The sequence below is a fragment of the Nicotiana tabacum genome, chromosome 7 (genome assembly GCF_000715075.1).
Source record: "Nicotiana tabacum cultivar K326 chromosome 7, ASM71507v2, whole genome shotgun sequence".
NCBI classification, from domain to species: domain Eukaryota; kingdom Viridiplantae; phylum Streptophyta; class Magnoliopsida; order Solanales; family Solanaceae; genus Nicotiana; species Nicotiana tabacum.
This window is the reverse complement of record NC_134086.1, coordinates 129,824,578-129,896,666: the sequence shown is the minus strand read 5'-3', so window position 1 is coordinate 129,896,666 and position 72,089 is coordinate 129,824,578. Positions and strand designations below refer to the sequence as shown.

Sequence of the window (72,089 nt, the reverse complement as noted above, 5' to 3'; positions counted from 1 at the left end):
AACTAATTCATGTTTTAACTGAAATTAACTACATGATTCCGATTAACTTAATATTGACAAAAAACCTTATGAATAAGGAATTAATCAATTTTTGCCAAACTGATTCAATAACGCCATTTTTTACGTTATTTCTTCTATTTTGATTATTAAACAGTTTTAATTAGTAATCTGTCTTGAATATATTTCCTAATAATCCGGTTAAGGCGTTATTTAATATATCGCTATAACATGTCTAATTATGCCAACTGACAGTGATTGACAAAATAATAATACATGAATAATCTAAATACAATACAAAAAAAAATTAAAACTAAATTAAAAATTTAACATTCCGTTCTTCATTTCAGCTTACAAAATGCCAAAATTATAGTTGTGTACCTGGTATTGCCAATATAAGAAGAAGAAAGTCAGCCACGCAGTAATAACAATACAACACAGCAACAAAAGTCCAATAGCAGTAACAACCCAGGAACAGAGTTTGCAAACCGGTGGAGTATTAATCTCAAAACAAAAGCTTCAAGCTTTTATGAAAAACAATTAATTCTGATTTCAAACAATGAAAGAAAACAAAAGATGTTCCTCTCGTATCTCTATTCAAGACTTCTATATATATATCACATCCCATAAATCTTTTAATCAATTAAAATTAACCCATTTTCTCCTACCAAACCCATTATCTTCTCACTCATCCCTATTACATTAAATAAATATATCAACCCCACCCCATTATATTTTGTCCCTCATGCCTAACATAAATAAATACAAGATTCCCCCCACTAAATTTTGTCTTGTCCCCCCTTTATATTAAACAACTATATCACAACCCACCCCATTTCATTTTGTCCCCCATGCTTCACATAAAAAATTACAAAATGTACAATTCCTAAACTACCCCTCCGACCTTACTGAAATTACCAAACTACCCCTGAACGTACTGCAAATTACCAAACTACCCATCAGCTATAACACATCAATTAATCACACTCAACCAAAATATAGCCAATATGAACAATTTTTATATAAATTCAAACAACAATATGAACACGGATGAACATCATAACAACAATATCACATGAACACAAATTGAACAACAAAGAACAACTAAAATTTGTTTGAACAATATTTTTAGCAACAACAAACCTATTTTCGGATTCAAGATCAAACAAACAAAGTATGAACATGAATGAAATCTATATTAAATAACAAGCATGACGGATTCAAACGATTAAATCAATATATTTCCTTTAACACAACTAAATTTTTTTTAGACAAATAACAAGATCAACGAAGAAACAATTATGAACTTAAGCTTGAACTTAACAATATTAACAATTTCTAACAATACATAAACATATGAAACAAATTGAAGAAACAGTTAATTAAATTTCAATTTGAATCTAACAAACATCAAACTAACAAATTCTTACCTAAACAATAAAACAAACATGAAATAAACATGAAAAGCCACTAATTAACTTTCCATTTGAAATCTGAAAATTAATTCAATCAAAATACATGAACAAAACCAAAAATCAAATATCTATCGATTTTAGATTCGAGAAATATCAAAACGAATTACGGACAAAATAAAATTCAAAAACTACTAACCGGACTGAAACGACGAACGACTAACCAACGACGAACTCGAATTTAAGAAGTTGACTGAAGCAACGTCGAAGCAGTAGCAATGGAGGTTCGACGCAGCATCAATGGAGGAAAAGGAGAAACAGCGACGACAAAGCCGACGGGGAGGTCGACGGACAGCTGCTCGACATTGAGGCGATGCAATGGTAGCCATGTCCACGCCGAAGCTGGAGCAACGACATCCGTTTGGAGCAGCCATGGCTGCTCGTCGCAGCTGGACACGGGCAGCAGTAGCGACGTGTCGGAGCAGTGGTCGACGAACTGTTCATCGACATGGTGGAGCTGGGTGTTTGGACGGGATTGTGGTCGTTTGGTCGACTGGTTCTGTTGGAATCGTGAAGACGCAGCAACGTGGGGGGGACTGGACGAGGCAGCAGGCGGCGCTGGGACGACGAAAACATGAAGAAGAAGTAGCAGCTGAACGCAGCAAGAAGGAGAAGCAGCTGAACGCAGTAGGGGAAGCCATGGATGAGCTCAAACTCGACGATGACGAAGCTTGATGGAGGAGGGCATCTATGGAGTTGTTGGTGCGTGTGTGTGTGAGTGTGACGGGGTGAGGGGGAAGGGCTGGAGGGGGTGGTCGTTGGGTGAGGGGATAGGGCAGCCATGGTTGCTATGTAGGGGAGCTTGAAGAAGAAGATAGGGAGGGGGGTGGCGGATGTTTAGGGTTTTTTGATTTTGTTTTTTCTTTTTGTTTTTGTTTTATTTTTGAAATGCAAGATAATAAGGGTGTTGGGTTATGGACTGGGTCGACCCAGTTCGAAATGGACTGGGTCGTTTGGGAAGATTGGGCCATTTTTTGGGCCTGTGGCTTGAAATCGAAGAAGAGGCCCAATTCCGACTTTCTTTATATTTTCGCTCTCTTTTCTTCTTTTTATTTCTCTAAAACTAAATTATAAAAATACTTAAATTATTATTAAGAACTAAATTAAGTTATAAAAGCGCAAATTAACTCCCAATAACAATTAACGCACAATTAAGTAATAATTAAGCATAAAATTGTATATTTGAACATTAAATGCTAAAAATGCAAACGATGCCTATTTTTGTAAATTTTTTATTTTTTTGTAAACAAACTTAATTACTAACAAATTGTAGAATTAAATCCTACATGCAAAATGCGACATATTTTTGTATTTTTTATTAATTTAGCAAATAAACATGCACAGACAAATACAAATAATTATTCAAAATATCACAAAATATCACAAAATTGCACACCAAGGAAAATTATTTTATTTTTGAATTTTTTGGGAGTAATTCTCATATTGGGCAAAAATCACGTGCTTACACTGCATACGCTATACCCATATGAATTATTAGTGGGTTACTAAAGTACAGATGAATTATTGGTGGGGCAAGAAAGTTCAAATATAGCGCAGCGAATAACCACGCTATATATAAAATAGTAGTCAATTTTTTTTCTGCTTATTTTTGTCGTTTGAGTCCAAAAGAACCACACTTTGGTTCCAGACTCTATAAACTACTCCATTTATTTAAGATAAATACCTAACCACGTTATATCAAATTAAGAAATATAATTATAAAAGTTAAAAAAATATATACTATATCCTTTAATTATGATTAGATTAAAAAAATTTATTTACAAAATATATATGTTTTTTATTCATTTGCTAAGTTTAAACATTAGATGCTATACATTTTTTTCCTGCATTTGGTCATTAGTTATTAGGGAATTGTTCGAGTTTACTAGAAGGGCAGGTGTGGACCCTTTCTTTTCCCGTATGGTTTCTTAAAAGCCAGAATGCATTAACAAAGTTTGTATTAAATTATTGATAGTGTACTGAATGGAATAATCCTGAAGAATTGACTAACGATTCTTTAAGGAGAAATAATAATCCATCAATCATAGCCTGGCAACTCTCTAGGCCATGTTAATAAACTCAAAGTTGCAGCGCAAAAGAGGAAGTAGTATCTATTGAAAAGAATATCCAAGGAACTTAATATACTTTTCAAATGTGGAATCAATACTCCTTTTATATTGTTCTAAATTAAGATTACATAATATATACTACAAGACAAAGTATCAAGTGGACAAGTGGAGATGGAGATTAATTCCTAAGATTGATATACTAGAAATTTTGACCGATGTTGTCCTTCCGTTTACTATTCAAAGACATATGGTATTAAAATATTTATTTTTCTAATCTCCACTTGTCGTCCTATATAGCATTATGTGAACTATTTGAATTTAGCAGTTGATAGCAGGTGTGACTAATTGAAACAAATTTGAAATGTTTTCTTTACCGGACCATGTTATATCAACTAACCAAAGTCTCAATCTGACACAAGTGGGAGATCTTATGTTACATGACATATAGTTGACATTTAGGGTAATAGTTTCTATGCTATAGGTTATGAAAACTATTTTAAGAATATTTTCATTACTGTACATAAATTTTTTAATTCAATTTCTAATTGTCATCAAATCAGCTAGATTTTGCAGGTTGATGCAATATAATTACCAGTGGATTAAAGACTTGAATATTCGTAAACTGATAGGACCAAACATTGATAGAGAGATTAAAGAAGCATCCTACATAGAAGGGGGCTCGGTCTTCCCCAGAACCCTAGAGAAAGCACCTAATAAAATTCACTGAGGTAATACCCTACAAACCATGGATGACCGCCCTCCAAACCAATTGAGCTACCCCGAAGGTGTTGTGCTCACTCGAAGGCAGAGGCTGTAGCGGCTGCGGGTTTTCCTGGGGTTCCAAAAAAATATTCACTGAAAAATGTATATTTGTAACCCGCTCCCAAAACATTTCCCTAATCGATTATGCCCTGTTTGTACAACCTGTCTCCACCTTCAGCCTGTGTATAAGTCAATGCTGGAGCTGGTAGCCTTGGGATATTATCTTGTGATCCCATTACTGCTTTTGCGTTCCAATACCAAGTCTGAAGGTAAGGTGAACAGATCGACGGAGAATATGAAGAAGCGTGGAGAATCACTGAGCCCCAATCTCTCTCACCGAGTTTTGCTTCTTTTATTCTTCTTCTAACCAACAGGCTTCCTACATCTTGCTTCTTCATTTCCGATATGCTTCTGACGATTGACATGCAAAGAAGAAGTACGAATACAGCATCTTCTTCAGGTAAAAACTCCACCACCAATAATTTCCAGTTAAGCAGTGCTGTAGCTTTTCCAACGGGGTCATTCTCCGAGAACCTAACTACCGTTATGAATCCGCCGTCTTCTTTGTCTTCAACTTGCTTTAACTTTTCTTTTGGCGCATTTTCTGTCTCTTCAGCCGAGCCAGAGTTATTGACTTCATACTGCATTTGCCGCCCTTCCAATAACTTTACCTGCAGGGGTTGTGTTCTTAAGATGATCAATACTCTTTAGCAAGGTGTTGCTGCAATCAAATCAAAGTTTAAATACACTGTACCGCTGAATCAGTTGATTGCTGGTTTATGAGGCTGAAACTTAAGCCTGAACTGGATGTTGATGATTCCGAACGTACTAGTAGCTCATCTCCAGTTGAAAGGTTCCACAGAGAATGCCATCCTTCTGGTGGATCTTTTGGTTTTGCAGAACCTACCACTTTCTCTGTACTAGATGAGAAACACAAGCAAATGACACCACAAATTAGGCAGGAAATCTAGAATGGGAAGCATCCTCTGAAAACCAACATGTTCTACTATGAGTTGGTTACTAACAGATCAAATGTAAATCTTTTTAATTTTCTTTTCCTGATCGTTGAAATGAATGTTGGACCAGAAGAACAGATGCAGGCACATAGGGGGTCAGAGAGAGAGGAAATATTACATACCAGGTGCTCTACCTATGGAACCAGCAACATAGGACCAATGACCTTCACGTATTTCTATAATGCGGTCCTCCCATTTTACAGCTGAAGGAGTTTCAGGTCCTCTCCTCCAAAAGCCGCTTCCAACTCTAGCTTATTGACAACAGAACAGAAGATCAGAAAATAAAACACAAGTGTATGCATATGATCGATCAGTTAGTCAAAAAATCCTCGTGTACTCTACCTAAATCGAATCACAAAGCATTCCCTGCCTGCATGATCCAGAACAGTGCGAGATAACCATCGACCTTCTTGGGGACGATACTGATTCATTTTCAGAATAACATCAGATATCATGGCACCTGAATCATCTGAAACGCGATCGGGTACACATTTCAACAAGTAGGATGCTTGGGCAGGAGGAGTTATTGAGGTAGCTACCCTGACTGTTTGGTCAATTTCTTTTGACAAAGTGAGAGAAGGCGCACGTAATAAATCATTCCAAAGAAATGTTACACTCTCTCTCAGGCTACTTCCTTTAATGCAGCGACCACCACGTTGGCGAACCTCAAGAACCAATCCTTTCGTTCCAAACTCACAATAAAGATGCAAAGCTTTTCGCCACCTTTGAGACGTGAAGTTGCAGAGTGGTTTATCTGTTTTGAGCTCCCTGTGACATCTGACCATCTGAAGACGTAGGAACTCCTTTGATGCATCGCAGCTCAAAGGTTTCATCTTTGATTTTAGCTTCACTGTTAAGCAAACCTGTAATGCAAATTATAGCACAACCAGCCTTTTAATCATCCCTTCCTGATAGCAGTGCAACAGTGCAATGCAATTCCCCTCCCCTACCCAAAGAAAAGAAAAAGAAAAGAATAGAAAGAAAAAAAAGAAGCTATAGTCGATAAACCTGAGACGCTGTTGTTATGGAATTAACTAACTAGAATGGGCGTCTGAAAGCTATGTCTGAGCTCAACCTCCATACCATTCGACAGGTAACCAATTAAGTTATGATGTCATATAGTTTTAATCAGGAAACAGAGATTAATTCCTTTGACAAAGTACGCTCAAGTTTTATCATTCAAGCCAATACATCAGAAATCTAGGAACAAATTCTATTACCAAAAAAAAGCTCTATCCATGGAACCTAGTCTCCATCGGTGTGACAGTGATAAGGAAAAATCTCCATAGCACAATTGCTTCATTGAACTAGTCTGCTTAGCGGTCAGACCACTGAGTAACCATGCTTGAGAAAAGCCGAATATATGCTGCAGTTCTTGGTGGATTGATCATTTATTAGACAAGCTTATTTCTGATTATGTCCTCAACTAGCATAACAAACTTATTGCCTTCTTCATTACATCAGTGATTTTAATCTGACTCACAATATCCTAAAGAGCAAAGGAAAAGGCAACAAGTTTTATAAATTATAATCATACATACAGGAGTATGTATTTTGCTGATTTACAGGCAGCATAAATTTAGCTCTAGAAAGTACAACAAAAGTTTGTTATTTTAGTAAAACGGGATTCAGAAGATCATATCCTAAACTGGTCATGAATCACATTATATAACAAAAGGATCTTATGTGATATATTCAAACGAGACATGTCAACATGCATTTTGATTCCGAAGCATGAATCCCTCACACTTATTTTTGTTTCTGCTAGTTCCAGTTAACCATACATAACACTAAGTGAGAGAAAATATTGGTGGTCTGATCGGGATGGACCAAACCATCCGTTCTACATGAAAAATTTCAATTATGAATTCCTTGCATGATTTGGCTCCAGGTGCTAGTTGATTGACACCATAATACGCACCAGATTCGCCCAAAGTTTTCCAAAATATCCAGCCATCATTTTATGTTGTAACAATCTTCCGACAGAGATTTAAGTTATCCAAAATTTTGAAAAATTACAGAGAGAAGCGACTTAAGGAAAACCTTCAACTGCTTTTCCTATTTTTGGAAAAGTTTCAGTTCATACGACAAGCATCTGCAAATATTGCTTTAATATGCAACTACTAAGCCAAGGAAAGCCCTAAAAGATTGTTACTTTTACTTCTCACTCTAACGTAAGTGCAGGTAACTAATTGCTTTGGCACCTTCCTCCAACATACTTCTGAAAATTCATCTTTACCCCTTTATATACCTTTATCTAGGATAACCACTATAATTGTATAAACTTGACAAGTAGGCATGGATAGAATAAAGACCTATCTACTGATGTGTACATAAGGATAACCTCCCAACCAAAATCATGAAAACACCAAATAAATGGCAGAAGAGGAGAAAAGAAAGGAAAAGTAAAGAGTGATACAAAAGAGAAATATCAATAATTAAATGTGACCTAATCAGATGATGATAGGGCATCAACTTGGATATAAACTAATATATCTTTAGAAGTCCAACTTGAGTTTAATATAACTGCAACTATTGGAGAGGAGAAATAAAAAAGAGAGAAGAAATGAGAAAAGCTAGCATAAACCAATCAAACAGTCAATATTAGGATGCCCTACGCCCCGTGACTGCATTTTAATATGTCCTAATTTTAATATTGTCAAGTGGGAAATTGCGAAGCGTGAAAGCAAAAGATCCAACTCACCTCAAGCAAGAACCGTGGTAACATGGATGAGTATTTTGCATTAACGTCAGTATCTGTGACCTCCCAGTGAATAGGCGGCTTGATCTCAACAGCCTTTCCAATGGCCAAACCACCAGCTTTCTCATATGGCTGATCATATATTCTTTCCCATAGTTTCTTTGTATCCTCAATTCCTTCTTCCTTCACAACCTCCCATGGTCCTACTACTTTTCTCATTTCCTCCTCCAACCCCTTTGTGTCCAATGCGTACGCAATAGGATAACTCTGATTAATCAATTCATAAAAACCGAAAAAATTGCAAAGCATCAGTACATTACAGTCATTATAGATCAGTAGACAATAAACATATCTCAACTTGATGAAATAATACATTCGAAATAATATTTAAGTAACCAAATAGTACAAGATCCACGTCGACCAATGAGTCAGGAATCACGGTGAACAGCCACAAGGATTATGACATCAAGGTTATGACAAACACTACAGAAATCTCGACACCATACTACCTAAAAGCTGAATAAAATTGATAGTGTACTATATTTGAATAAAGTATTAAGTATTTTATTCTTGTTGCAATATTAAAATCAGAAATCTTTTACTAGCAACGTGAATGCCAATGAAAACTGGCCAGGCTGATGCCTAAAGAATATGATCCATGTAATAAATTAATGCATCTTTTTGGCCTTTTTTTTAAGATAATGACTAAATGAAGTATTTTCTGAGAATAACAATTAACCCAAAAGTTTATTAATCGATTATGAATTATTTAACTTATCTTAAGAAGCCATTCTCAAAGTCCTAACTCCTAACTGCTTCACCAAAAATAAATGGATAAGGAAATTAAAGATTTCTCTATAGAACAAAGAAGTGAACCAGTAGACAAAAACTTTAATATGTAAATTTCAAAGAAAGACACTTACTTGATGAGTTAGCCACATAAGAAGAATATCTGAAGTAGGGACTAAAATAGAGCAAGTATCTGCAAATCTATGCATCATATACAGAAAGCCCTTATACCGTTGTCGAGCTGCTATCAGATAAACAATCTCTGAATAATAAGGCTCAGAAAATTTGGTGTATAAATGTCTTTGTTTGGATACTTCATTTAGCAGATGCAGATCTTCGTGAAGAATGGAGACAGGGTGCTGTAAATTGGAGTCAGATTCATTTTCAAAAGGCTCAGTTGGGTATCTTTGAACCCAAATTTCTTTGCATCTATTTAATGCATACTCTTCATTTTCTTCATTAAATATAGTTGCTTTTCCAATGAGTTTACAGAACCTTGATTCACAATATTGCCTGTAACTGACCTGAAATTAAAATATCCAAATATGCTTTAGCATTAATTAGAACTATTTTGTACACAATTGTATTAGTGCATTTTGAAGCTCTACTTTCAGTTTAATTTAAGAGAAAATACTAAGAGGGAGTGCAAGGAAGAGCTTTTCTGTATGTAACTTTACTCTTTCCTAAACTAGAAGCTCCTCAAACTTCATATGGTAGAACTAACTTTTATGGATAAAGATAACATTTTTTTGTCCAATATTTTCTCATAATCAAGAAAAAAATATACTAGTATTTTCACTGTATTAGTATGTACTCCATATCTTACCGGATTTAAGGTGTGACAGTACCAAACCCATTCAATATCAAGAGGAGGGAGAATCATTGGAGGGGTTGACCCATTATAAAGATCAGAAATCAATGGCATCCATAACTGATCATACCTGCAAATAAGAATAAAACTCATTAAGAGTTCCATCAGTCAAATGAACAAGAAACCAGCACCCAGATAAGATTACGGAGCATTAACCATGTGAAAATAATGTGATTAACCTTCTAATAGATTCAAGAATGGTGGGTTTCTCGTGAAGCCAATGAGACTCAGATACAAGTCTCAAGAATCCAAGATTTCGCCTGGAAGCGGCAACAAGATCAACACTCAAACGCACAGTTTCTTCCTCAGATATCTCACTTAGGCTCCTCATAAAAGCACCATCTGAAGTTGACATTCTTGTTTTTTCAAGACTCTGCGCTGCACCCAAATAGTAACTTGAAACATGTAATACAAGAAAGTTTAGGAGTGGACGGGATTCTTCTTAAAAAGGCATGTTCTTTTAGCTGCTGAAGGAGAAGGGCTCTTGTTGCTCCTCAAATAAACAAATGGAAAGAGGTTAATGGTGGCAAAGTATGTTTTTAGTCTATAGGGACATGAGAAAATTCGACACGTGCAACGTATGCTTTGTACTTTTCAGGTGCGATCTACTGTTCATGGCTGTGTGTCTGTCTATAAGGGCCCTTTTTTTGTTTTATTGAAAATTTTATTGGGGGAAAGGACACGAGTACCTATAAAAGTGAAACTATTTACCCTGTCCATAAAAGAATTCTACACATTAAATAATTATAATTCCCTACTCATTTAATAAACAAACGAGTATATCAAAATAATTATCCCACGCTTAATGTCCTACCTATAAAAACCCAAAAACTGCTCAAAATTTTAGAAAATAAGCGCACAAAATTGAGATTTCCACCAACATCCCCTAATTTGAAGATCGATAAGTGTGAAAGAACAGATCGAAGATGTTGATTCGCATCTTGTTTTCGGATTTTGATTTCGCTGTTGTTTTCGGATTTTGATTTCGCCAGCAAAGCAGAATGTCAAAAATTATAAGTATTACAGAAGTCTAGCGCTCAAACTTCTGAATTTTTAGCTGAAAATTCTAATCTCGGTTTGAAGATCTAGAGATCTAGAGGTTTGATTTCGAAAAATCTGTTGTTGAAATTCAATATTTGACATCAACACTGTTGAAATTTGCATTGTTGAGACTCAATTTTGGACATAAACGTGACTATAGCTTCAGAATCATGGAAAATATACCAATTCTGCTGCAGCATAGTGGAGAATGGGATGATAACAATAATTTCATAAATTTTCATGTTGATGTAATTCTAATAAAGATCTATTGGAAATTTGAACAACTTCTCAGAGAAATTGCAAAGCAACTGCAAAAGGACAGTAACACAATAGTTATTCAGTATGTTATTGCTCAAGGATATCCACCAATTATAATTTGCAGCGATATGAGTGTTATTGTTTACATGGAATTGAAAAAATTAAGTGCAGAGATGACAACACTTCCCCTATGTGTGTCGTTTGCTAAAAATACTATAGCTGCAAGCACCTCCAGTTTCGATGTTGCTCCAATTTCATCAGAAATTGCACAATTTGAAAGCACTGATATGATTAGTATGTTTGATGTGCAAGAAGGAGATGACACCGGTTTAGAACTCGATGATGCAAACATCATAGCTGATCAATTTCATCAAAAAGTTGAAAAAGGACAAATTTACAAAGACAAGAACCTGCTCGCTCTTGTTATGAAACAATATGTCGTTAGAGAAAAATGTCAATATCGGGTTAATAAATCATGCCCAAGAAGGTTTGTCTCCATGTTTTCAAGTAAAAAACTATGTGATACCTATATAGTATATAAGTATGCTAAATCAGTATACTATGCGAGTATAGAATTGTATTGGTTTGTCTGTATTTTTTATCAGTGATACTGGTATAGTATATAAGTATGCTATATCAGTATACTATGCGAGTATATAACTGTACTGGTTTGTCTTTGTTATTATCAGTAAAACATAATACCAATATAGTATATATGTATGCTAAATCAGTATACTATGTGAGTATAGAATTGTGCTGCTTTGTCTATATTTTTTATCAGCAAAATATGATACTGATAAAGTATATAAGTATACCAATAGAGTATACTATGTGAGTATATAATTGTACGGATTTTTGTGTGTGTTTTTTATCAATAAAACATGATACATAATTGTATTTGTATTATAATAGGTATACCCTTGAATGCGTGGATGAAAGATGCACTTGGAGACTTAAAGCATCAAGCCTGCTAGCATCAAATCTTTTTAAAGTGACGGATTTTAATTTTGTCCACAGTTGTTTAGCTGATAAGAGATTTTGTTCACAAATGCAAGTTGTCTCAGTTTTTGTTGCAGCTGTGGTACAAGATAAACTTGTTGACCCGAAAACCATATATACACCAACAGATATCCAGAGAGACATCCAAAAAGCATATGGTATGGACTTAAGCTACATGCAAGCATGGAGATCAAAAGAAAAAACAATGAAATTGTTGAGAGGAACACCAAGTGAGTCATACAAGAAAACGCCAACATATCTTTATATGTTAGAGTACGTTAACACAGGATCAGTGACACGACTACACACTGAAGGAGATGGGAGCTTATTGTATGCATTCATAGTTATATATGCATCGATTAGAGGATAGATGTATTGTAGGCCAACAGTTGTAGTTGATGGAAGTTTTTTTAAGTCAACATATAGAGGGACCATACTCACGGCTTCCACGCAAGACGCAAAGGGTAAGAATACAATCCAATTACATTCAGTTAAAGAAACAAAAAATATTTTCAAATATTATATGATACCAGTATGGTATACAAGTATACCAACAGAGTATATAGTTGTTTTGCTACATACCTGCACCTACCTATGACTATACTACTATATGAAATACTAAATTAATATTGTGTGTACAATCCAATTTCATTCAGTTAAAGAAACAAAAAAGATTTTCAAATATTATATGTAACACCCCATAAATCCGGATTAGTTGTGGATGTGTTAGATGACTATTAATGTGATCTTTTAGACATGTGAAGCCCTATCAAGATGAGTATGGGTAATGTAATACTCCGTAAATATGAATCAGTTGTGTACGGACAAGGACTATTTATGTAATACCCTATAATTTGAATCGGCTGTGGATGCATTAAACGAGTATTAGCGTGATGGTAATTGAGTGATTATGTTAATAAGTGTATAAGTTATGTTAGAGGTGAATTGGAGTCTAAGGAGAGGCCTAAATCTAAGCCAAGTTGGAAAATTTCAAAATGGACTAAAGCTGTGAATGAATACGCACATGACCTCACTTTGAACGATCATATCTCCGGTTATATAACGTGTTGTGTGATGCATAACCTATCAAATTAAATCTCTTTGAGTCTAGTTTCCAACGCAACAAACCGTTTGTAATTTGGAGGTGTATACAGAAAGTTATGACCACTTTACTGGGCAGGTGTCACTAGCGCGAAGTCGCGCGCGAAGTTGCGCATTTTTGCTGAGTATTCTGCCTCGCGCGCGAACAAGCGCGTCTGGAAGGTTTTAAATACTTTAAAGGCCGGAAATAATAGAATTGAGTCACTTCTCAAGCTTAGGGTTTCCTCAACACCCCAACTCGACCAAGGCATCCAATTGCACACCTAAGGTGAGTTTTTAAGTGTGTTTTCATGGTGATTTCACTTCTCAATCACTAGTTACAACATGATTTTGATTGGGTTTCATAGGATTTCTTCAAAATCTCAAGAACACCCCAAAAGTTGTCTTTCAAGATTTGGTCTACAAGAGGTAATCCTACACCCTTAGACTTACATATATGGTGTTATTATGGAATCATGAGTATAAATCAAGTATTACAACTTATGGTATGGTGATTGGAAGCCATAAATTTCCAATTTAAATACATGATCATGGTAGGGATTTAAGGGTGATTATTTGATAGGATTTGTTGGTTGGGTGTGAATTGATGGTCATATACGTGATGTTGAAAGTTATAAATTGGTTAATATGATGGTAGGATAAATTGTTGATGAATGGTGGTAATTAGATGAACTAATTATATGGTGATGAGATGTAGAGGTTTATGCCTACAAGGTGTTTGATAATATGCCTAAATGGATTAAGTTATGGAATTTGTTACTAATATTGGTTCCATTGGATATTGCTATTGTAGATTGAAGGTTCTTAGTGTTGTGGATCATTGTAGTATCACTAAGGGGCGACATTGAGGTATGTGAGGCTAACTCTCTATGTTTGGGAATGTTAATGATTCTCCCTACACTACGTTTCTTTTACGACGTATCAATTGCCTCAGAAATATAGTTAAGCCTAGTTCCTTGAATAGTTGTAGAGCTTCTATTCTCTAGCTTCATAACTCATTCATGACTTTCATTCCGAACGTTGTGAGCTCAGTTCGTATTCAATATAGACTTGGGTTTGATGTCCCTTAGTCTCAGTATGGCTTACTCAACATGTCATAAACAGTTGAAGTTTCGGTGTTCATAATCAGTTCAAGAATACATATCTCATTCTAGTCCTATTCAGTATTCCAGTATTATGTAGCTCAGTATGATTCAGTATTCCAGTATTATGTACTCAGTATGACCCAGTATTCCAGTATCATGTAACTCAGCGTGATTCAGTATTTCACTATTATGTATTGCAGTATGATTCTCAGTTCCTGATTTTAAAATCCCTGAATGTTGAACACCTGTATATGGGCCTGAGGCCACAGTCAATGCTTTATGCATCTTTGGGCCTGAGACCGCAGTTTATGTTTTATGCATCTTTGGGCCTGAGGCCGCAGTTTATGCTTTATGCATTTTGGACCTGAGGTCGCAGTTATGTATACGTATACTTGGGCCCGAGGCCGCAGTACACACACACACACACACACACACACACACACACACACACACACACACACACACACACACACACACATATATATATATATATATATATATATATATATATATATATATATTGGGCCTGAGGCCGCAGTTTATTATTCAGATAAACAGGTTGTTCATCATTCAGGAGAAGGAGTATTCATATCCTTACTTCCTTTGTTCAGTTCAATTATTAGTTACTATTTTAGTTGCCAGTTATCAGTTTAGTTATCAGTTATCAGTTCAGCTATCAGTTATCAGTTACCAGTTTAGCTATCAGATATCAGTTCAGTTATCAGTTATCATTTCAGTTTCAGTTTCAATAGTTATCATTTCAGTTATCAATTATCAAATCTCAGTTATCAGCTTAATTTCAGTTTCAGCATTTATAATTCTTTCTTTCAGTTGCTTTATATACCAGTACAATTCAAATGTACAGACATCCCTTTTGCCCGGGGCCTGCATTTCACAATGCAGGTAATGATTTATAGGTTGATGATTCCGAGCGCTAGGATTCTCGTACCAGCTATTTGGTGATCCCAGTTCTTTCGGGGCATTTTCATTACCTTACAGTCTTCAGTATTTTTTTGTTACAGTCAGTGTTTTCAGTACTTTTTAGAGGCTTCATAGACTAGAGTAACAGTTAGACAAAGTCACGGGCTTTTCATATTAAGCTGTGTTGGCTACAAATATGTTTTAGAATTGTATTAGTATTTCCGCACTTTGATTTATATCATCCAGACTTTCAATATATCAGCATGTGTTAGTTTATCTTCCGCATTCAGTATGTTATGATACCACATGTTGATTCAGCCAGCCAGTTGGTTCGCTCAGTCACATGTAGTCAGGCACCGAGTGTCGTGTTACGTCCAGGCCCAGGTTCGGGGCGTGACAAAGCTTGGTATCAGAGCACTAGGTTCATGTGTCCTAGGGAGTCTATGAAGCCGTGTCTAGTGGAGTTTCCTTTATATGTGTGTGTCGGCCACTCATATAAATGGTTAACTACCAAGACATTCAGGATTGTCTCATCTCTTTCTACTCTAGATCGTGCCATGAAGCTTAGAGCAATAGTTAACCTTCTTTTCCTATCGAATTCCAAACGTATTATACCCAAGCGACGCGCAAGAAAGGTATAAGGTTCTAGAAAGGATGATTTGCCTATTGTGGTATTACTATGGAATACATGTAGGTAACAAATGAGATTTGAGGAGATGTTGAAAGTGGGATGCAATGGATAGAAGTACAGATTATAGCATAACCTTATCAGAAAGTACCAAAGCAGTTATCATGTCTCATGGCTATTAGTTTACCTCAGTTACCAGTTATACAGTCTTTCAGTTAGCAAATTTATGGTTATTCAGTATGCTAGTATTCAGTTATATGTTTACCAAATATCCAATTTTCAGTGTATCAAAATTTCTGGAGACTTGTGAGTATACGGTGATGCATATGGATGCTCAAAGAAAATATAAGTAATAGTGATTATAGCGAAACCTTTGCATACTTTAGGTCTGGATTAAGACCAAGACTCATCGGATGGTGCAAGAAGTGATTTATCAAATGATGGTATACTTTGAAGGATAAGTTTGTGCATGGTAGTATATTCGTATGAGTTTTACCTTAGAGAACAATTTCTTTTAATTCTTGGAAATGGAGCCACAAGTTGGATGATGATAGTTTGGATGTTAGACCCCAACATTGGTCACTATAGTTTTGGACAGAAAAGAGTCTAAGGGTAAAATACCTAGGAGTCAGAAACGTTTGTTATTACCAAAGATGTGATTTCGTACAACTCATGCAAATGACTATAAGATATGATGTATGCAATGAGAATTAAGAGCAGCCAATAGTGAATTTCAGGGAATGATTTTAAGTTGTTTAAATTTATTCAAATCAGAATTAGAAAGTACCACGTTAGTGAATTGCTATAAGAAGCAGTTATTATTGTGAGATAAAAGATATGACAATTCCCCTTAAGTTATGTGACTAAGTGATTACCCGGGATGTTTATAGTATGATATGATTTTATATTATATAGAAAGTTTGGGGTTACATATTCTAATTTTGTTTAAGACAGATGAATTTCCCTAAGTGTGATCCATGTACATAGTTCGAAAAGAATGATAGTATGCGGCAAAAGAATATGGTCAGATGATGAGGGAATTTAGGAGTAACCTTATGCTTCACTTTAGTTATTCAAAGCAGGAGAAGAAAATATGATGCTAGCAGGTGGTTAGTAAAAGAATAGTAAGTAACTTTTGAGTTGATACAGTGAATTAGCACTTTCAGCAGAGCTAGTAGGGGTACAATTTGATTCACTTAGCCAAGTTTACTCTAGTGAGTGGATGACAGTTTGAAATACCGAACGTGTGTTAGAACCCAAAGAGTTTAAGTTAAACTCGAAGTACAACAGCAGTGAGAAAAAAATATTAGCTAGCAGTGAGAGCACAAACTATAGAAGAATAGCCTTTAGGAATTATCGTAATGTGGTTTCTCCAGGATTGACAGTGTGAGCAGAGTTAAATTATTAAGATTGTATATGATAGCTGTGAATACATTAGCTTTCCGTAAAGTGAATAATTTAGTTTTTCCTAGTAAGAAATATTTTTCAGAAGTAAGTTGGAAGATGAGTCGTCATTGACGTAGAGTGCAAAGAATTGCAGAAAATAAGGAAAGTTATTTGGATCCCAGCAAAAAGAGAAGGATCCACAAGTATAAGACATGTGGTCTAAGGGGTGATGTGAAAATTTTCAGTAAGTCCAGTTGGAGATCTGAAACTCGAATAGTTAGCATGGGATATGAAAAAGAAAATCAGTTCGGTAATGAGGGAAAATTGTATAATTACCACAGGAATTATGTCTAGCATGTGTAAGAAACACAAAGTGAGTAGAATGATCACCGAGCTTAGTTATTGATGATAAAGTGATCACAGAAAGGCTATAAAAAAAATCATGCCCAGTTATGTATCACGAGGGTAGTGCCATCGCATGAGACTCTAATTTTCGGAGTATAGACTTAGATCACAACAATTCTATAAGTGTTTTCAGGAAGTGCTTAAGAATATAATCAAGTGTGGGAAGTAAAGCTCAAGAATAAGGTAGACAAGAGAACTATGTTGAAAGAAGTTCACTGCTTAGCCAAGGTAGGAGTTCGACTTTCAGACACCAAATATAGTGGAGTTATTGTCTAGAACATGACCTATTCCTCCTTAGTAGCCAAAGTGAAGTAGAAATGGTTTGATGATCCCTACTTGTTGTAGCTGAAATAGAGGATTCACATGCTTAAGATGATGGCTTTTGAACAAGGGGGAGATGATGGTACTTTGAGGTACCAGGATAAATTATGTATTCCAACCACAGATGGACTTAGCGAGGGAGGAAGATGTTATAAGCCCAAAATTTCAGGTATTCTATCCACCTAGGCTTCCCAAAGATGTATCATGATCTTAAGAAGATTTATTGGTGGAACGACATGAAAAAGAAAGTTGCAGACCTTATGGCCAAGTGTTTAAATTGTCAGCAAGTGAAAGTCGAGCAACAGAAAACCAAGTTCAGAACACACACATCCATTAGTGGAGATGGTAAATATGGACCTTATAATAGGATTATCTCGCTCATTTTGAAAGTATGATTTTTGTGGGCGAAGGTGTAGATTGCCAATTAGTTGGTTCGAAGTTGGCGAAGCAGAGTTGCGGGGACCAGATTTGGTGTATCTGTCTATGGAGAAAGTCAAGTTGATTCAATAGCATTTGTAGACAGCTCAGAGTTGTCAAAGGTCCTATTTGAATATGCAACATAGAGACCTAGAGTTTCAAGTTGATGATTGGGTGTTTCTAAAAGTTTCGCCTATGAAAGGTGTTATAAGATTTGGAAAGAAAGGAAAGCTCAATCCCAGATACATCAGCCCATATAGGATCCTATGAAGGATCGGGTAAGTATCTTATGAGTTAGAATTTCTACCATAATTAGCGGTTGTACACCAGTATTTCACGTGTCATGTTATAATATTCAAGTTTCGAAGTATTCAAATCTCACGTTAGAACATTCAAGTCAGTTCAGTACTCAGATACTCATGTCAGTCCAGTACTCAGATATTCATGACAGCTTAATACTCAGGTATTGATGTGAGTTCAGTGAGTAGATATTCACGTCAGTTCAGCACTCGATTATTCGTGCTAGTTCAGTATTCATGTATATGTTTCATGTTATGCATATTATTATGCCCTATGGAGCTAGTGTTATGCTCGGTTAGCTGGTAGGTATTTTGGAGAAATGTCGAAGTTATCTAACCTTCTCATTCAGGCCTTATATTAAAATCTCCATGTCTTTCAGTGTTTAGTAAGTTTAGTAGCCATTCAGTCTAGTACCTATTCAATTCAGTACCTCATCAGTTCAGTGATCGTGTATTCATTCAGTTTAGTATGCACGTGTTAAGGAAAGTTCATGTTCCCACTAGACCCATTTATGGTCCAGAGTTATCCTAAGATACAACCAGAATAATCATTCGAGGACGAATGATCCCAAGTGGGAGATAATGTAACACCACATAAATCCGGATTAGTTGTGGATGTGTTAGATGACTATTAATGTGATATTTTAGACATGTGAAGCCCTATCAAGATGAGTATGGGTAATGTAATACTTCGTAAATATGAATCAGTTGTGTACGGACAAGGACTATTTATGTAATACCCTGTAATTTGAATCGGTTGTGGATGCATTAAACGAGTATTAGCGTGATGGTAATTGAGTGGTTATGTTAATAAGTGTATAAGTTATGTTAGAGGTGAATTGGGGTCTAAGGAGAGGCCTAAGTCTAAGCCAAGTTGGAAAATTTCAAAATGGACTAAAGCTGTGAATGAATACGCACATGACCTCACTTTGAACGATCATATCTCCGGTTCTATAACGAGTTGTGTGATGCATAACCTATCACATTAAATCCCTTTGAGTCTAGTTTCCAACGCAATAAACCATTTATCATTTGGAGGTGTATACAGAAAGTTATGACCATTTTACTGGGCATGTGTCACTAGCGCGAAGTCGCGCGCGAAGTCGCGCGTTTTTGCTGAGTATTCTGCCTCGCGCGCGAACAAGCGCGTTTGGAAGGTTTTAAATACTTTAAAGGCCGGAAATAATAGAAATTGAGTCACTTCTCAAGCTTAGGGTTTCCTCTACACCCCAACTCGACCAAGGCATCCAATTGCACACCTAAGGTGAGTTTTTAAGTGTGTTTTCATGGTGATTTCACTTCTCAATCACTAGTTACAACATGATTTTGATTGGGTTTCATGGGATTTCTTCAAAATCTCAAGAACACCCCAAAAGTTGTCTTTCAAGATTTGGTCTACAAGAGGTAATCCTACACCCTTAGACTTACATATATGGTGTTATTATGGAATCATGAGTAAAAATCAAGTATTACAACTTATGGTATGGTGATTGGAAGCCATAAATTTCCAATTTAAATACATGATCATGGTAGGGATTTAAGGGTGATTATTTGATAGGATTTGTTGGTTGGGTGTGAATTGATGGTCATATACGTGATGTTGAAAGTTATAAATTGGTTAATATGATGGTAGGATAAATTGTTGATGAATGGTGGTAATTAGATGAACTAATTATATGGTGATGAGATGTAGAGGTTTATGCCTACAAGGTGTTTGATAATATGCCTAAATGGATTAAGTTATGGAATTTGTTACTAATATTGGTTCCATTGGATATTGCTATTGTAGATTGAAGGTTCTTAGTGTTGTGGATCATTGTAGTATCACTAAGGGGCGACATTGAGGTATGTGAGGCTAACTCTCTATGTTTGGGAATGTTAATGATTTTCCCTACACTACGTTTCTTTTACGACGTATCAATTGCCTCAGAAATATAGTTAAGCCTAGTTCCTTGAATAGTTGTAGAGCTTCTATTCTCTAGCTTCATAACTCGTTCATGACTTTCATTCCGAACGCTGTGAGCTCAGTTCGTATTCAATATAGACTTGGGTTTGATGTCCCTAAGTCTCAGTATGGCTTACTCAACATGTCATAAACAGTTGAAGTTTCGGTGTTCATAATCAGTTCAAGAATACATATCTCATTCTAGTCCTATTCAGTATTCCAGTATTATGTAGCTCAGTATGATTCAGTATTCCAGTATTCCAGTATCATGTAACTCAGCGTGATTCAGTATTTCACTATTATGTATTGCAGTATAATTCTCAGTTCCTGATTTTAAAATCCCTGAATGTTGAACACCTGTATTTGGGCCTGAGGCCGCAGTCAATGCTTTATGCATCTTTGGGCATGAGACTGCAGTTTATGTTTTATGCATCTTTGGGCCTGAGGTCGCAGTTTATGCTTTATGCATTTTGGACCTGAGGTCGCAGTTATGTATACGTATACTTGGGCCCGAGGCCGCAGTTTGTGCACATATATATATATTGGGCCTGAGGCCGCAGTTTATTATTCAGATAAACAGGTTGTTCATCATTCAGGAGAAGGAGTATTCATATCCTTACTTCCTTTGTTCAGTTCAATTATTAGTTACTATTTTAGTTGTCAGTTATCAGTTTAGTTATCAGTTATCAGTTCAGCTATCAGTTATCAGTTACCAGTTTAGCTATCAGATATCAGTTCAGTTATCAGTTATCATTTCAGTTTCAGTTTCAATAGTTATCATTTCAGTTATCAATTATCAAATCTCAGTTATCAGCTTAATTTCAGTTTCAGCATTTATAATTCTTTCTTTCAGTTGCTTTACATACCAGTACAATTCAAATGTACTGACGTCCCTTTTGCCCGGGGCCTGCATTTCACAATGCAGGTAATGATTTACAGGTTGATGATTCCGAGCGCTAGGATTCTCGTACCAGCTATTTGGTGATCCCAGTTCTTTCGGGGCATTTTCATTACCTTACAGTCTTCAGTATTTTTTTTGTTACAGTCAGTGTTTCAGTACTTTTTAGAGGCTTCATAGACTAGAGTAACAGTTAGACAAAGTCACGGGCTTTTCATATTAAGCTGTGTTGGCTACAAATATGTTTTAGAATTGTATTAGTATTTCCGCACTTTGATTTATATCATCCAGACTTTCAATATATCAGCATGTGTTAGTTTATCTTCCGCATTCAGTATGTTATGATACCACATGTTGATTCAGCCAGCCAGTTGGTTCGCTCGGTCACATGTAGTCAGGCACCGAGTGTTGTGTTACGTCCAGGCCCAGGTTCGGGGCGTGACATTATATGATACCAGTATGGTATATAAGTATACCAATAGAGTATATAGTTATTTTTCTAAACACCTGCACCTACTTATAAATATACTACTATATGAAATGCTAAATTAATATAGTGTGTTGTAATTAATATTTTGTTCTTTGGGTTTACAGGACAAATTCTACCCCTCGCGTGTGCAATTGTTGATTTGGAAAATGATGCATCGTGAGAGTGGTTCTTCGTGCAGTTCAGAGAAACCTATGGACAAAGAGAGAGAATGTGCATTGTATCAGACAGGCATGATGGTATATGGAGAGCAACTTCAATTGTCTATCCAGAAGTCCCTCATTGTGCATGTATGTTCCATCTGTGGAACAACATAAAGACAAACTTCAGGAAAAGCTAAAAACAAATCAAAGAAGTATACTTTGCGTTAGCAAGAGCATACACTGTTGAAGAATTCAACAGGCATATGGCAGAGTTAGAATTTATTGATAGTAGAGTGAAAACATACATGATGGATATTGGATATGATAAATGGTCTCGGGTGCATTCTAAGGCAAATAGAACCATGACCATGACATCGAATATTGCGGAATCAGTAAATGCAGCAAATAAGCACGCAAGAGACCTCCCAGTTGTGAATTTGCTTGACTTTATGACAACATTGATTCAAAAATGAAATTACACTAATCGGAAGGATGCAGTGGAATCATTTATGAAGATTGGTGCAAAGTATGAAAAAATATTGTCAGATAATGCTATCTTATCACAGACGATGATGGTATGCATTTTCAAAATCATAAAAACATTGCATGTACTATAGTTTTACTTTTTTTCCTTAGTGATTTGACTAAACAACTGAATATTATTATTTAAAAAATACTATTACTTCATATAGCTAATGACTTTTCTTAATTAAGATTATACTAGGTGTTGCCATCAACTGAATTCTTACATTTAGTAATTGATGGCCAAACAAGAAATATGGTGCACACTGCACTTGTGGGAGGTTTCAGCTAGACGATATTCCATGTCCACATGCAATGGCAGTTATAAAAAAATTCCATATGGATTCATACAAGTATTGCTCGTATTACTACAGCATAGACTCCTTGCTGAAAACATATGAGATACCAGTAAATCCTTTGCCTGATGAAACAACGTGGTCAATTCCAGAACATGTCTCTTTGCAGGTGGTACTGCCACCAAAAGAAAAAATCAAACCAGGAAGACCTAAAAAGAAGAGAGGCATAGGAGGCTGGGAAGGAAATACGGTTACATGTGCACTATGCGGGAGAAAAGGACACAACCGGAGAACATGCCGAAATATTCCAAAGAGAGATTGATATAATACTTCAATATTTTTATAGAACTCATCTATCGTAGAATCATAGCATTTGAATTGCAAAGAAATAAAATGCATTTCTTGCACTAGACATATATTTGGTATGATGATTCTTTGCCAAATTACTTTTTGGAAACAAATTTATATGGCTACTTGTGTTTTCAATAAGAACCTATTTATTTTCTATTTTAGTGTATAAAAGTGGGATACATTTACATCTAGTTGCTGCAGGAAAAAAAAATGCTAAAATATAAATATGATACCCAAGTGGTATATCTGTATACCTTATTGGTATATCTGTATATCTTATTGGTATCAAAATATGTGCAGAAATAGAAGTGGTGCCGCAAATGCAACATTTGTACATACATCGTTAACAAAATGGGCACGCTTTGCAGCACATGTCTGTATTGAAGTATAACAAATCGGAAACCATTTACATGCAGTTATTGTATATCATCAGGTACATTAATACAAAGTGATACCCAAATGGTATATTTGTATACCTCGCTGGTATATAGTGGTATTGCACTAATATGGCTAAAACAAAATATGCACAGAAATACAAATGGTGCACCAGATACAACGTGATACCCAAAATGCGCACGCTTTGCAACTCATGTCAGTACTTACATCTAGTTGCTGCAGGAAAAAAGGTACTCAAATACAACGTGATACCCAAATGATATATCAGTATACCTGATTGGTATATAGTTCTACTGCACTAATATACCTGAACCAAAATCTTTGCAGAATACAACTGGTGCAGCAATGCAAATTATGCACAGATTTTCTTAGATTCAACTACAACTAACAACTACTCTCAATATAATTTCAAAACCAGTTAACTTTCTAAAAATATTTTTCTCATTCAAATCAATGCTCACCCTGATTTTCAACAAAATAACAACATAGTTCCTATTTTTGAACATCGTAACTCCCTTAAAAATACACCTCCAAAAACAACTTCTGTTGGTGTATTACAGCGAACTACCAATGCTTCTCCTACTACAAATGAAAGTAGTAGTATGAACTAACAGTGCTGTTGTAACAGCCATGTTCTATATTAATGGCTTGACTTCAAGTGCTGACAAAATTCTGTCTCCGAAAGGCACTCCTAATAAACCAACAACTTTATGGAAGAAGCCTAAGAAAAGTTTAATAAAACAAACTGAAGATACATTCCAACATTAAAACAGTTATAACAACATATTGTACTATGACAATTGTATTCCTAGAAAACACTTTTAAAAGCTAGCATTTTTACAATATAATAATGCAAAATACCATATTTCATCCAAAACTATTAAAATCCTGCAACGTTTTCATGCTACGATTAACTAAAACCAAAAAGAGACCTATACTCTTGCTTTTCTTTCCACGAGTCTTTTTAGGTGCTACCGGAGCCTCAGATTCACTTGATTCGCCATGCAACTGCTTGTTCCTCCCATAGTACCACACCAGCATACCAAATCTAGCTCGAAGACCATCCACATTAAAATTGGCAACAGGGATTGGAAGATCTTCAATAATATACTCAGCAAAACATGCAACATATACTCCACAATCTCTGAAATAAAACAAATGAATAGAATATAAAAATCAATTAGAAGTAAAAATGTTAATATGAATGAGTAAAACAAAGTAAAAAAAAAGTAACTATTCTTACGAATTTTGTTATGTTGGCAGATTTGTAATCAGTTCAATCTCAAAAGGATCAGTCAACTCCTTTCCCATGTGCAGACCATTTTGTACTACAATGTCACTTCTTCGGTTATAAAATTCAATGCTAACTAGAAATAGGGGGATCAACACAGCATATGCCTCTGCCACATTTTGAATAGCTTTTTTGTGCTTTCGACTACGTAGCGAGTCATATACGTAAAAACATCTCTTGTGGAATGATACACACCCCAATATCCAATGCCACTTTTCTGCCAAATTAATTGGAAAAAGGACATGATCAACCTGGTGCCATAGAGTGTTGCAATACATCCTAAATCCTTTCATGTACTCCATGATATCGTCTAATATATCAATCAAATGATCTTGTTTCCTACCTTTTACAAATTCTGTGAAAACCCTTTGAATGATATTATTAAATAGAGTATTTGTAGTTTTGATTTTGATTGGCATATTAATTCCATATTTCGCCTTCTTCCTAAGATAGTAGAATATAATATTCAAGTGCTGCAAAAAAGTGAGGAAGAAAACATGACTAACACTAAAAATATGATTGAACTACTACCACAACAAAAATAAAAAGATGTACGCATACCGAACTAGACAGCGGCCTGCTAGAATAGTTTAAAGTATGGAAAAATATCTTATCATCAATCTGTTCAACTTCAAAGTCAAAACAAGGGTCTAGCTTTTGATCACCAGGTAAATACACTTCCCTATTTCATATAAAAGAAGATATGGATAAGAAATATAACAACAAAAATTAAGAAAACATGAAAATAAAAGTACATGAAAACGAATACGCACTCTCCCAATTGCATGTTTGCTTCGACAATGTTTGAGAATGCAGTCGTAAACTTATAATCAACAACCACTGAAATGTCATTTACAAATGGAAATCTTCCTTTGATAACCTTCGAGGATCCCCCAACTGCACTAATACCAGATTGCCAATCATTCCTATACGGCGACTGTTTTACAGGTGCAAAGGCACCTTCTTCGTGTGAAAACTGCAGGAGTAGTTTCAACATCTGTTTCTATTTGGACAATACTTCTTGATACCAACTTATTAGGTTTAGACTTATTTACAACACGAGTTGTCAGTTCATTTCCAGATTGATTTACATTACGTCTCCCTCCTTGTGTAATGGCAGCAATTAAATCAAGTTGAGAATCGGTATATCCAAAATCATAATCCAAGTGAAGATCACCCCCGTGTCGACATGAAGCTTAAATTAGAAAATGCTAGTGAATAAACAAATATACAAAGTTAAGAATTTTTTTTAAAAAAAAGAATGAAAAGTTATATGTAGAAGACATTACTAGAAGGCAAATTCACATTACTGCCACCAACATCCACTTGACCAACACCATCAACCCGAGATGCTGAACACATAAAAGCATTATCAGCATCACTACTTAAATAAAAAAAACTATCAAGAACCTATCATTTACATACTAACTACAGAATTAGTAACATCAACATCGTACCCTGTGGAGCAGTACTAGACTCAATAACAACATCTGGTCGTGTCTGTGCAGGGATTCCTGATGGCAGCGGAGCAGGACCCGACTTTTTAACATCATGAGATGACTGCTTATATGTTGCTTGTTGGGTAATGACGGTGATTTGATCAATTGCAGATGCAGACAGTTCAAAGTTAGAATCCAAGCCAAATTCATGCTCATTTACGAAGGAGACTGAAAAAAGTTTTAAAAAAAAGTTTAGTGAACTCACAAATACATAGAGTTAAATAAATAAAAAAAGAATAAAAAAATTACATATACAACATTTTACCAGAACGCAAATCATCATTAACTACGTCATGACTTGCTGTGACGTTCTTCACATTGACACCAGTAGCACCTCCATCTAGACTAACCCCACCAAAACCAGACACTAAACATATAAAAGTATAAGCAAGAGTACTATTTTCAAAAAACAACAGCAAAAAAAAAAAATCAAATCTGTGATTTACATACTAGAAGGCGCTTTGGGCGTGCTATCTCCAATAGCTACAGGATCATTCCCAACGTGGCCCCTTTCAAACTGGTCATAATCATTATGCATCTCACGAAAGTCGGGATCATTATCCTGTTGCTTATGCTGAAAATGAGAAACTAACAATTTTATTATTATGCATATTACAAGAATACTATGTGTACTAAAAGTAAAGAATGGAATAGTATCCTATAAGCATATATTGCATCTTTGAACAATATACTATAGTATTATATTATATAAAAGATCAATACCGCCGAATTTCCCTCTGGTTTCATTGATTTCCTACCAATAGCTGCAAGCACCTCCTCAAACTTGGTCTTTACAAAAAGTTTCAAACCTTGTAACTCCTTCATTACTTCAGCATTGGTAGGTTAGGAATCACCTCCAGTATTTTCATGCATACTTTGTGTCTTTGATAATTGTGTGCCAAAAACCTGAAAGCTATCGGGCTGACTGTCAGTGTACTCGACTTCAATTTTAAAGTTTAGACCACGCACATCAAATAGTTGTTTCTCATCATCAGTTAGGGTGATGTTCTTTAGCTGCAATTATTAAGCACACTAGTTAGAAATAGAAATGATAATAAAGTATGGAAAGATAAAAGATCCCTATTACCATATTGCTACAACTAAATATGACTAAACTACTGTACCAAAAATATTAAAAGATGCAATAAAAGTATGAGAAAATTAAAAGTATAAGTAGCAATAAAACTATAAGTAGAAGAAAAGATCCTTATTACCATACGATACCAATATGTTATACATGTATACCAACAGAGAATATCATTGATCTGGGATATTGCTACAACTATCCATGACTAAAATACTGTACAAAAAACTTTAAAAGATGCAATAAAAGAATGAGAAAATTAAAAGTATAAGTAACAGAAATGATCCCTATTACCATATGATACCAATATGGTATACATGTATACCAACAGAGAATATCATTGATCTGGGATATTGCTACAACTATCCATGACTAAAATCCTATACCAAAACATTAAGAGAGTTAATAAAACTATGAGAAAATTACCTGCTCGCGTTGCAAGCTAGACATTCACAAAGTAACTTGCTCATTCGGTATTTGACCCATGACTACCCAATTCAAAATTCATGGAAGTTTGTTTCCAATATGATCAGCAAAGTTACCATCCAAACTTGGGCAGCATTCATATAACTAAATCTGTAAAGCCAAGGGAAGCCACCGAGTCTATAAAAAGAAGGCTTATCTTGAAACTTGTTGGAACACGAGTCGATTGTAGCGTTATAAATATCTATACCCCAGGGATAATTATTAAAATCACCGCACTCAACCAAGTCAATGTAAGACCGTGAAATAACCTTTGTTTTAAGTTGAGAAAGTAAGAAGTTGTTCACAAAATAAAGAACTGCTATCTTCAATGCATCATCATCTGTTTCCCATTTCTTCTTCTTAAAACAGTCTGCTAGTTGGTCCAATATCACGAATGCAGTCCCAAAATATTTTAAAATCAACCTATTCTCTGCTATGCTCTCTATACTTGTATTACCCTTACATTTCAACCCAGTAACAAGTGCAAATTCACCCAAACCAAAGCGCAACTTAGAATCATTCACTACAAACCGCATCTCATTTTTCACCTCATGATGTACTTCTCTAATAAGCAAATGGTGCATAACCCGAATCTGCACAATAACTAGTGGCAGATTCAAAAAATAGCCAAAGCATGTTTTCTTAAACAGTCGAAGTTGCCTCTTTGATAAATTCTCTTTCAATTGACAAATAACATGGCAGTTGGTATCCCAATCAACCTTTGGTTTATAATCTAAGTCTATAGGCATAAGGAAATCCCAAAACTGCAAAACATGTTCATATAAAATAATTTCAGAAATAGAATTTACTTAAAAATGCAACTAAACCAACCAAAAATATTACAACTATCATACGATACCAACACAACATATAACTATACCAGCAGGGTATACAATTCTACTGGCTAATTTCCAGCAACTACAAATGACTATACTACTATTACATAACAGATAGGAATAAAGAGAAAAAGCAAAAAGGTATGCAGCTATAAAGTATTTTCAAGATACTGTACAATACTACTATTATTAAAGGAAAAACAAATAGCGAAGACATCCAAAAAAGGATACATAAGTATATGATAGTATATAGCTATACTAACAGGGTAAATAGTTGTATGGGGTTGTTCCAACAACTGTCTATAACTATAAAAACTATCACATAACACACATACACTATGTCTATAGGCACAAGGGAATCGCAACAATGCAAAACATAATTATATAAATTATTTAAGAAATAGAATTTACTTAAAATTAACACAACTGACTATAATTATAATATAATACAAAAGCATAACAGGAAATAAAAAAAATAACAATGTACTATACATTCAAAATCTCACAGATCATAATTTTAAGAAAATTACCTTCTTGGGTGCGACACCATTTTTTCTTCTTCTTTAACTGAGAATCATCGCTACAATCAACATCTTCTGGTTGAGTCTCTGTTTTAGGCACGGATTCACGCCGGCTTCCCCCTAACTCAGAATCCTCTATAACTTTACCTTTTCCCTTAACGGTCGCAGGAACACCTCCTATGACTGGTTCGGAATTTGTGTCGGGTAATGACTGGTAGGGAGTTTTATCGACTGTCGAAGCATTAATATTGTTGCCTTTTCCACCCTCTAATTCTACATTTTCATTTGTGTTTTCAACATGACTACTGCTAGGGTTACGACTAAACAGAGATCAGAATCAGAAAATAAGGAAAAACTAGGACCGGACATGGCTGAGACAACGGATTCAGCAGCTACTTGTGTTGAAGAATGATGTTGTCTACGACGCCACCATCTATGCGCACAATGCTTCCGACCCATAGAGAAAACAACAACCCATAGACATTGATTCATAAAAGTACAAAAAAAAACACAAAAATACTATGATTTTGAAAACCCACTTTCACTAAAATGTACCTTCAGAAGCAAAAATTTCACCCAAAAATAGGTATTAGATGAAGAGATAGAATGGAATCTGAAGATAGAACAGAATCGGAAGAAAAAATTAAAAACTCGAATGTGGGTGAAATATGCGTTCTCATGGGTTGGCTATGGAGATTTGGAAATTGTCCTCTAGTATAGTGTTAACTGTTAAAGACAAGCGTGAGTAGCTTGGACCGACTGAAATAGGTGGGCTGGATTCTTTAGTCTAGTGTAAAGAATGAAGATAAGGCTTTAAAGACAAATGGGTAGCTTGAGTCGCGTGAAATATGGGGCCGGGTAAATAAATTGGGCCAACTGTGTAGGAATAGTAAATAGTTTGGGCATGAGTATTAAAAGGTAAATAGTTTGGGCTTAATAGATATAAAGTGAGATTTTCTCAATTTTATTTTATGTTTCATACACCTTACTGTTATGTCGAGAAAGAGTTAAACCCGAAAATAAAGAAGATAAAGAACATCAAATTTTAACGTGTAAAACCGTTCAAATCGAAGGTAAAAATTACGGGATCACAAAGATCCACTATAAAAATAAGAAAGTTACAAAAGTTCTCTAAATTGGCTACACAACAAGCGCAAAAAATGGAGCAATAATAGCAACAAGAGCAACAACTAATCAATTGAAGAAAGAAGATAGTCCACAAAAATGAAGCTACTGTTCGAGGCTCGAAATCAGATGCTACGAGCCTCCAAATCCAATCTTACCATTCAAATCAAAGACCAAGATGTTACGAACACTTAATTAAAATTTCAGCCCGATCCAACGGTTAACGAATTGGAAACACAATTTGAAGTTGGCTAGTCGGAATAAAAATTTGCAGCAACACAAATACTTTTCTTCACTCTTCTCTCTTCTCTTGGTAAAAGCTCTCCCAAAAACCAAAAAGACTTCTACCAATGAGCATAGAATAATTCTCTAAGGTTGTCTTATTTATAGATCATGAGTAGTGCTTTCTCTTAAAGCCAAAATCCACTCAAAATAGGAATAAACACTGAATCCTATTCTAAATAGGAATGGAAACCAAAAGAGAATAGGATTAGGCCATTGGGCCTTTGGCTAGACAACATGGGCATGTGCCCAACAAACTCCCCCTCTAGCCAAGGGGTCAAATATGTCTTCAAGTAGAGGAACTATTGACAGACTTCATGCTTGCCAATTTTCTACAAAACGCATGCTTATCTGCAAGCTTAACTACGAAGTCCTCAAGCTGCTCTATATAAATCTCCTCATCTAAATCATCATGAAGAAAAGTAGTCTCGACATCCATCTGTTCGACCTCTAAATCTAAACTTGCGGCTAAGCCTAGAACCACACGAATAAAAGACATCTTCACAACAGGGGAGAAAATTTCATCAAAGTCAACTCCCTTCTTCTGGACAAAACCTTTAACAACTAACCTCGCATTGTATCTATGCGCAGAAGTATGGTTATCTTGCTTTATTCTAAATATCCATTTGTTAGATAAAGCTCTCTTACCTTTCGGTAATTTCACTAACTCATATGTATCATTCTCATGGAGTGACTTCATCTCATCTTCCATGGATTCTATCCACTGATCTTTGTAAGTTTATTGCATAGCTTCATCATAGCTCTCAGGTTTTCCCATGTCAGTCAAAAGTAGATACTCATCAGGAGGATAGCGCATGGATTTTTGCTTCTCCCTTGTAGATCTTCTAAGAGAGGTTTCAGGAGTATTCGAAGTAGTTACCTGTGCAGGAATTGGTTGCTGATCAACCACAACTTCATCAACTGGAGCATCCATAACATCTACACCATGATGATCATTTTGATCTTGATCATTATCTCCATCATTGTCTTGGGTTCCTCCATATGCAATAAGTGCCTTAGCAATAGAAACTGGAGCAATATCAACTAAGCTCTCATTACTCTGAGAATCTATCTTCTCAACTTTGTCAATATCTTCAATAGCCTGGTCTTCAAAAAATATTGCATCACGACTTCTAATAAGTTTATTGTCAACTGGATCATAAAAATGATACCCAAACTCATCTTGACCATAAACCGATAAAGATATACTGCTTAGTTTTGACATCTAGTTTCGATCTCTCATCTTTAGGAATATGCACACAAGCTTTACACCCAAAAACTTTCAGGTGATCATAAGAAATATCTTTGGCAAACCAAACTCTGACTGAGACATCACCATCCAAAGCAACAGCAGGAGATAAATTGATAACATAGGCAACAGTGTTAAGTACTTCCGCCCAAAATGTATTTGAAAATTTAGCCTCTGAAAATAAGCATCTAACTCTCTCAACTAGAGTTCTATTCATCCTCTCTGCCAAACCATTCAATTGAGGCGTCTTGGGTGGAGTTTTCTGATGACGAATTCCTTTTCCTTGCAATAGTTATCAAAGGGACCACAATATTCACCACCATTATCAGTACCAATACATTTTAATTTCTTCCCTGCCTGTCTCTCAACTAAGGCCTGAAATTTCTTAAACACGCCAAGTGCTTGATCATTAGATTGCAAAGGATACACCCAGAGCTTAAGAGAATGATCATCAATGAAGGTCACAAAGTAAAGTGCACCACCTTTTGACTTTACTTTAAAAGGACCACACAAATTAGAGTGTACTAGCTCCAATAAATCGGGCTTTCTTGAGGGAGGATAGCTATGAAAGGAAACCCTTTTTTATTTGTCAGCTAAACAATGAACACACATTTTCAGCTTTGCTTGTTTCAATCCAAAAATCAAACTTTTCTTAGCCAAACACGTAATCCCCCTATAGCTCATATGACTCAATCTTCTGTGCCACAATTCTGATAAAGTATCACTTTCCACCAGATTTATTGAGTCATTAAGAATAGAGCCATGTGTCACATATAAATAACCAGACTTGACTCCGCGAGCCACTACTAACGAGCCCTTAGTGAGCTTCCATTTTCCATTAAAGAGGGCATTTTGGTAACCTTCATCGTCTAATCTTCCTACGGAGATCAAATTGAAAGGAAAGTCTGGAGCATGCTTGACATCTTGAAGAACTAACTTTGAACCATTATTAGTTTTCAAACAAACTGTGCCAACACCAAACACCTTAACTTCACTAGCATTTCCCGTCTTTAATACTCCAGAATCAACAAGAGTATAAGATGACATTTTTTTTTCTTGGTGTGACATATGAGGTAGCTCCAGAATATACTATCAAGCTAGTCTCATGGGATACCAAATTGATGATGTTTTCATTATAAGCAAAAGAAGGTCATCTCGAACAATAGCAGCAACATTGTTCTCGTTATTTTCAGCTTTCGTTCCTTCTCTAGTGTCTTAATTCAACTTTCGGCAAAACCTTTTGATATGTGCTTTCTTTCCACAGTGGTTGCATGTAATATTATAATATTTGGACCTTGACTTACTTCTACTTTTACCTCTATTCCTTGAGCCTCTTGTTCTATCTCTCTCCCGGTCTTCTGTTACCAAGATATCTGCTTGTGAGGAAGAACCCTGAGATTTTCTCCTTACTTCCTCATTCAACACACCACTCTTGGCATATTCCATGGTCACCTTACCTCCAGGAGTTGAATTTGTCAAAGAAACACGAAGAGTTTCCCCAAGAGATTAGGAGAGTATTAAGAAGCCAAAGTCCTTGTATCTCATCATCAAAATTAACTCCCATTCCAGACAGCTGATCAAGGACGCCCTGAAAATCATTTATGTGATTAAGGATATGGTTGTCTTCCTTGTATTTAAAGGTCATCAATTACTTTAGCAGGAACAACTTGTTGTTCCCAGTTTTTGAAGCATAAAAAGCCTCTAGCTTTTTCCACAATGATCTCGCACGTGTCTCGTTCACAATATGGTTGCGAACATTATCTTCAACCCATTGGCGTATATATCCACATACTTGTTGGTGCTAGAAATTTCAATCTTCATCAGATACACTCTCGGGTTTATGAGGTGCAAAAATGGGTAGATGCATCTTCTTCACAAACAACAAATCTTTCATCCTGCTTCTCCAAACATTATAATTTCTTCCATTTAAACAAACCATCTAGCTCATATTCGCCTCCATTCCGTAACAACCCGAATAAATAACCAAGACTTTGATACCACTGTTATGTCGAGGAAGAGACAAACTCGAAAATAAAGAAGATAAAGAACACTAAATTTTAACGTGGAAAACCCTTCAAATCGAAGGTAAAAACCACGAGATCACAAAGATCCAAAAAGCTAGACTATAACAATAAGAGGGTTACAAAAGTTCTCTAAATTGGCTACACAATAAGTGTCAAATACGGAGCAACAAGAGTAACAACTAATCAATTGAAGAAAAAGGAGAATCCACAAAAACGAAGCTGTTGTTCAAGGGTCGAAATCATATGTTATGAGCCTCCAAATTCGATCTCCACCGTTCAAATCAAAGACCAAGATGTTAGGAACACTTAGTCAAAATTCTACATTAAAATTTGGTGTTCTTTATTTTTTTTATTTTTGGGTTTGCCTCTTCCTCGACATAACACTTACACTAATTGTATGAGTCATTTTTTTGTCTCACAGTTTTGTGGACCCAAAAATATAAGATTAGTGTCCATAAATTTGTGACACAAAAATGAGCATGTGAGGCAACAATAAAACTTCTCGTTGTTTTACCTATGTTTTGAGAGAACTAAAAAGAATAAAATATCTTTTGATTTAGTACTACAAAACTTAATTTCTAATATTGCCTAATGTATTTTTTGGATACTTTGTTATGTTGATATCCTCATAATTTAAGATATCTTAAATCGGTCAGCTTAGTTTAAGCGCTGATTATCCTTTTTTTTTAATTATTATTATTGATTAAATGAATTAAACTCCTTTTGTCAAATCGGAATTAAAAAATTTCATATCCAGTGAGTTTGGCTAAGCTGGATTAGATTAAAACAAAACCTAAGCCTCCACAAGATTCGATTCGTCCACTATTTTTTATTTTCCACTAATGGAAGCTAAAAGGAACGAAAATGACGAAAGAAAACGATAGCAATAGTTGTTGAACTTGGTAGTGACTAGCAATAATGAGATCTCGTGGAGCTGAAGGCCTAATTTTCCCCACTCATCTTTCCTTGATAGCCAGTATAAAAGAAAGAAGCAGATAGAAAGGGAAATGACATTGGAAATTTCAACGGTGGCTTGTAGTTTCTTCCTCAGCTTTGCTGTTTAGCATGGCATAATTCCTTGATAGAGAGCAACTTATACACGTTTACCAAAGAAGGAGGAAAATAATAATAAGAGTTTATCTTAATCATTTGCATACAAATATTTGTTTGTTGTTTTGACTAAAAAATTAGGTGTGCTAGATATAAAAAGATGACAAGGATATTTAAATAAGCTTAAAATTAATTTTAAATCAAAACAATTCAAATGTCATAAGTTAAGCTATATATAAATCTTAGCCATCGAATCATCCACAATCAGAACAAGAGGCGTGTATGTCTGTAAGTACATACCACCGAGTTGGCTGTAACACATGTTTTGTTTTCTTCACAAAACTTTTCCCAGTCCCATGATTAGGTGAACACGCACTATTTGCATACGACTACATATATCTATCTTTATAAACCCCAATTGTTTGTCACAGCAGAATCAAGAAGATGGTATGGTAGTCCATTCCCCCAGTGTGATCAAATGGTGCATCAGCGAACCTAACTGGCCACGTTGATAAACACCAACCATATCATATTCTTTTCAAGTCAAATCCTATATGGAATACTAATGACATTTTCATAGAAGGCTTTTTCTGGGCTTTGTTTCCTCAGACAGAGACTCTTGTTTGGCATTTTTTTCTTTATTCTGAAATTATTACTCCTGTCAATACTGAATGAGATTAATTTTGGCGTGACAATGAAGCAGCAGAATGACAAAGAATCGGTCAGCCCACTTTGATTAGATTTGTGATCAACTTTGTCTTTGTTGTTTGCGTGGCATAAGTCAGTGATCTTAGTCTTCTAGCCAGTCGGCCCACTCTCTATCTCCCTCCCCACACAACACGTTCATTAGTAGTAACGTGGCAACATCTTTGGTTTTTTCTTTTCTTCCCTTTTTTGGCTAATGTATAGAGGAGGAACGAGAAAAAGATAAGGAGTCCGCAAAAACGATAATAGTTTATTTGGTCCATTCCAAAAAGAATGATTCCTTTCTAAATATGGAAATAATTTAGTTTAAACTTTCAATTTTATCCTTAATGAGAAACTTTTACAACCACACAAATACTTTGAACCCCTTTTTGACTTGTTTAGGATCACAAATTAAAAAAATCTTAATATTTTCTTAAACTTCGTGCCCAGTCAAACAGATTCACATAAATTAGAACAGAGAGAGTATTAACTTTTATAAATTTATAACATAAATGTAAATGTTTTTTTATTATCACAACAATTAACAAGAAAATAAAATTACAAGCGGGTTAATGAGTAATCTATCTGTGACAGTCCAACTCATATGGTCACTTGTTTATTTTTTACTGTTCCACTTTTCCAAGGCTACAATCTCTCTCTTATGTTCCTTTTAACGTCACAATAGTATAAATTATGATAATTCGAGTGGTAACGTTTGCCACTTTGTGCTATCACCTACTTTTAGACTAATAAACGTGTTGCAAAGCTTTGCATTCTTTTATAATTTTGGGATTCTACCTAAATTGATCTCTAACAAATAATGATGAGCTAATAAAATTTAATTTAGAAAATTATACAAATATGCTCTTATCCAACACAATCCATTAACACCAAGGAATAAATTTGGGGAAAGAATGAACTCATCCCTTTGTTTGGAACTTTACTCAAATTGATCCCTTATATATAGGAGCTAGTATAATAGTAGTCATTATCAAATCTCATTTGGTGAGCAATTAGTAGCAAATGCTTAATTGTTTAATTACTTTATCCAGGTTTTCAAGAATTGCAATCTGTTAGACTTCATATCCTAATTAGTTCTTGTTTTTTCAAAAAATTGTAGATCTAGCTCTTATTTTCATAGCTTAGTGTGATGACCCGCCATGTCATCATGCCATATAGGCGCAATTTGGCATATATTAATGTCATGTGGAAGTTTACATAAGAAGAAGTCTAGCATTTGTGAGAAGATTCTAGAGAGGTATGGACATTTCCTTAGGAAGAACCTAGATCCTTATGGATTTACTAAGAAAGTTCTTGGAATCTTCTAGTCTTGTAGAGAATTCTAGAGAAAGCCCTTATCTTGTAAATATCAAGGACTTGTATAATAATTAATATTTACACACTAGCCCCTAGGAGACTAGTATATAAAGGGGGCCACTCATTTGTAATTCACCAAGCAAACAATTCAAGTTCTCTCTAATACAAAGCTTCCTTGAACAATTCTCTTGTGTTCTTTCTTCCATTCTCTTAGCGATCTTGAAGGTAGTAAGGCTGACTTGGCATAGCGAGAACATGATCAAGTTGTGCAAGATTGTGAGCGAGTTGTCAAGTGCCGCACATGTACTTAGTTAACAACTAAGGACGTGCAAAGGTGGTATCAGAGCCAGGTTTCAACTAAGGGAATGACGAACGACGGAGAAATTAACGCTGCCAACACCCAAGCCAATGTCATCCAGGATGTTGCTGGCAAGAGCGACCGTAGCAAAAAGAGAAGTGCCACCAACAAGAGCCAGGATGTGCCACCTGAGGTTGTGTCAAACGAAGAGCTTACGTCCCAATAACCATCTGCCACTGAGCCGAGTGAGGATGAAGTGGAGGTCCTTCCAGAGGACATCTCCCTCGGTAAAGAGTGGGTGATGAAGATGAACGCAGGGATGTACGCTGTGGAAGTCTTTGGCCAACGCTTGAGGAAGGTGGAAGGCACCCTTAACGTTCTTGAGGGGCATACTCTTGAAGAGATTGAGAGTACCTGAAATGACTTGGAGGGACGTACACATACCGCGATGGAACTAAGGCAAACCATCATTGCCTTAGAGTGCAGACTCATGGAGGCTTTGAGTACTATCGATGCTATGAAGGCAAAGATAGAGTCACTCGAGGAATATGTCAATGCTGGCATGACCGAGGCAACCAACAATGTTGTGTTGACAAGGGAGGCTAAGATTGAGGCTCCCAAACCCCCGGTGTTCAAAGGTGTTCGTGATGCACAAGAAGTGGAAAACTTCCTTTGGCACTTGGAGAATTACTTTAGGCACGGCAAAGTAAAGGACGACGAGGCCAAGATCAACACTACGGTATTGTACCTCTCAGAAACTGCCATGCTATAGTGGAGAAGGAAGATGACCGACGTGGATAAAGGTCTATGTACTATTAGCACATGGGATCAGTTCAAACCGGAGTTCAAGCGACAGTTCTTTCCAAACAATATCTTGTACGAGGCAAAGTGCAAGCTTAGGGAATTGAAGCAAACAGGAAGCATACGTAACTATGTCAAAGAGTTCACTACCCTTATGCTTCAAATCCCCAACCTGACCAATGATGACTTGTTGTTCTACTTCATGGATGAGTTGCAAAATTGGGCTAAGCAGGAGTTGCAACGCCGACAAGTCACTGATATAGACCAAGCCATAGTGGAGGCCGAATCATTGATGGAGGCATGACAAGCACGACAAAGGCAATGGCAAGGAGTCAAAGGTTAATAATGCCAAAGGTGGGGGAGACCGTGGCAAAGGCAAGGAGATACAACAACAATACTCCAGGACTCAAGATCCCAAAAAGTCGAGTGGTCTTCAGGGCTATGCCGAGAAGAAGGCACAGGTCGAGAAGAAGGGATGCTATATATGCGGAGGGTCGCACGGCTTCAGGAATTGTCCCGACCTCAAGAGCCTCAGTGCCATGGTTCGTGAACGGAAGGAGCAGCCGCAAGGAGAGAGTTCGGGAACCGCACAGTTGGGTATGATCAGATTATATGGTGCTGTCACAAAGCAAGCTATCCAACCTACCGATAATGGCAATTAGTACGTGGATCTCACCATCAATAACAAACTTGCTCGTGCAATGGTGGATACTGGAACAACTCATAATTTCGTAACTAAGGCTGCCACAAAGAGACTAGAATTGAAGCTTGCTCCAACCAACTCTCGCGTCAAGACCGTGAATGCCAAAGTACAATAATGCTCGTGGGGTAGCTAATGGAGTTGGTGTCAAATTGGGAACTTGGAAAGGTATAACAAACTTTACCGTAACCGCTATGGATATCTTTGACATCATACTGGGGCAAGAGTTCTTTAGACATTGTCATACTTTAATCGACCCCTACCTCCAACGTCTCTTGGTTATGGAGCGAGAAAGAGCTTGCATGGTACCTACAGTGACTATGCCACACGGACAGACCCAAGCACAACTCTCAGCTATGTAGGTTGTCAAGAGGATCAAGAAAAGGGAGCCGACGTTCGTGGCAACCATTGCAAGTCTAGAGGAAGACAATAATTTTCAAGAGACAATGTCACCTTGCATAGAGAAGTTGCTTGAGGAGAACAAAGATGTCATGCCCGAGGAGTTACCTAAGCACTTGCCGCCTAGGCGAGAGGTGGATCACAAGATTGAGTTGGAGCCAGGGGCTAAGCCACCCACATTTGCCCCATATCGTATGGCACCGCCCGAGCTGGAGGAGCTCAAGAAAGAATTGAAAGAGTTGCTAGATGTTGGTCACATTCGCCCATCAAAGGCACCTTTCGGTGCACCAGTATTGTTCCAGAAGAAGAAAGATGGATCGTTGCGCTTATGCATAGACTACCGAGTACTTAATAAGGTTACAGTGAAGAACAAGTACTCGATCCCACTCATTACTGATTTGTTCGATAGACTTGGGCAAGCCAAGTACTTTACCAAAGTGGATCTTCGAAAGGGCTACTACCAGGTTCGCATTGCGGAAGGGGATGAGCCAAAGACAGCATGTGTGACGAGATATGGAGCCTTTGAGTGGTTGGTGATGCCCTTCGGCTTAACCAATGCATCGGCCACATTTTGCACCCTTATGAACAAGATTTTTCATCCCTACCTTGATCAGTTCGTGGTAGTCTACCTAGATGACATAGTCATCTACAGCAACACCTTGGAGGAACACATGGAGCACTTAAGGAAGGTTTTCCAAGTCTTGCGAGAGAACGAGCTATACATCAAGAGAGAGAAGTGCGAGTTTGCACAATCATAGGTGCACTTCTTGGGCCATGTCATTAGCAATGGCGAGCTACGCATGGACGCGACTAAGGTACATGTTATCCAGGAGTGGGAGGCACCCATAAAGGTAACTGAGTTGAGATCCTTCCTTGGCCTTGTTAACTACTATCGTCGGCTCATCAGTGGATACTCAGCAAAGGCCGCACCATTGACTGAGTTGCTAAAGAAGAACAAGCCATGGGTTTGGACAGAGCATTGTCAAAAGGCGTTTGAATGCCTTAAGGCAGTTGTAACAGAGGAGCCAGTCGTGACATTACCTGACTTTGACAAGACATTTGAGGTGCACACAGATGCCTCAGAATTCGCCATTGGGGGTGTCCTGATGCAGGATAAGCATCCCATAGTATTTGAGAGCCGCAAGTTAAATGAGACGGAACGACGTTACACGGTACAAGAGAAGGAAATGACTGCCATTGTGCATTGCCTTCGTACATGGAGACATTATCTGCTCGAGTCGAGGTTCGTGGTCAAGACTGATAATGTGGCTACTAGCTACTTTCAGACACAGAAGAAGCTCACACCAAAGCAGGCTAGGTGGTAGGATTTCTTGGCCGAGTTTGATTATGCACTGGAGTATAAGCCGGGCAAAGGTAACGTTGTAACCGATGCCTTGAGCCGGAAAGCCGAGCTTGCTGCAATTACTTCAGCGAGATGGGATATTCGGGAGGCTATAAAAGAAGGCATGCAACATGATCCAGCAGCCAAACAACTTATCGAGTTAGCCAACCAGGGCAAGACGAGACATTTTTGGGTAGAAGACGGCATATTGCTTACCACGGGTCAACGGGTCTACGTGCCTAAGTTTGGAGACATTAGACGGCGAATCATAAGGGAGAGTCATGATACAATGTGGGCTGGTCATCCAGGCCAACGTCGCACCAAGGCCTTGGTTGAGTCAGTCTACTATTGGCCACACATGCGAGATAATATAGAATGTTATGTGCAAACTTGCCTTGTATGTCAGCAGGACAAGGTTGAGCAACAACAGCTCGGAGGACTTTTGGAGCCACTACCAGTTGCAGAGCGCCCATGGGAGAACGTGACTATGAACTTTATCACTTACCTACCAAGGCCCTTATCTTTTAAATAATAAGGACTTATATAATAATTAATATTTACACACTAGCCTCTAGGAGACTAGTATATAAAGGAAGCCACTCATTTGTAATTCACCAAGCAAACAATTCAAATTCTCTCTAATACAAAGCTTAGCAAGAACGTGAGCAAGTTGTGCAAGATCGTGAGCGAGTTGTCAAGTACCATACGTGTACTTAATTAACAACTAAGGAAGTGACATTAAGGGTTATAATTGATTGAGTTCGAAGAGCTAACTAGACTTCATATCCTAATTGATTCTTGTTTTTCCAATCAATTGTAGGCTTAACTCTTATTATTAATTTGGCATATTTTACTATATCTATGTTTCCATTCGTAGTTCAGATCATAAATTATCAAGATAATACAACTTTAATGTCAACTAACAAAATGTGCTGATAACTAAGGACTGCTACTAGTCCACCTCAGATATTAGGAACCAACGACTTCCCCCGTTAAAACTCTTTGTTAATGAGTTCTGTCGTGTGAGACGAAACTAGATTAACATAACATTGTTAAAGTTCTACATTACATATTAGGAACCAATTCGGGTGAAGTTCCAAGCATAAATTCTTGCGTCCATAACTGTTACGACTTACCTACAGTTGTTTGTTGATCACAACTAGGAGCAGCAAACGGGCAAGTCAAGTCGATATGGTTCAGGTTAAAACGGATAATAAAAAACGGATCAATTATCCGACCTAACTCATATTTTATACAGACAAAAAAACAAATTAACCGATAAATAATACAGATTATCATATTATGCATGACTTCTTGTATATGATCACTTTTGGAAAAATTCTTACTCTCTAACTTGAGAAACCCCAATTTGAGGCTTTACAAATTTAAAAGTTAGACCCAGTGGTTATCTATTAATTACTCATTTGTTATCCATATTTGACCTATTTTTAAAAAATTCATTATCCACCCCATTTTTTAGTGGATAATATAGGTGGTTAACTATTTTTTTTTTAACATTTTGCCACCCCTGATCACAACGATCAAACAATAAATCAATCCCATATGTATACTTCTACAAAAAAGTTTCTTTTTCTATTTTTGTCTTGTTATTCAATTCAGAGAAAGTCCAAATTACTAAACGTAAAGTTTAAATTAATTACAACAATTTTGAATGGGGTAATTGTTTTTGACACTGTTATTTATAAAAAAATAGAACAAAACATGAAAAATTCTTTTGAAGCTATTAAACTTAATTTAGTTGGAAGATCGGGATGACAGGCGTAAAATCAAATTTTTGATATCTAGACTCTACAAGTAACCAGATATTCTCGCGCTTGTTGATAAAATAAAACCGAAGTTGACATTGTGAGGGAATAAAAATGAAAAAGATGCAAGAATGCTCCCTCAGATAATCATAACATAAATTCTCTTCAGAAACAAATTTCGGAATTAGCATGGTCAATCTTATATCATCATAGGGAACGCCAATTTTCCAGATTTAGCACACACACCAAAAAAAAAATTGTAAATCACAAAAGAAAATTGTTAAAAATTTAATCTTGATTTTGAATGAAGAGAAAATTAAAGAAAAAAGAAGGGCGAAGCTCAGATGTATGTGTTGGAAACGGAGTATATTCCCGGACCTTAACAAATAAGATCTCATAATGAGCTGGGAAATGTTATCATCATTGCAATCGCCCTCTATGTTACACAATAGAACAAAATTTGAAACAAAATAAACCAAACAGAACTAACTAGAAGTGGAAGGAAAAAGGATACAGGGAAACTATCTCAGTGAGATGCAGATGGTTGAAGCTAGGAGGAGGCAACTGGTTTAAATAGATTAGGGCTAGGGTTTCTGCAGCGGCTGATGTTCCCCGGTGGGGGCCTTTTACTGTACGGGCTCCCGAGATAGCAGAGGCCCATTTAGTCTAAAGTTGGGCCTGACTTACTTATTTCTGATAGGAATTTTTACATACCTATAGGTCGTTTAAGGCTGTAGAAATGACACCAGGTAGTCACGCTAAAGGGCTGCTATTTAGAATTTAGCTAATAAGTTTTGAATTTCAGTTTTTCAATTCAATTTTTTGGACAAAAGTATAGCATCCCTGAGAATGACTATCCACTTGCCCCTTATCGGCTTTGACGAGAGTGACATATCCCTAAATATAGCAAGACAGTTTTAATTACAATAACAACAAAAAACCCAGTTTGATCTCAACATGTGGGGTCAGGGGAGAATAGTCTGTACAGATTTAATTTTGAAGTATAAATCAAAATTATAGTTGAGCTCTTATTTATTCATTTTCAACACTCGGGAGCATCTTATTTCAAATCAAATAACATTCACATTTGACATTATGCCATTTGAGATTCCTCGTCAAGTCAAATTCCTTTATCTAAATTGACTTTATCATAGTAAAACTGCACAAAATAGCGAGAGCTATAAGGAATAACGGATCAAAGCCATAATTTGATTAATTATCTCAAAGCACCCCCTCTTAATAGAACTAAAGTATTAATTATGTCAGTCTAAAAATAAAAAATATTATCAATCTCAAATTGTTTTTTACTTTTTGCATAGCATTGCTGTCTGCTCATTCGAACAAATTATGAAATGAATGGACATAAATTAATTCAGCTTGTATTTTACTTTTTGCATAGCACCTCTCCTTATTTCATTTTGGTACCTTTAAGCTTTCTTTTGCACAACTTTTTGTTTCAAGGTTTCATACAAACTTTTTTCACATGTTGTTCTTTTATTAATGTCAGGCCTAGATAATTCGATTATTTTTATTTAATACACAAATTGTTAAGTGTTAAGCACGTTTCCTGAAATCAACGGAGGAATCCATAATAGAGGAGCATAATATATTCAACATTGATCATTTGATATTCATTTGGGAGTCTATAAATTAGTAAGAAATGGACTCGTCTCCTTCGAACTCACGAAATTCCATGGGTCTAAAACATCACAAAATGGATCTCAAACTCTAGGACGAACTTCACCCAAATAATTTCATCAATATTAATAACAACCATTCAATTCTTTTCACCAATATACATCAACTCAAACAAAAAAAATTTAGAATAGGCTCCAAACCTCAACTAAACCATACTCATAACTTCAATCATGAGATAACTTCGACAAAAAACAAGAACCTGGATCTCTCGATTTCACCTTACCAAATTCGTTCCCAAACACTTGCAAACTAGTCCCAAACGAATCAAATCTCTAGATTAAAACTTCTTGGATTGTTATCAACTAATTTCAACAACATCCATTCGACTTTGAGCATGATTCTTTCACAAAAAAATCAGATTTGAAAAGTTTCCAACTCCCCCAGTCTAAGTTTTTATTTGGATATCAAAATGTTAACTTCATAACAAACCTAGAAGAGGTGGCGAGTGAAGATGGGTGGAATCAAAATCTGTTTAGCGTGAAATTTTTATTTTAAAAGATACTTACTATACAATATGGGTCCAATCGGGTAACATCCCAAAATACGAGGGCATTTATATCTATACCAGCTTTTTGGGTCACGTTTTAATTTGTGTTTGCTTTGCAAAAAAAATTGTAAGCGTACCCACTTTTTCGCGTAACTTCAGCATACGGGGTTGAAATAGCAAAGGCAATCACACAAAACTTCAGCATTCTAGTAGACGAGCCTGAAGTAGCAAAAATTGCTGAACCAAGTGTGCTGAAATTTTTGTTTGTAATTGCTGAACTTAAGCATAACAGCTGATGTTTTGTTCTCTATTTGCTGAAGTTTTTGTTTGTAATTGCTGAACTTAAGCATAGTAGCAAAAATTGTTGAACCAAGTGTGCTGAAGTTTTTGTTTGTAATTGCTGAACTTAAGCATAGTAGCTGAAGTTTTGTTCTCTATTTGCTGAACTTAAGCATGTTTTAGCTGAACTTTTGTTCTATATTTGCTGAACTTCAGCATGTTTTAGCTAAAATTTTGTTCTATATTTGCTGAACTTCAGCATGTTTTATGCTATCATGTAATTGATTTTTTGTACAGATAATAAGTTTATCATAAGTAGAATTAGTAATTGAAAACTAGATAATGATTTAGCACAACATGTTAAAATGCATTGATAATGTACAAAGCTGAATCCAAAAAAATAATAGAATATGAATTAAAAGAAATGAACTTATATTTACATATATGTACGTACTTAATTTAGAAAGTTATTTGTAATTTATTTTTAAATAATCTGATAACTCTGTCCCTCGGGGTAGAGGTAAGGTCTGCGTACATATTACCCTCCCCAGACCCCACTTGTGGGATTACACTGGGTTGTTATTGTTGTTGTTGTTGTTGTTGTTGTAAACATACTTATGGCAACATCATCCCCATGAACTGAAGTTTCATAGCAGCACTAACAGCAGCAGAAGAAAGAAGAAGAAGAAGAAGAAGAAGAAAACGAAGGAGGAGAAGGAGGAGGAGAAAGTGGGCTGAAGTTGTTTAAAAAGTGGGTACAAGTTAAAACTTTTTTAAGAAATGAGTATAGGTTAAATGGGGACGACCAAATAGGGCGCCCCGTGCAATTTTTACCAAAATATATGCTCATTTGGGTTGTACGGCTGAGTTGGGTGATATATTAAGAAAATAGTACTTTCTTCATTTTAATTTATGTGAACCTATTTTAACGGAACATGGAGTTTAAAAAAAATAAGACTTTTGGAATTAGTGACTCAAAAATAAGACACAAATATTTGTGTGACTATAAATTATTTTATTAAAGGTAAAATAATAAGTTTAAAATAAATTATTTTCAAATTTACAACGTAATCTTTCTTTTAGAAACATACTAAAAAATAATTCACATAAAAAACGGAAGGAGTAGTAATACAGTAAGAAGGAATTGAATGCGATAGTTAAATTATGTACCAATAACATCAGTCTAGTCAGAGAGCACTTTCTGTAACATTCACATCCGAAATAGTGCTCGTGCAAAAATGCGTTTACACAAATTGGATTGACTTTTAACCAGGTCAGCTTTTAAACTTTTTTTTTAGTTTTTTTATTGTTTGATAAAGTTAAAAAGTGCTTAAAATAAATTAAAAATTGCTTAAAATAAGCCAAAAACAATAACTTTTTGGGCAACATCAACTTATTACTTTTTGGCTTTTGGCTTAAAAGCTATTTGTACTGAAAACCAATTTTTTTTAAGCCAATCCAAACGGGCTCGTAATCCACCCATAAACCAAAAAAAAAAAAATCCTTTACTAGTAATAAATTACTTTGGTCTAAGCTCAATGCCTTCAACAATAAGTCCTCCTTTGAGATGCTCACCTTTGACTTCTCTAAGGCACATTGTCACTTCTTTATCATTGACTCCATCACTGTAAAATTCACCTAATTCAATCTCCAACCATCCATCTTCTCTATCAGTTAAAGCACGCTCTTTCCCTCCTCTATTATCAACTCTTGATCTCAATGTCTCAACCCTGTGTCTCATTATAACCCTTTCCAGTTCTTGCTTTCTACTGTTAGCATAGTTACGACGTAGATATACAATTCCTTTGGATTCTTGGTCTCCTCCTACTTTTACAGATACCTCAGATGGCAAGGACTCTAAGCCGAAAGCACGACCAGCCAGGTTGACAATGAGGTAAGCTCCATATGTTGTACGTGGAGACAACATTCGAGTGTTTATCGTTCCTTTAATTTCTAGCCAACATACCATTATAAGCTCAACACCTTCTGGAAATCTGTTGGGAACACATAAAAACATTTTTTGACTTAGATTTTGAAGGATATCCTGCACCTGCAGATGTATCCAAATTTAAATTTCGTGGATTCTAACTATATATATATATATATTCGCACACATATATAGAGTTTGACCTCGAAACACTAAGTAATTATTCCAAACTCTCCGGACTAATAAACATTGTATTCACCACTGATACCATATTATCATTTTTTTAAATGCAAAAATTGACTTATAGTTACTTCTGCATAGTTTCTATAGAAAAATAAAATTTTGACTTTATTTATCATTGATGTAAAAATAAAATTTGAGGTTAAATAGGCATTATATTAAGGACTAAATGAAACAGGTAGCGTAACGATCTTAGTAATCTGCTAAAAAAATATTTAGTTCAAAATTTCTTCTTAAGAAAAGAAAAGGAAAGGAGAAAGCGACGACCTTGAACGAAGGAGGGGTTTCCAGCACCAGTAGAGGGGATTGGTGGACCAAGCAATTGATAGCTCCCTTGCACTCAATATATAACATTTTTTACATGATATTCTATCAATTGAAAAGGTCTGCAATAATGTTATAGAAAGGAAAATGAGAAGATGCAAGAGTTCTTTATCATCAGTATTCATATTGTGGATTAAATCACCAATAATAATGTCGGAGTATAACAATATTTTTCTTCTCCTTTTGGCCTCTCCAAAAAAAATATTTATCAATCTCTCTATTCTTGTTAATTTACACCAGGATTATAAGCAAAGCAGACGTACGTACCTTGCGACCACCATCGATGAGAAGAGGGTTAAAGAGCTTGAGAAACAACTCTTTCTTTGATGCAAAATTAATTGGTAATACTAATCTTGAGATGATTTGTCGATAATCAGATGGCAAGAATTTCTCCCATAACAAGTCTGATATGGCTGCATCACGAACCATAGTCGAGACCAACGACGCGTGACAAGCATCATGAGGAGAAGTGAATGAGAGGACTTGAACGATACAATCTTCTGGCAACAGGTCGAGCTTCATTATCTCACTTTCATCGATTGCCATGACTGGATATATTATAAGAATGTCATAAGATACTTAGAAATGACTTATATATAAAGAGGGAAATGTTAGGAACGGAGTAATATAATAAGGACAAAAATAGGTACAAATTTCCTATGGATGACGACATGAATTTAACATATGAGGACATGATCGGAATGAGACAGTGAGTGGTTTCCTGTATGTGCATAACTTGACCTCAGAAAAATACATGGGCCTAATTTTATAGTTCAACTTGTATACTTAAGATTTGACCCGTTAAGTAAGATAACTTCTATATACTGTTCAAAGATGAGTAACGATATTGAAAACTAGAACAACAATTAATGTGAGCACGTGATTTTTGCCCTATATGAATTACTCCCACAAATTCAAAACAAAATAATTTCTTTCATTATTTGCAATTTTGTGGATTTTTGTGGCATTTTCTGTTATTGCTTGCATATTGTCTGTACATGTTTACTTTATTTGATTAATGAAAAATACAAAAAAATATGTGCATTTGCATTTAGGATTTAATTTAAAATTTTAGGATTAATTAATTAATTAATTTATAAAAAAAAATCACAAAAAAATAGTTTAACTTGCACTTTTACTTTTAATTTTGAATTTTGAGTAGTTTTCTTTTAATTTATTTTCTTTAATTGAGGTAATTGTTATTCGGGTTTAATTAGTATTTTTGATAGGTTAATTAGGTTTTAGGATTTAATAGATTTAGATTTAATCTTGAAAAAGGAAGAAAAAGAATTAAGAGCAAAGAAAGAAATTTGGAAAAATGAAAAGCAAAGGAATAAAAATCAGATCTGGGCCAAGTCATGTTCAAAGCTTTTAAGCCCAGCTCGATTCCCTTTTACCCGTTTAAAATCCAGCCCAGTCCACCCAATACCCGACCCAATTCCGCCTTATAACCAAACGATGTCGTTTGAGCTCGGCAGATCTGGGCCGTTCATTTTAATGCATCAAACGGTCCAAAACATATCTTTTCAAACCCTTAATAATGTCCAAAACTTCAGAGAATATTCAGTCCACCCAAGCACCCCTGTACTGTTCTCATCTCTATCAGTCTTCAACCCTAGTATAGCCTTAGGAATTCTACCATTTTCACAAGCGATTGACTTCCCAAACACCACCAAAAATCAACCCTATACTCCCCATAATCCTTCAAGTACTATGATGGTACAAATATCTACAAAACCCTCATTGAATCCAGTCAGTTTTAGATCTAAAAAGAGAGAAGAAGAAAAGAGAATTTTCCCAGATTTTCAAGAACGATTTGGACTGAAAATAGTATGGTCCGTTCATTCTCGAGGAGAGCATGCGGATAATACTAATTTTGGTCTAAATCAGAGACGCCGGAGGTCCATACAGGCTTGTTGGCCTTTTAGGTATTTCTCCTCTTTTATTCTTGTTTCCGTCCTTGGTGTCTTTTATCTCTTCATTTATTTCTGATTCCTCTCTTTTCTTTCTGTTTTCTATTTCAATTCATTTTGCTCGTATATTAAGATTGGGGTCATAGTTCGACCATTGTTATTAAAAAATGTGGACTGTATACTGGGCTACCCAATTGTCGATCTAGACTATGGTTGTCCAATGGGACGGGCCGGAATCAAATTAATGGGATGAGATAGGACGGGATGACATTTAAGCGGGACGACGGCAGGATGGGATGAAACGGGACGGGACAAACGGGACGAAACGTTCGGCCCATCCCGTCCCGCTAGCAAACGGCAAGGGACGGAACGGGACGGGACGGGACGAGACGGGTTCGCGGGCCTTAAAGTGTAGTTTTTTTATAAAAAAAAAACGTCTAGTTTTTTTAAAATGACTAAGTTTTTAAAGTTCGCAATGGCTAGTTTTTTGACTTATTTAATAAACTTAAATATTAAAACGGAAATTAGAAAACTAAGTAAAGAATTATAAAATATTAAAACAATAGACTTGTAATGAAATATTCTAGTAATTGTAAATTTATAATAGAGTTATAATTTATTTAATATAATTTCAAAGTATTAAGTAACTAAGACAATTCATAAAAAAAAAATTCAATGCTTAGAGCATGTTATTTTATTAATAAAACTTTAAAATCTCACATTCAAATATAATTCTTTTGAAGAGTACCTAATCTACGCAACCACCTTCTAGGAAGGTTTCTGTTTGAATTAGGCCTCTATGATCTCCGATTTGAAATATTACTACGCTAAAAGCATTCGCCAATGCTAAGAATCAAGTTCATCATCAATAGAGGAATCAGAATATGTTATATAATTCATATCTTCCTATAGAAGTTCTACTCTAAACTTAGAAGTAGAAGGAACAGTTTCACCACCTATTGTTTTCATAGATTTATAATTATCAAACATTGATCTAGATTCTAGCACAAGAATATATGTTAGCTTGGAAGTCTTCGAGAGATGGTTGTTCATTTTATTGAATTGCTAAATTTTGATAAATTTTACGAACCCCCTTTGCACCTCTTAATTTTAAATATAGGTTAAGTATTGTAGAAATTAAATAAACTTGGGGAATAGAGAAAAAATACTTTTTAAATTTTGCAATCATTTCATTAATGGCCGGTGCATAAGTTGAATTTGTTTTATACATACCAAATACAACAAAAATTCCACAAATATTCCATAAAAACTCGCGGGACGGGACGAAACGGGACGAAATCATCTCATCCAGTGTCCTGTTTAACATTGGCCTATCCCATTTAAAATGAAATGGGACGAGACGGGACGCGGGACGGGACGGGACTTGTTCATAAAATTTTGATAAATTTTACGAACAAGTCCCTTTACCATGTAATAAATATGATGATTAAACTTATACAGTAAATGTCGTGTTTAAGCAAAAATTAAATAAAAAAGATTTAAATTGAATGAAATGCCTTAATAGAGAGAAAGGGAATACTACTTTTGAATTATCTAGCAGTCGCTTTTGATATACGATACATCTATATTGTTTTACCATTCATAGCTATATTTAAATTTTATAGCAAATTCATAAAATAAGAGATTAATTATTTTAAACTGAAATGAGAGAGCAACAAGCTCTCATACCTCAGTTGGTTAGAGCGCATGCTTAGCTAGTGAAGGTCTTGATGAGTTTGACTCTCAACAAGAATATTTTATATATTCATTTGTTATAATTAGGCTCTAAACTATGGTGATTTATCTAACATTCTTCTTCAAAGTTAGAGGGCCAAAAGTTTCCTTGGGCCTATATAAGTTGGATTAAAATAAGTCAAATAACATAGAGAAAACTACCCTCTATAGCCCCTCACAATTTTAATAGTCTATGTTTTGTCCTACTTACAAAAAAGGCCCTTCGGTCCAAACGTATTGCATATAGTAGCCGAAAGGAATAAGCATGACAACACAAGTGCTTCTAGCTCAGTGGTTAGAGCACCTGTTTCCTAAGCTAAAGGTCGCAGGTTCGACCCTCACTTGGCGTGACATAGCAACCCTTTTTTGCCTTTCTAAATGTACTTCTGGATCTAATAAGTATTAGCTAACAATTGAATGAAATATGTAATGCAGGTCATATACGAAATGTCTATTTTTGTATATTTTTTGTATAGTGACAGTCTATTTTGTATAGTGAGAGCTAATTATATATAAATTGTAAAATGACAGTCTATTTAATATATTTTTATATAGTGACAGTCTATTTTGTACATATTTTGTATAATGACAGTTATTTAGTATATTTTTTGTATAATGACATTCTATTTTTGTATAGTGACGCTCTATTTGTATATAAATTGTATAATGACAGTCTGCATTGTATATTTTTTGTATATTGACAGTTTATTTTGTATAGTGACAGTTTATTTGAATGAAATATGTAATGCAGGTCATATACGAAATGTCTATTTTTGTATATTTTTTGTATAGTGACAGTCTATTTTGTATAGTGAGAGCTAATTATATATAAATTGTAAAATGACAGTCTATTTAATATATTTTTATATAGTGACAGTCTATTTTGTACATATTTTGTATAATGACAGTTATTTAGTATATTTTTTGTATAATGACATTCTATTTTTGTATAGTGACGCTCTATTTGTATATAAATTGTATAATGACAGTCTGCATTGTATATTTTTGGTATATTGACAGTTTATTTTGTATAGTGACAGTTTATTTTGTGTAATTTTTGTATAGTAACAGTCTATTTAGTATATATTTTATACATTAACAGTCTAATTCAGAGAGGGGCGAAATAAGTAAGGATTTAGTGCCTAATCCTACTAAGCTATCACAAGAAAAACAGGACTTTCCACTAAAGTTTACCAACTTCTAACTGCCACAATGAGAGGCTGAAAATAACACTTGATTTTGGCATGAAGTTATCTTTATAATTATTTGGATGGACAACATATATATAATAATAGCAGTAATAGTTGAATCTTTCAGTAAACTCAGAGCATTCACCATTTCTCTCCTTCACCCTACTAATAAAAGACTTATCTGTAAATTATCTCTAACATAGATATGTGAATTTCTTAGTTAAGGAAAATGCTTCTTCCGCTTTACCTATCCTTTCCGAAACCAAAGCTTTAAGTGCCAGAGCATAAGGGGAATTGGGGTATTTGGAGAGGAGAGGGGTGCAGTGCTTGAGAGCATTTTTGAACTGGCGAGAATCAATGGCATCCCAGATGGGTCGAACTCTACGCTCCGGTATGCCACCAACTAACCCAAACTTGGACGCTATTTTCCAGCCGTTTGAGAATTGGATGCAATCAGTGATTTTGTAGCCATAGCGTGGTCGCCGCTCTTTTCCGTGATCTGTCTTTACATCTGAGCCTCAGTACTTTTGGGCTAGCCACTAAAATTATTTTTGGGCTATAAAATGTATGTTGCAGTTTTTGGGCTACCGGATGAAATATGTTTGGGTCGATGAGCTATAAATGAAGTTTGCTCAATAACATATCATAACCCAATCCACCCAATATATCTTCCTTTATTATGTTTTGCGTTTTGATATAATTCTTACGAATTGACATAATTTCTCAATCTTCAAATTTATATAGTTTCCAAATTCTATCAAACTGATATAATCTCCAATCTCAAAATTATTTTATGCTCGAGTTTACGTTGAATTTGACATGTCAGGTTAGTTTTTTTGACTCATTTGGATGCTTCATCATATAGTCTAATCTTTCATTATCGAACCTTTTTTGTTTCACACCACACCCCAGATAAGGTCCGCGTACATATTACCCTTCCCAGACCCCACTTGTGGGATTTAAACTGGATTGTTGTTGTTTGTTTCACACCAATCTTTGACATGGACGAGATAAATAAATCAATAAATTTATAATATTATTGTGAAAAGTGAGTGAGTAGATAAGAATCTTTGAATTTTCCTTAGTGTTTAGGCCTAAATCCAATGCCTTCAATGATTAGTCCACCCTTAACATGGCAACCCTTCACCTCCATCAAACTTACTGTAACTTCCTCCTCATTTCCACCATTATAGAACTCTCCAACCTCAATTTCCATCCATCCATCTTCCCTTTTATATGGCAGTCTTTGATCCCTCTGTTTCTCTTCAAAATTTGTCATTCCCATCGAGTCCAGCACACAATTTTGATCTTCTTTCCGATTGCCAATTTCTACACTAATCTCAGCAGCCACTGAATTCAGACCAAATGCCTGATCAGAGATTTTCATAATGAAATAAACTCCATACTTTGTGTTTGGAGATAGTATGTTTGTTTTTAGGTTGGCTTTGATTTCTAGTCTGCATATTACTTTCAGTTCAGCCACTTTTGAAAACCTTGAATCTGGTACGGATTTCCAAGTCCAATGATCTGGTTCTTCCCCATATAAAATGGACAGTTCTTCTGCTGAGATAACATATGATTTTTTTCCACTTGATTTCTCTAATGCAAAGCTCTGCAATTGGATCATAGAACCAATTTTAAAATCAACTATCAAACTGAAGCTTTACAAAAATGATGAGGCTATAGCATTTGTGTTACAGTATACATACCTTGTTTCCACCATCAATAAGAATGGAGTTACAGAGACGAATAAAAAGCTCTTTTTTAGTAGAATACTTCAATGGTGTGACAGATTTTTCAATAATATGCTTGTAATCGGAAGGCAAGAATGTTTGCCACAGAAAATCAGATGCTGCCACTGAACGGAGAGAGGAAGAAACAAGAGAGAAGCTAAATGTATCCTTAGGTGAAGTAAGAGACAGAATTGAAGAAATGATATCTTCTGGCAATTGATTGAATAGCTCTGCCCCAGGCATCGCCTTTTTTCAATACACTGCTTACTTTTTTTTTTTTTTTTTTTTTGTTGAAATACGAGTGTTACTTTGTTGGAAATGTTGGGTTTGGTTGTTGCATATATAGTGGAGTTGTCTTAACTTTAAGGTCTAAAAATACGGAAGTTTGAATTGTTCAAATTAAACGAAGCTTCCTGGTTGAGTTGATGTGCTAAAGTGATACCACGGACAAGGAACCATTTGTTGGATATTTTTGGATATTTTGGATTATGCCTTAAATTTGTGGTGGAATGTATCCTGTGAATCGATAGGAAAATGTTATTCGAGCAATTGAAATTTGAGACTTTAGGGGTCGTTGTTGGGATTTTAAGTATATGATAGGTTTAAAATAAGGTGAATAGGAAATGGAGGAAAATAAAAATTTTAAGTTTTCCCCCTTGGCAAAGAGACATTGTCCCATATTAGAAGAGGAAGAGGTTTTTATGGGTATATAAGCAATTGCTCTTATTCTAGCTCTTAAAGAGTTGAGAAGAAAGCAAGCCTCGCGCCGTCGTCGTCGCTCGGCTCGGCTTCGGTTTTAATATTAAATCCAATCCGTTTTTCAGTTGTGTAACTGAAAATTAAACTACCCTCTTCAATTTTACCTTTTTATTGTTGAGTAAATAGCCATTTATGTTATGACATTTATGTTGTGGCCGTTTTGCATAAACAACCATTCTAAAGAGTTGCACCTCTTCAGATTTCAACCCAACTTTGGCTATAAATACAAGACTATTCTGCTCAGAATTTCCATACGATTTTCTGAGTTTTTCCTCCTTCTTCTACATACTTTTAACATCAAACAAAGCAACAGTAAGTGTGATTTGCTACCGAACTTTGTGTTCGCTGAAACACTGAGGTTTGAAGTACCACTACACCAGTGTGTAATTCGTTCTATCCTGAGAGAAAATAATCCACAACCTTGGGTATTAGGAGGGGATTAAATTCCTTAAGGAAACACTGTGAATTCAGTGGGCTCGGACTAAAATTCTGTTTCTGTTTTTCGTTTCTGTTTATGTTCATTTATATTTTCCAGAATTATTTTACAATTACATTTTACCAACAGTCGTTTGGTTGGAATACGATTTATACCGGTATAAGTTATGTCGGTATAAGTTATATTGGGATAAGTTATGCTGAGATTAGTTATGCTGAGATTGTTGTTTATTCATTGTTTGGTATGTTTTATTAAAAATGACAATTGCATAATTTCTAAGAAGAATGTATAAGTTATATCAATGCTAATTATCCCACCTTCTATAAGGTATAAGTTATCCCGGTGTTAAAATTAACACTGAGATAACGTGTACCTGGTTTGCTAATCAAATAGAGTATTAAGGTGGTATTAAATTTTTATACCACCCTTATACCTTCCTATACCTCATACCAAAAGACCCTTTAGTGAAATGCACACCATGGTTAATTAATTTAATTAGATGAGTACATATAATTTACCATGGTTATATGATTAAAGTCCATATGCAAGACACATGCCATGTATCTATTGGTTTGGTATAAACATCGTTGCGGGTAAGTTTTTACCCTTCTATTTTCTGTGTGATATTTGGGACGGTAAATTTGTGAGCAATTGGGGGGAAAATCAAGCGGATTGAAACGGCTTACCCATTAAACGAAAGGTACTTAAGTAATATCGTTGGTAAATGAATGTTAAGGAGGACAGTAACTATAACGTCAAAAATTCTAGGAACTTTCTTTCGAATTATGACAGATATATTAAAAGTAATTAACCAAAGAAATTTTGGCAAAAAGAGAAGGCGGAAAAGGGAAAATTCCGTGAAAAGTAATTAAACGTGTGAATTTTGCTGGTTTATGGTGTCTAAGTTCCCATAATCTTAGTTGTCAGTCAATTTTGATTGCTTCCTTGATCTTTCGTTATTTTTATTTGACTCGTCGAAGACCTATACAATAACATTTGAATGGATAAAATTTGAGCGCATGTGTTTTTAATTTCGAATAGTATCCAAACAATGGGCTGTCAAGATAATGCTTCAAGGATTTGATGGTTTTTGAATGGTTTGGATTTTGACTAATGCTTGTATTGCTGTTATTTTGAAAGAAATTTCCCCTTTCTTTACATTATTACGAGCTTAACTTTTAAACATTGACTTGTGTAAAAAAAAAAATATTACAGTATTGGATCATGCTAGAGATAATTACACGGAATTATTAGTAATAAGTAGAATTAGACATAAACAATGAGGCATGTGACATTGTACAACGTGTCAAAATATATTGATAACTAAAAATTTCAAACACTATTACGCGGCGCCTCCTTGAAATTCCTTAAAAAGACAACGTAAGGCTAAGCGACTGATATTACTGCAGTTACTATCCGTCAACTGAGGTTCCCTCCGTACGCTAGACGAGATTGTCAGTGTTGTACGAGAAAACCAATGTCAAGAGCAATTTAGAAAACAAAATTGAGAATTTGAAAATGAAAGCTATTTCAAAAAGGCTACGTAATGTCGAGAAGGATATTTGTGCATATTGCCAAAAAAAAAAAAAAGAATAAGCAAAAAAATACTGTATGTGGGCTTAGGAGAGTTTTACGGAAAAGGTTTATTATCTTATGAAGGAATTTTTGAATAATTTTCCGGAGTTTTGTGAAAAACAAAGTTGTTTTTGAAGATGGAAATCTACTTTTAGACCAGGTTAAGAAGGGTTGTTTTAATCCAAGAAACAACTCGTTCTGTTGTTTTTGCATTTCTAATTATTGCATTTGTTATCTTTGTCACAAAACAGAACCAAATTACATGCAATTGATAAGGGTGTGTTTGGTACAAAGGAAAATATTTCTCAAAAAATATTTTCTAATTTTGTTATATTTGATTGGCTTAAATGTTTGGAAAATATTTTTCTTATGAACTCATTTTTCTCCAATTGGAGGAAAATATTTTCCTTATCTGAGAATGAAAATATTTTTCAAAATTCCTTTCCAACCTTCCCTACCTTATTCCTCATCCTCACCAACCCACCCCACCCCTCTTTCCAAAATGTTTTTTTTTTCAAATTTCAATTTTGTTTTCTCCCACCCACCTTGTTCCCCCCCCCACAATTTTTTTTAACTTTTTTTTTATAATATTCAAATTTCTGTTTTTTCGTTTTTCTACACCACCAACCCCATCCCCCTGCTTCACACCCCTGCACAATTTTTTTTTTTTTTTTTTTGTAATTTCAAATTTTTGTTTTTACGTTTTTCTGCATACATCACGCCCCCTCCCCGCCCCTGCCCCTCCCCCTCTCCCTGTTTTTTTTTATTATATATTTTCAGTTTTAGTTTTTTCATCTTTCGGTTTAAAGGTTCAAAATTTTACAAGTTCCAAAGTTATGAGTTCGGAGGTTTATGTGTTTGGAAGTTTACAAGTTTAGAAATTATAAAGTTTACGGGTTCGAAAGTTCGCGGTTTCAAAAGTTTAGCGGTTTTGAAGTTTATGAAATTTGTGGGTTCAGAAGGTTGTTGGTTCGAAAGTTTATGGCTTCATATTTATTGTATCTAAATTATTTATGAATACTCTTGAAAAGTTATTTTCCTTAATTTGCACACCAAACACCAAAAAATGAATATATTACGACTTGTTTTCCAACGGAAAATATTTTCCTTCTTATCAAACACACCCAAAATCATAAAGTTTTTTCAGATGCGTCCTTAAAATCTTTCTTGCTCTATTTGATGGCTCATTTATCTTTGAAGCTGCAACCAAAAGGACTCCAAAATCCAAAGCGGTAAAACAAACTTCTCCACATAAATAAATTTTAAGATAACATTATAATTTAATTTGTTGTACCAAGCAATTACTTGCGTGTTACTTTTCTGGTATTTAGTTTCATTTATTATTTAACCAAAAAAAAGTTTCATTTTATTATGAACAATTATCTGTAATTATTTTTAAAGTGTTATTATAGTAAAACATTTTACACCATGATTGTATAAAAATTTAATTCTGCGATGATCACTTTTCTATTGAAAAAGAAGAAAATAAATGAAAAAAACGTGTTGGTTTACACAAAAAGAGCACAATAAAGGTATATAAATAAATAACTAAATAACAAAACAAAAATACATCCAATCCTACAATTATACTCTCATTTACCCTAGTGTTTAGGTCTTAATTCAATGCCTTCAACGACAAGCCCACCTTTGACATGATAACCCTTCACCTCCATCAACCTCATTATGATATCTTCGTCACCATTTCCTCCATTGAAGAACTCTCCAAGCTCAATTTCCAACCACCCATCCTCCCTTTCACGAGGCAGTTTTTCTTCCCCTTTGTTTACTCTTGCTTTCAATGTCTCCATTCTGTTCCTGTAAAACAAAGACTCCATTTGCACTTTCTTGCTCCTTGGGTTGCGTAGATACGCTGTGTTGACGAATTCTTGATCTCCCACTTTAACACTAATCTCTGTTGGAATAGAATCCAACCCGAATGATTTATCTGAAATCTTCATTAGTAAATAAGCTCCGTATGTTGTGTTTGGAGATAGCTCCCCTGTTTTCATCTTCCCCTGTATTTCTAGTCTGCATATTGTTTTCAGTTCAACTACTTCTGCAAACCTATAAAACAGGATTAGCAAAATTTGAATTTAGCATTTTATTAAATTTAATCTTTAATAATGCTAAAAAATGGAAAAAATGAAGGGAGTTTACCTTGATTCTGGTATAGTTTTCCAGTTCCAATGATCTGGTTCATCTCCGTATAAAATAGAAAGCTCTTTTGCAGAAATTACATACGACTTTTTCCCAGTTGATTTATCTAAAGCAAAGCTCTGAAACATGAAAATAAATGAAGTGATCAACTATACGTGTTAATTGTCTCTGACTACAAGAAAATGTGAACCAATCAATGTATATGAGTCTTTTAAGTCTTACCTTGTTGCCACCGTGTATTAGAATGGAATTGCAGAGACAGAGAAAAAGCTCCTTTTTTGTAGTATACTTCAAAAGGGTGACTGATTTTCTTGCAATATCTTGCCAATCACAAGGCAGGAAAACATTCCAAACATAGTCCGATTCTGTCGCTGACCGGCAAGTTGATGAAACCAGCGATAGTTTTACTACGTCCGGAGGAGAAGTGAGAGATATTATGGTACAAATGCAGTCTTCTGGCAGATCATGTATGTGCTTCTCTGCTACTACCATTGTCGTAAAGTTGTACAAAAATAACACGATCAAAATTGAAGTAATCCGATGAAGAATTTTGTCCAATTTCAAACGTCTGTTATCTGAACAAGGCTAACAGTTTTGGCTGGGGTATATATAGGGAGGCCTTGTGATAATGGAAAGGGTTCTTGAGCGAAAGTTGCCTGTTTTGTTCACTTGGTGTTTGTTTTATCTGTTAACTTCGTTCTGATCAATATACCTTTTTTTGTACATTTATTTACTAACATCAAAGCTGGATCACTGTCACCTAAATAAAGGTGGTCATACTTTAGTTGTACAACGAACGCATTAGGAATGCCCTTCCCAATTGGTCAAAACTGAGGGCGTCATAATCGTGTAGGTATTATCTTATTATTTTTCCAAATTCCATTAACCGCTGACTTTATTTTTCAAATTTGACAAAAATTGGAGTGGTCAACAGTTTATAAGCTTGCTTATTACAAAATGTGAAAACAGAAGTTTAGAAAGTAAAAGAAAAAGAAAGAACAATATATATCGACATATTTCAGCTTAGAAATATGACTTTTGAAAACCATCAAAATATTATCAAACTTAAAGGGTATTATTATCCCAGCATTCTTTATTACTATAGTACTTTTTTTGAGCAATTAAATGACAATCACAAGTTGCTCAGCAGGTAATTGAAAGATAAGCTAGTTGAATCATAAATCCGGTGACAAGGAACCGTGACAGGTGAAAAGGCAAGTCTAGTGTCTTAACGGATTTACAACGAAAGCTCGGCTATTTAATACATAGTCAACTTGGACACCGAAGACTTAAAAAGGATTACTTTGGTGTGCTACATAGGACCACTTTTGAACCACTTGGGAATTACGGACCCGTTTGGCCATAAATTTTGCCAAAATATATTTGGATTTTTTTGGCAAATACATATTTGTTCATAAATTTTATTCATATTTTGGCAAACTTTCAAAAGACAAATCTCAAAACCAGCTCAAAAGCTGGTTTGGCCAAAATATTACTATTATATTTTTTTAAAATTGCCCCAAATTTTTGTATTTTATAAAAGAGCCCACCATTTATTATTTTGTAACAATGCTGTTTCGTCTTCTCGGTCATCTGATAGTGTGTTATGTAGTTCATTATAAAAAGGGAAAAGGTCCAAAATTGTCCCTCTACTAAGGTATATTGTTTACTTCTGCCACCCATTATACTTTTCGTGCAATCTAGCCTCTATTGTTAATCAAGTTTTTAAAATTACCCCTAACCCTAACGGATCTATACCGTGGTAGCTGGCCCCTCAATTTTCCAATGTCAGCTGCCAAGTCACTCGACCCCACGAAGTTCCACCAAATTTCAAACAATTCCACCGTGAGAATCACCGTTTCCGATGAGCTGCAAATCTCCGGTGTAACATAAATGACCGACCATGGAGTTCCAAGTATTCATTTGGGGAAAACTCGATACCAATCTACTCGCCCTGATGAGAACCTGTTTGCACCTCCAATTTCACATGGGTATCAACCACCAGCTTCAATTTTGGAATCAAAGATCACTGGCAGCTCGAACACACCAGGTGTTCGACAAAATGACACTTTCATTTCTGGGCCAAATTGTGGCCAGCTAAACATTAGAATTTCTTCTACAAAAACCTAAGGAGCAGGCTTGCAAAGTTTCAGACCAATCAAACAAGGGAATTGATCACCACGATCAGAGCCTTCACCATCGACCAAGTTAAAACCCAAAATCATTGTTGTCATCGCCGCCACCGCTAATCGAGCAGCCATCACCTCTGCTGGAAAAGCCTCAAAAGCTTCAGCGGAGAAAGAGCGGTACAAAGCAATTAGCCACAACTATTGACTCATTGTACAATCAAAATAAGAAGAAAAAGAAGAGAACAAAGAAGAGAGATATTTTTTAGAGCGTCTCTGATTCTCCACCATCTGCAGAACCAGTCCTGCCACCACCAACACCGCCACTACTGCCCCCTCCACCACCTCCGCCGCCATCTAAGATTTTTCAAAACCTGTTCAAGAAAAATAGGAAAAGTAAACATGTACATTCCGATCTTTCCACTGTAGCAACAGCAGCACCGCCTCCTCCACCTCCGCCGCTGCCTCCAAATTCAATTTTCAACAATTTTTTTTTTCAAAATCGGCAGCAAATGCAGAGCAATAAAGCTAATGTTGAGCTCCAAGGACAAGGTTAAAATGCATAGTAATGAAGCTTATTAAATGGAGTCTGCGGGGTTTTAACTTGGTGGGGTCGAGTGACTTGGCATTTGACATGGAAAAAATTGAGAAGGTCAGTTGCCACGGTATAGATCCGTTAGGGTTAGGGTAATTTTAAAAACTTAATTAACGGTAGGGGATAGATTGAACGAAAAGTATAATGGGTGACAGAAATAAACAATATACCATAGTAGAGGAGTAATTTTGGACCTTTTCCCTTATAAAAATGATAACTTTATCCCAAATTTATTCATGTTCAGGACTATGGTTTGCGATAATATAATAAATTTTATTGATTAAGGTACTGTTGGGTATTTATGATAGTTTTTAGAACTTGTGGTTATAAGTCATGTTTCATATTTTTCAAAAAAAAGTGAAATATGTTTTGAAAACTCATGTCCAAACACATTTTCATCTTCAAACCAAACTTCACTCAAATCAGATTTTCAATACAAATTTGGGAATCTATGGCCAAACACTAGCTAAATGACGACTACTCTACTTGGTTTCGTCTTCTACGCTGGCAATTAAAATGAAAAGAAAAATAAATAAAATCGAATTGATATATGGAGTATCAGGTAAGTCATTTTTCCTGAAAGTATCTCCCCTCAGAAAGCCAAATTTTGGTGTATGATTGTCAAAAAATTGAAATTTTGACTTTTCTTATTAATATACTAGTCATTTTTCTTATAAATATCTTAACCTATAATTTGATTATTTGCTATATGCAACACTAATTATTACTGTATGGGTCAAAATTTGATCGAGGAAATTCAGCACGAGGAGGTGATTATCGTAAGAATTGTAACTTATCATGTGTAGTTCGGCCGAGGACGACCAGTTGTGAAAAGAAACAACTAGTACAACTTTGGAACTTACAAATAGAATATTCTATGAAATATTTCTTCTGTTGTACCTTTTAGGGTTTTTTCGGAAATATCCCATATAAATATTAGGAGAGATAAGAAAAAGGGCATGTAATATTCTATTTGATAAGAACAATTTTGAAAAGTAAGCTATCTAGATAAATACAAATAACAACTTTTTGAGAGAGATTAGATCCTTATATTCAATCCATTGTCATTTCCACCAGATCCGAGAAAGTGTATAGTATTCTCTTATATTCTTGTCATTCATCATTGTCAGAAGAAGGAATCATTCACCTCTTTCATTATTGGGTGAATCTTCCTCCTTATTTACATTTAGTGTTATTTATTGTTATTTATTACTTGCTCTCACCACATTAATAACATCAACATTTATTGTGTATTGAATTAAATCTACTTTAATGTGGTCCCATATTATCCATATAAACTGATTTTAGATCTAGGGATATTATTTTTGACTAGGATTAATCCCTTATCCTATTACTTAATTAGTATAAAAAAGAGTTTCATACTTTTTGGTCAAACAATTTAGCTCCATTCATGGAGATTTTCTAGTTAAAATTTTAGTTTCTTCTAGATCTAAAAAAAATGCAAAAACCCTACACTTGTGTACACAAATCTAACATTGCAGGCAACAAAGAGGAAAAGAGGAAAGCAATAGCCAACCTCACCACCAACCTCCTTCACACCATCAACAAAGTCAATGAAACGGAGGGTGAAGACGTAACACCAAATACCTCTCCCAGGCGAAACAGCTCGCCCCCTCCTCACGACAGCATCACATCCTCACGTGGTAAAGGAGCCTCTACGTCCACAACAGAAGAGGCACCACCGGTAGTGAAAAAGCTGCTTGAGGCATGGTTGACAAACATGTTGACTAGCATTCTCGACAAGCCCGCTCAAAGGCCGAACCAAGAAGATGCAAGAGTTGGCATTGCATCAGCGACAGGCGAGCAACATGCCCCCTTATAACAGGTATTACTCATAATGTTAGTGATGCAGGTAATAGCACCCTCACAGCCATTCTGAGGAAAATGAAGGAGATGGAAAATGAGAACAAAATGTTCCGCAACCAAATGAAAGAACTTTAAGAAAGGGTAAACAAAATACGGGGCACCCCAAAACTCCTACCAAAAAGGGACGCCGGTCGGTTTGTTGAGTAGCCATACAACGACAAAGATGCTCCACACACAATACCCAAAACCTTTAAAATGCTACCATAGATAAAAATATACGACGGCATAACGGACCCTGAGGATCATGTGACTCATTATGTCACCGCGGTGAAAGGCAACGACCTCGCCAAAGAGAAAGTATCCTCCATTTTATTGAAAAAGTTTGGCAAAACCCTCACCGGGGGCGCGTTGAGTTGGTATTCACAGCTGCCCTCACACTCGATTGAAACATTTGAGGAGATGGCTGACAAGTTTGTAACAACCTTTGCGGAGCAAAAAAGGTGGAAACAAGGGTAAATGACATATTTACCATCAAACAATCACCCGGAGAAGGACTAAGGGACTTCCTTACTCGATTTAACCGAGTAAGGTTGACCTTACCAAACATATCAGAAGGAATGACCGTTGCAACCTTCCAAAAAGGGTTGAACATGAGAGGTTCGAGGGTGACTAGAAAGCTACTAAGCCGCCTCATGAAATATCCCCTGACCACTTGGGACGAAATACACAATGCTTATTGCGCCGAGGTTCGAGCTGACGAAGATAATCTAAATGGGCCGACCCAATGACTGACTTTGGTACAAGCCAAGTCCATGAAGGACCGGAGAAATGACAACAGGAGAGATCTAGAAGGACCCCGACCTAATTGGGAAAGACATCAGCCTTACGTTAGAGGCACCCTCATGTCGCCTCCCCGCCATGATGAAGGCCCGTCCAGGCCACGAACCGGAACTCACTGAAGTGAGAGAGGTATGCCCCCTTTATTATCTGCTTACAATTTTTGTATTTCCCCATCAGAAATAGTTTTCTGAAGTGGCCGCAAAAGATGAGGTTTGAACCGAGCACCAGAAATTCAAATGCCCTCTGTGAATTCCACCAGGAGTGGGGTCACAAAACTAAGGATTGCATCGCCCTAAGATAAGAGGTCGTGAACATGCTTCACCAAGGGCACTTGAAAGAACTGATGATCGACCGAGGGAGAGACAACTTCGCCCGAGGACATGAACAGCACCATGGACCTCCCAAACTACCTTCCCCATCTTGAACCATTCAAATGATCATCAAAGGTGGCGGCGGTGCATCAATCAACAACGTAAAGTTCACCACCAACCACAACTCAAACGGTCGATCACTCATGAATAGTACGACGAACTCGAAGAAAGTATCATCTTCGATAAGGCGGATAACCATGGTTTGATCATTCCTCACTATGACACCCTTGTCATTACTTTACACATTTTAGATACCGATGTAAAACATATTATGGTTGATGACAGGAGCGGCGCGTGCATAATCCACCCTCGAGTTCTTGCACAAATGAAGCTCGAGGATAGGATAGTGCCACTCTGTATAACACTGACGGGATTTAACAATGCAGTTGAGCGGACATCAGGAGAAATCATGCTGCCCGTCCTGGCAGGCGGCATTACTTTGAAGACCACGTTCCACATCATGGACCAGGATACGACGTACAACACCATTATAGGTCAACCTTAGATGCACGCCATGAAAGTCATCCCCTCTAGCTTATATCAAGTCATTAAATTTCCCACCCCCTGGGGGGTATTCAGCATCCGAGGAGAACCACGCACTGCCCGAAAATGCTACCGCATCACCCAAGACTGCATACACACCCAACAATTCAAGGATAAAGCTAAACAAGCATAATAATCAATAGTGTCGAGGCCGAGCAAGGACGAGAAGGATGTGATCAAAGATCCCGAAGTCATAGAAGCTGTAGGATCTACCATAGAAGACTTCGACCCAATCCAACTCGATGATAGTGACCACAACAAGAAAGCTTTCATCGGCTACAAGCTCTAAGAACCAGGTAAATTCAATAAATTTTTAGAAGATAATGTAGACATTTTTGCCTTTTCCCACGTAGACATGCCAGGTATCCTAAAGGAAATAGCAAAGCACAAGCTGAACGTCGACCCATTCCACCCCCCAGTGAGACAAATCAGGCGGAAATTCAACGCTGCCATAAATGACGCAGTCCGCGAAGAGGTAGAGAAGTTGTTGGAAAAAAGCTCCATTAGGGAGTCAAGATATCCTCAATGGGTCGCCAATGTGGTCATGGTGAAAAAAAGAATGGGAAATGGTGGATGTGTATGGACTTCACAGACCTAAACAAAGCCTGCCCGAAAGATTTGTTTCCACTTCCTCATATCGACCAACTCATTGACGCAATGGCCAGGCATGGACTGCTCAACTTCCTAGAAGCATACTCAGGCTATAACCAGATCCTCATGGAAGAGGAAGATCAGGAGAAGACCACCTTCATTACTCATCAGGAAACGTACTGCTACAGAGTGATGCCTTTCGAACTGAATAATGTAGGGGCGACATATCAGAAGTTGGTAACAAGAATGATCAAAGACCAGCTCAGCAAAACAATGGAAGTCTACATCAATGATATGTTGGTCAAGTCAAAAAGAAAGGAGGATCACATCGACCACATGAAAGAGGCCTTCGGCATACTCAGACGATAAGGTATGAAATTGAACCCCGAAAAGTGCGCCTTCGGAGTAACCTTGGGAAAGTTCCTCGGTTTCTTAGTATCACAATGAGGCATCGAGGTAAACCTCAACCAAATCAAATCTATAGAAAGAATACCGGAGAATCTGACTAGTAAGAAACAAGTACTAAAGCTGACCGGCCACATAACTGCCCTGTCGAGGTAATCTCACGATCCTCCGATAGATGCCATAAATTTTTTGGCATACTCAAGAAAGAAAATGGACTCCAATGGAACTCCGAGTGAATCAAAGTCTTGAAAGAATCAAAGGCATACTTATCTTCTCCTCCACTACTCGCCAAGGTGAAACCTGGCGAGCATCTCCTCGACTATCTGGCCGTGTTTGACGTGGCCATAAGTGCGGTCCTAGTCCGACAAAATAAAGGTACACAATCTCCCATTTATTATATTAGCAAAACTCTGGTTGATGCCGAAATGAGGTATCTACACCTCGAGAAATTGGCCCTAGCTTTGGTTGTAGTTTCATGAAGGCTTAGACCATATTTCCAGTGCCATCCCATCTCGATAGTGATGACCTTTCCCCTGAGGAGTATTCTACACAAGCCCGAGCCTTCAGGGAGATTGGCAAAATAGTCCATAGAATTGAGCGAGCACGGTATAACCTATCGGCCGCAAACGATGATAAAGCCGACTTCAGCACAAAAATAATGCCTAAAGTAGAAAAGGAAGCCGCACATACTTCCCCCAAAATACACGACCTATGGGTGTTGTATACAGATGGCGCCTCTAACACGTTGGGATCGGGACTGGGACTCGTGCTCGAGGTCCCAACAGGCGAAGTAATTCGCTAGTCCATAAGATGCCCAAACATGACTAATAACGAAGAAGAGTATGAGGCTATGATTGCAGGTCTAAAGTTAGTACTCAAGTATGGAGGGAAGCGAGTTGTCCTACGGTGCGTCTCTCAGCTTGTCGTCATCAAGTCATAGGGACTTACCAAATCAAGGAACAAAGACTACAAAAATACCAGGCCGAGATCTGTAAGTTGTTACCCGAGTTTTATGAATGCCAGCTCAACCAAATCCCTCGAGCACAAAATATCGAGGCAGATGGCCTTGCCAAACTAGCAACAACCACTAAAAGCATAACCGGAGAAGGAAACGTGGTCACTTTCCTCCATTCGTCGATCGATCAAATCGAGGTACGAACTATAAAACCCAACTTGGGACTGGCAAAATCGTATTGTCACATATTTGCAGGACGGAGTGCTTTCAGACGATAAAAAAGAAGCCAAAAAGCTTCGAATGCAGGCGGCCAGGTACAACGTCATCAACAATGACTTGTACAAAACATATGGTAGCCCCCTAGCAAAATGCTTAGGCCTAAACAAGATGCGGTGCGTCCTCGATGAAGTTCACAAAGGTCACTGCGGAGCTTATACCAGCAATTGAGCTCTGGTCAGATGCCTCATACGAGCAGGCTACTACTGGCCCATAATGAAAAAAGAGGCCGCCGACTTTGTAAAAAAATGCGAGTAATGCCAAAAATACGCCCCCATGATCCACCAAATGGGCAAGCACCTCCACTCAGTCACCTCGCCATGGCCTTTCATCAAATGGGGAATGGACATTGTCGGACCCCTCCCAGCGGGACGAGATAATGTACGATTTCTTTTGGTTTCAACTGACTATTTTTCCAAGTGGGTAGAAGTAGGTGCATTCGCCCAAATACATGATCAAGAAGTGATCACCTTCATATGGAGGAATATCGTGTGCTGTTTCGGCCTCTACAAAGAAATCAGTTGTGACAACGGGCCTCAATTCACTAGAAAAAAGATTGTCGAGTTCTTCGGGAAATGGCATATCAAAAGAATACTCTTCACGCCATATCACCTCGCGGGCAATGGGCAAGCGGAGTCCTCCAACAAGTCAATATTGAATATAATGAAAAAGAAGCTCGAGAATGCCAAGGGACTATGGCCAGAGTTGTTGTCGGAAGTGCCATGGGCATACCGCACAACGCCGAAAACAAGCACAGGAGAAACACCATACTCACTGATCTATGGGAATGATGGTATAATACTGATCGAGGTCAGAGAACCAAGTCTAAGGTACTTATACGAGAGCGGGCCGAGAAACGATAAAAATAGAAGGCAAGACCTCAACGAGGCTGAAGAACGAAGAGATATGGCTTATATAAGAATGGTCGCTTAGAAACAACAGGCAAAGCGATACTACAACAAAAAGGCAACGATCAGACCGCTCAAAGTCGGAGACTACGTACTCGAAGCCAAAACACAGGCAAGCAAGGACCCACGAGAAGGAAAGCTAGGAACTAATATGTACGGCCCATACAAAATCACGACGACAGCAAGTAAAGTGTCATTCCAACTAGAAATAATAGAGGGGAAACTATTACCAAACAACTAGAACATCGCCCACCTCAAGTACTTCAACTTCTAAGGAAAGATGTTCTACGAGCCGTACTCTTTTTCCCTCACCTAAGTTTTGTCCCAATTGGGTTTTATCGGGGAGGTTTTTAACGAGGCAACAAGGAGGACATTTCGAAGTAAAAGACGAGTAGGTGGGATTACAAGTTGGCGAGTTCATTACTCGAACTCTCAAATACTTTCTCCGAGCTGAACAATAAAGGGACTAGATAGACTAGGACTAGAATACCAGCCCAAAAAATGTGTAAACTTCTCCAATGTATATGTAAGAAAAGCATACAAACACATGATGTTTGCCTATGCGTCCACCAAGTTTTAACTCCGCACCAATCAATGCAATCACATTCGACCTCATTCGAATCAACTACGAGTCAATATTCGACCCGTTCAAATTAACTACGAGTCAACATTCGACCTTACTCGACTCAACTCACATTCGACATCGTTCGAATCAGCTACGAGTCAATATTTGACCTCGCTAAAATGGACTTACATTCGACCTTGTTCGAATTAACTAAGAGCCAACATTCGACCTTGCTCGAATCGACTCATATTCAACCTCGTTTGAATTAACTACGAGTCAACATTAGACTTCACTCGAATTGACTCACATTCGACATCGTTCGAATTAACTAAGAGTCAACATTCAACCTCACTCGAATCGACTCATATTCGACCTTGTTCGAATTAACTATGAGTCAACATTCGACCTCGCTCGAATCGACTCATATTCGACCTCATTCGAATTAACTACAAGTCAATATTCGACCTCGCTCGAATCGACTCACATTCGACCTCGCTCAAATTCAACTTACATTTGGCCTAACTCGAACTTGATTCACAGAATATCCTCATTCAAGTCAATTACAACAACATTTGACTTCACGCGAAGTAATCAAAGACACTCGATCACAATCGAGCTAACGCCTACCAACACAATTCTTTTAATCAAGGCAAACAATTGAGGAAAATATTCAAGGAAAAAACAGGAGACTTGGAAATAAACAACAAAAGTAGCATTCCAAAAGGTATCTTACAAGGGCCGAACAGAGGCTCACAAAAATAAAAACAAATATTACAAAAATACTACTCGGCAACATCGCCCCCACCATCGTCCTCGCCATCAGAATATTCATCATCATACCAGGCACTTGACTCAAGTCTGTCCACATCATCTTCACCATCAGCGGCCCCCAGCGTAGCAAGATCGTAGCCACAGGCGACCTGAGCTGAACACTCCTTAGCATGAACTTCTTCAAACTCAGCCTCAGAAACCCTCCCTGTCATCATCAAGCCCCTGAATACATCTAGTTGAGCCTCGACATGAATCCACTTCTCATACAAATCCCATGTAACATCGAGATAAATGGAAGCATGAGATGAAGATGGTTGAGCCAGTAGCTGCGCCTTTTCGGCCTCAAGAATGTCGATATGCTCATTTAGGTCCGAAATCTCTTTCTCAAGACTATCCATTCATCAAACCTCACCTCCCTAAGCGCGACCATCTCTGCATCATTTGCCTGCTTAGATCTGAGGACACGGAAGGTATCTTCTAATGCTACCACCTTTGCCAAAGCCACTGCCCTGGCTTTCTCAGTCCTCTCTGACTCTACCACTCTTTCGATCAACTCGTCTTCTAGGCTGTTAGATTTGATCGAGCTCTATTCTAGCTCAGCCCGTAGGGATGCCACTTGATATTGAAGATCGACACACTCTATCGTGACCACCCTACTCACCTCAAGCTCATCATCCTTGGCCCTAAGCGCTCCTTCGAGCTCACTACATATGCCGATGACCCTCACGAGCTCATCGTCCTTTTGTTTCAGCTCGTCTTTGAGAGACTAAAATTTACCATTCGCGCTGACTCGGCGGCACAACTCACAATACTTGCAACGGTACTATTTATACTTAGACTCCATCCTTTTGAACAAAGACCTTTTCTTCTCTTCTCGGTGGGTGCACCAATCTTCAAAATGAGGGTCTGATGAACATGCAAAAAGCAAAAAGTAGTTAGAAAAAACGAATAATGAGGAGAAAAAGGTACGAACACTCAAAAAGTAAAAAATGTACCCTCAAATCCATGCCGGATATGCCTAACAACAAATTGGCATCCTTAAACGTCTGTAAGGTCCCATTCTCGGCGCTAGTGCAAAGAGGAACTAAAGAAGGAACTATGCTCTCTATGTTCGTCAACAAGTTGCTGTTGTTACAATCCATATTCACGTATGTTAGCTCATGCCATAAGGTAGTCAATGTAAATCCATGAAGATATTATCTTTAAGATGATAAGAAGTTAATCATATTGGTCTTAAATGATACAAAGGTGTATAAGGGTGGTTAACAAGTATTAGAAGTTAAACGAATCAAGGATGCTGTCAGCCGTATTTTCGGATAAACCTAGAGGTTCTTAATACACTCAAGAGGTATGTTTTAAGGTATTTGAATCATATAATATCCGTATTATAAGACTTGAAGTTAAACGAGTTATGAGACAAAAGTCGACAATAGTTGTCACAACTTAGATTCATAATTTTACTTAAACATTAAGTCATATATTACTAAGCTTTTATATAGATTTACTTAGAATTATGGGGTTATCTACTATCAAATTGAATATCTATGAGTCTAGTTTCCAACGCATTAAACCGTTCATCGATACAATCTTGTAGTAGAGAGATATTCGCATTTTCGTGAGACTGCGCCAAGCACCTCTCTATGGGGCCCACTTAGGCGGTTTAAGACATTTGGGTATATATATGATGCCTCCAACCCGTTTTAAGTCATTGTTTTCATGATATTCAGACCTTAGAACCCTAGGAACACCCTCTCAAGGTTCTCTCAAGATTCAAGACCCAAACAAAGGGCAAACAACACAAATCAAGTGTCGGGAATCCCGTGGCGCTAGTAAGTTTCTTTTTTTTTTTATTGTTGTTCCAGCTTGTTTGGAAGGTTGTTTTAAAAGGTTTATATTCTGTAAATACTCCCTCAAGTTATTAATATCAACCCTAGGAGATTTCAAGCCTTCTAAAGTGATTTTATTGCCGAAAAACACTAATTGATTGCTAGTTTCGCTTTCTTGTTGTTGTGGCAGCATTGGAGGGATATTTCATGGAAACTTAAGGTCAAATTGGAGTTTTTCTTTCTGTATAAAGGTAAGGAAACTCTTACTCTATATGTATTTAAGATTATCCAAGTTGTGGCTAAGTCATTGAAGCTAGAACTTGTGGAATATATATCGAAAGGCTTGGTAGTAATGTTATCGGTTGGTGGACTATTTTGGGAGGTTCAATATGATTAATATTGATGTTGTTTGGGATGTTTGGTGATTTTTTTCACTTGTGGAAGTCATATAGATAGGGGAGGTTCTGTCCGTTTCATCATAAAATAGGTTGTGGTCGGTACATAATAGTTACGACGCTTAAACGTTAACGATAGTGTCATTTCTCCTATTGTAGACTAAGGAGTCTTGGCATTTGCCTACCTTGAGTTTGGGAAGTATATACAAGGTATGTGATTCTATCCCTTTCCTTCTTTTGCACGACTCTAATTATACATAATGTAATGAACGAGCTTCCAAAGATACTCTACTCTTAGAAACTAGCAGTACTTACATTATTTCCCCTCTTA

General features: G+C 36.4%; 4 protein-coding genes, 1 long non-coding RNA gene and 2 other non-coding genes across 7 annotated transcripts; 1 reads left to right on the top strand and 6 right to left on the bottom strand.

The window, feature by feature from the left end:
- Positions 1 to 4,152: 4,152 nt before the first annotated feature.
- Positions 4,153 to 10,336, bottom strand: LOC107804036 (glycine-rich domain-containing protein 2). Its single transcript, XM_016627848.2, has 8 exons — positions 9,857 to 10,336; positions 9,633 to 9,747; positions 8,941 to 9,330; positions 8,021 to 8,284; positions 5,659 to 6,179; positions 5,439 to 5,563; positions 5,055 to 5,215; positions 4,153 to 4,971 (listed from the first exon to the last, which is right to left on the bottom strand). The coding sequence occupies exons 1-8, from the start codon at positions 10,030 to 10,032 to the stop codon at positions 4,435 to 4,437; spliced, it is 2,289 nt and encodes a 762-aa protein (XP_016483334.1). The 5' UTR covers positions 10,033 to 10,336; the 3' UTR covers positions 4,153 to 4,434.
- Positions 10,337 to 42,444: 32,108 nt separating this feature from the next.
- LOC142162502 (small nucleolar RNA snoR53Y) lies at positions 42,445 to 42,530 on the bottom strand. The gene has a single exon (XR_012693762.1). It is a non-coding gene; the product is annotated as a small nucleolar RNA snoR53Y (small nucleolar RNA).
- A 114-nt stretch (positions 42,531 to 42,644) lies between these two features.
- LOC142162497 (small nucleolar RNA snoR69Y) lies at positions 42,645 to 42,746 on the bottom strand. Its single transcript, XR_012693757.1, has one exon. It is a non-coding gene; the product is annotated as a small nucleolar RNA snoR69Y (small nucleolar RNA).
- A 3,389-nt stretch (positions 42,747 to 46,135) lies between these two features.
- On the bottom strand, positions 46,136 to 47,921 carry LOC107804032 (F-box protein PP2-B15-like). Its single transcript, XM_016627844.2, has 3 exons — positions 47,535 to 47,921; positions 47,211 to 47,329; positions 46,136 to 46,770 (listed from the first exon to the last, which is right to left on the bottom strand). Exons 1-3 carry the CDS (start codon positions 47,811 to 47,813, stop codon positions 46,296 to 46,298), a joined length of 873 nt encoding a protein of 290 aa, XP_016483330.1. The 5' UTR covers positions 47,814 to 47,921; the 3' UTR covers positions 46,136 to 46,295.
- A 554-nt stretch (positions 47,922 to 48,475) lies between these two features.
- Positions 48,476 to 52,701, top strand: LOC107804035 (uncharacterized). Its single transcript, XR_012693534.1, has 2 exons — positions 48,476 to 49,195; positions 51,350 to 52,701. It is a non-coding gene; the product is annotated as an uncharacterized LOC107804035 (long non-coding RNA).
- A 414-nt stretch (positions 52,702 to 53,115) lies between these two features.
- On the bottom strand, positions 53,116 to 54,146 carry LOC107804034 (F-box protein PP2-B15). The gene is made up of 2 exons (XM_016627846.2): positions 53,814 to 54,146; positions 53,116 to 53,716 (listed from the first exon to the last, which is right to left on the bottom strand). Exons 1-2 carry the CDS (start codon positions 54,078 to 54,080, stop codon positions 53,186 to 53,188), a joined length of 798 nt encoding a protein of 265 aa, XP_016483332.1. The 5' UTR covers positions 54,081 to 54,146; the 3' UTR covers positions 53,116 to 53,185.
- Positions 54,147 to 58,127: 3,981 nt separating this feature from the next.
- LOC107804033 (F-box protein PP2-B15) lies at positions 58,128 to 59,497 on the bottom strand. The gene is made up of 3 exons (XM_016627845.2): positions 58,987 to 59,497; positions 58,765 to 58,883; positions 58,128 to 58,671 (listed from the first exon to the last, which is right to left on the bottom strand). Exons 1-3 carry the CDS (start codon positions 59,254 to 59,256, stop codon positions 58,209 to 58,211), a joined length of 852 nt encoding a protein of 283 aa, XP_016483331.1. The 5' UTR covers positions 59,257 to 59,497; the 3' UTR covers positions 58,128 to 58,208.
- Between the last annotated feature and the right edge of the window lie 12,592 nt (positions 59,498 to 72,089).

Excerpts from the sequence above, each read along its gene's own strand:
- LOC107804036 (XM_016627848.2), bottom strand. The coding sequence starts at position 10,032 with ATGTCAACTTCAGATGGTGCTTTTATGAGGAGCCTAAGTGAGATATCT. Across the intron at positions 6,180-8,020 it reads TACCACGGTTCTTGCTTGAG|GTTTGCTTAACAGTGAAGCT; the intron begins GTGAGTTGGATC and ends TTTGCATTACAG. Across the intron at positions 5,216-5,438 it reads TTCCATAGGTAGAGCACCTG|AGAAAGTGGTAGGTTCTGCA; the intron begins GTATGTAATATT and ends CATCTAGTACAG.
- LOC107804032 (XM_016627844.2), bottom strand. The coding sequence starts at position 47,813 with ATGGCAATCGATGAAAGTGAGATAATGAAGCTCGACCTGTTGCCAGAA. Across the intron at positions 47,330-47,534 it reads TCATCGATGGTGGTCGCAAG|ACCTTTTCAATTGATAGAAT; the intron begins GTACGTACGTCT and ends ACATTATTGCAG. Across the intron at positions 46,771-47,210 it reads AAACCCCTCCTTCGTTCAAG|ATTTCCAGAAGGTGTTGAGC; the intron begins GTCGTCGCTTTC and ends TGTTCCCAACAG.
- LOC107804034 (XM_016627846.2), bottom strand. The coding sequence starts at position 54,080 with ATGCCTGGGGCAGAGCTATTCAATCAATTGCCAGAAGATATCATTTCT. Across the intron at positions 53,717-53,813 it reads TTATTGATGGTGGAAACAAG|AGCTTTGCATTAGAGAAATC; the intron begins GTATGTATACTG and ends ATCCAATTGCAG.
- LOC107804033 (XM_016627845.2), bottom strand. The coding sequence starts at position 59,256 with ATGGTAGTAGCAGAGAAGCACATACATGATCTGCCAGAAGACTGCATT. Across the intron at positions 58,884-58,986 it reads TAATACACGGTGGCAACAAG|AGCTTTGCTTTAGATAAATC; the intron begins GTAAGACTTAAA and ends TTCATGTTTCAG. Across the intron at positions 58,672-58,764 it reads AAAACTATACCAGAATCAAG|GTTTGCAGAAGTAGTTGAAC; the intron begins GTAAACTCCCTT and ends CCTGTTTTATAG.